At 38.5% G+C, this 72,089-nt stretch overlaps 1 long non-coding RNA gene across 1 annotated transcript; it reads right to left on the bottom strand.

The window, feature by feature from the left end:
* Positions 1–18,394: 18,394 nt before the first annotated feature.
* LOC116792261 lies at positions 18,395–62,932 on the bottom strand. The gene is made up of 5 exons (XR_004359039.1): positions 62,809–62,932; positions 44,873–44,995; positions 44,391–44,468; positions 19,979–20,142; positions 18,395–18,583 (listed from the first exon to the last, which is right to left on the bottom strand). It is a non-coding gene; the product is annotated as an uncharacterized LOC116792261 (long non-coding RNA).
* Between the last annotated feature and the right edge of the window lie 9,157 nt (positions 62,933–72,089).

Below are 72,089 nucleotides of genomic sequence, written 5' to 3'. Positions count from 1 at the left end.
GAAAAGTGGGAACACTACTGAGGAAGTTCATCAACTAGCTCAAAAAATTAGAAAGCCATCATTTTACTGATCTGACACAGTGACACAAGTTGAAAATCTGATTCACAATGTCTAGGTCTTTTCCTGTGGACTCTGGGTTAAAACAGGAAACATTTGTGCCAAAATAAGTTAAATTACATTTGGTGTAAATCTGGAAAAAAAAAAGTGTTTAACTAAGGACCTCTTGATGCAACTAAAAATATCCAGTAATGGATTCCACAGTCCCTCTGAGAGTGACACTTCCATGGTCCTCTCTCAAGGATGTTTTTCTGTGTGAAACCTGGGTTTAAGGACACTTACAAATTCTCTCACAGTTGTACTTAGCATAACTTGGATGGTTATCATGTACTAAATAACCATGTGTTTTTGGAAACAAGCACAGAATGTGACACATGTTCTACAGGTAAGTAAGCTCCTCATAATTAATTTCATAATTAATTTTACCATTATTTTTCTGGTGAAAAAAGACACAGATTATTTCATAAAGGTACCCAGGACCTTTTCAAAAGCATTTTTCAATTCAAGATGGAATAGAATTTTCATAGTAGCTACTGCAAAATTCCCTAAATTCTAATTATTCCATTTCTGTTATCCCACTAGCTGACCATTTCTGAGGAGAGGTTATTAGGAACCAATACAATGGTTTTCTGACCTTGTTAACCAATCTTGAGTGTACTTGCTGTGGGAGACTGCACAGAATGCTTTAAGACTTAATTGTTGATTTGTTCGCTTTAAGTGGCTTAAAATGTGCGAGTGCACCCTGTTCAAAACTGTTACTTAAAGATAATTACATTTACAGTTGACTTACCTTGACTGCTTTTACTTTCAACTCTCCTTTACCTCTTTCTTAGTGTGTGACTGCGCTTCCTCATCATGAGGCAGCTGTTTTGACATCGCACTGACCATGACAGGTCAAGATCCCACAATGCCATAATGTAATGGATGGTAAAAAGGGTAAGCTGCTGTTTTGGTTTCATGAATCAGGATGATATTCTGTGTTACAGGGTCAAATGTAGAACATTGCCTTAGTCACTGCCAGCGCTCTCCTGCATGTGGAACAAGGAAACTAGGGGAAGGATAATGATAATGTGGTGGACAAAGCAAAGATAGTGCAAGCCACTGAATTGGAAAGAATGCTTCCAGCAAATTGTTATGGTTGTTCTGGAAAGTGTTAATTCTTTCTTATCTATGTACATGTAGACTAAATGCATACATCTATTCAAACAAAGCAAAGAAGCAGTCACCAGAAATTAAACTCACTGTTGTATCTATTCAAGGTCATGATGCTCTACTCATTTGTACATTCATTGTCCCTAATTTCCAAGTAAAATCAGCAACACAACACTTTACTTAAAATTAGATCGGAAGAGCCTTGTAAGAAGTGACTCACACATTAGAGAAATTTTAAGGTATGTTTATTTTTTTTAAGTCTCTGAAACTCCTGAACACATGCTTTTCAACAGACAATGTTAATATAATCTAATCCAAATTCTGAGCCGGAAAATGATTAATTTCCTGATTCAATGTAGTACCAATGATGAGACAGCAAATTATTTGCCCTTGCCCCAACACGAGATTTAGGAGTCTCAGGGATGTGAGGTTTCAGTCCACAGCCCCTGCCCCCCCATCCCCACACACTCATTAAGTCTAACAACTTCATGGACAGCTTTAACTGCATCTGCAGTTAAATCAAAGAAGATGCTTTAATTTATACAGACATCAGTGTTTCTTGTCTTAATGTTGGCATAAAAATGTTCCCAAACGATTGTTGTAGTTTAACCCCAACCAGTAACTAAGCTCCACCTTGTGCTTGCTCACTCCCTTGGCATTGGGATGGGGGAAAGAACTGGAAGAGGAAAAGTGAGGAAACATTTTAATACGTAAAACAAAAGCTGTATGTGCAAGCAAAGCAAAACAAGGAGTTCATTCACCACTTCCTATGAGCAGGTAGGTGTTCAACCATCCCCAGGAAAGCAGGGCTCCATCACGTGTAACAGTGACTTGGGAAGACAGACCTCCTTGTCCCAGCTTTATATGCTGAGTATGATGTCATATGATATCAGATATCCCTGTGGTCAGCTGGGGTCAGCTGTCCTGGCTGCGTCCCCTCCCAACTCCTTGTGCACCTCCAGCCTGCTTGCTGGTGGGGTGGTGTGAGAAGCTGAAAAGGCTTTGACTCTGTGCAAGAACTGCTCAACAGTATCAAAAACATCTCTTTCTTATCAACACTGTGTCCAGGACAAATCCAAAGCATAGCCCCACACTAGCTGCTGTGAAGAAGATTACCTCTATCCAAGCCAAAACCAGCACAGCAATTGTACCTGCAAATTGTGAATAGAAGGAAGGAAAGAGATGCTGAACAGCCATTTGCTCTCTTGTTTCTTAAAATTATGATATGCTATCCAGTCTACCACTTCAAGAAGCTGGCCTCTGGCAAGTCTGCTTTTATTATGTTTTGGTTTAAGGTCCCTAAAGCATAATTATGAAGATAGTTGGACCCATAATAAATTCATTAATCTTCATAGTGTTGGCAGAATAAGGAAAGGTGAATCAATGAGCTGATACTCTTTCCCACAAAATCACAATAAACTAGACTAGGACAGCGTATAAAACATGGAAATTATCTAACCTTGGACCAGGGAAAGTAATATTTCTTGATATAGCCATTTTTTGAATGTCTTTATTTTGCCTGGAAGTAACATGTTTGTTGTTCTCAGAGAAATGGTTGCTTAATGAGCAAAAGTCAAAGGATGTTACACAAGATTACATACAAAAGCAAAACTAAAATGCTTCTGACTTTTTGAGAATGCACCTATGTTAATGTGCAAGTCATATCTACCAGCCTATAAAAAGGCTCTGGAAACAGAGAGAACTGCCTAAAATTGTGTCTTTGTGCTTTGTTTGGAGCTGTCCTGATCTTATTGCTATGCATTCTGCTTTTGTGAGCACTTGACATACAGAGTCAATATAAAACGAGGGCTGTGCTATTTGGCTGTTATTAGAAAAAATGAAAGAGTAAGACAAAAGATGAGTGATTCCAAATCTGTGGGGAACTGGTGGGGCATGAATACAGCAGATACTTGATTGCTGTACTTGGGGGAATGATCACCAGATTCAATGAGTTCATCAGATTTCCAGACTTGTAGTAAAATGTGGATTAAAAAACCCAAGCAGATGCATATAATCAGTCCTTCAAACACTGTGCACTTCTGTGAGTAAAAAAGGTGTTTTAAAAAGACAGGGACGTCTCTATCTGGTAAAAAAGAATCAGGCTCTTGCATTCCAGATGAGCAGAAAGGAACAAACAGACCAACCAATAGACCTTGGAAGATACAACCATTATATTCAAGGTTGTTATTCATCTTACCATGGAAATACAAACTAAGTGCTCAACTTGCTTATCAAAAAGAGCATGCCAGGAGGCAGTAGGAAGGATACAGGTATGGTTTCTCATATAACTTCATAAATAAAAGCTTCACAGTTGTTTCCTGTGAAACACTCATCCTAAATAGAAACTGGACTTACAAAGCAAATGCTGCAGAGATTTATGTAGTCTCAAAAGATTGTTTTTAGCATTTGGAAATCTCATAATATTATTAAATTGATATAACAAAAAAAAAGTGAAGAACCTGGATGAATTATTTATTAGTTTGGAATAAATGTATCTATTGTACAATAACATGGATCAATGCCTGCATCCTCATCATAAGTAGAAACATTGGAAGGCAGGTCCAAACACACCTTGTGATACCTTTAGTGAAATAACAGATTGTTTTTATCAAAAACACCCGAGAGATTTAGGAAACTAAGATTCATCTGGTGCCAAACTAAGATGCAGGTGGAAACAGACGATGGCAACCTATCCTTAAGCATCCCTGCAATTAGAAGTAGTCACTTGTGTAATGATGGATGACTTCCAGTGAAGAAACACAGGACTGTACAAAGGATGTTTCACTTCAAGAATATGTAAATAACTTACTCTTTAATTTTATGCTACATTAAAAGAAAAATTATAGTTTCCATCTGTCTGGAGCAAATCCAACAAAAGTGAGCAGAATAAGGTCATGTCCAAGATACACAAGGTTAATCCTTTACATGATTTTATGTAAATCACTGTGATTTTAGGGTGGTAGAAGGATTGAAGGGGGCATGTTCTGCCATTCTTTACCCCAAAATTATCACTTATTCAAGATACATAGCTGGTGTCTTTGTACTTAGTTATATGTAGCATTTGAGATGTAAATAAATTACTATAAACCTTGTTTAGGATGCAGTTAACATCAACTGATTTCGGCCAGTTTAGTAATACAAATCAGATAGTTAGGAATGAGTGGCAAGAGTTACATTTTATAGGCCAAAATGTCACCTGTTACATTTGTTACATGAAATGTCAAAATGTGGGAGGCATTCATAAGACAACATACAGAAATACTGCACAGACATCCATTTCTTTCTCTGTGTTCTTTAGATGAATAAGGTATCGGCACTTGGGCAGTTTCAGGCAGAGACAGAGACCATGCCTGAAGAGGAAGGCAATATGATTAGAAAGATCTTTTTTTTTAGGAGAACTTTGCCTTTCAGCAGAGGCAAAGATTGGCAAGCACTTAGGTTTTGTAACAGAAACCCTTGGGATATGTCTGTTGTGTCTCTCTAATCTATCATGATCAGCAAAACTGACGTAGAGCATGCTATGTAAAAAAACCAACAAACTTTTATGTTTCTTTCAGATCCTCTCCTCATCCTTGCTATGCTAAATAATTTTATCTGAACGTTTTATCTGACTGCTTTTTCCAAGCATTCATGGTTAAGTGGTGGATTCTCCGTCCCTGCAAGTTTTTAAGATGAGGCTGGACGTGGCACTTAGTGCCATGGTCTAGCAACCGTGGTGGTAGTGGATCAAGTATGTAGGTAGTTGGACTTGATGACCTCAGAGGTCCTTTCTAACCTGGCTGATTCTATGATTCTATGGTGCTCGTCTTCATCCATAATACCTTTTTAAAGATAAATTCAGGAAGGTTAAAGTATTTCAAAACAGGATAAGATATTACACACCCCCCCCTTGCTTTTTAAGCACACGAAAATTAATTTAAGATTCTTTTTAATTAATAAGACAATTAATTAGGACAACAATTATATTGAGTCCTAAGCTCCATTCAATCAAGTCCTGTCTAAGTTGCTAAAAAGCAAATGACTGGCAGAGTGTATGCAAAGTGCAAGAACAAAAACTCTCTCCACAGCTAATAATTTGAGTTTTGGTAATTTTCTAAGCCAAACATTTAGTTTTTAAACATAATGGACCCTGATAGATTTTTCTTCCATAAGCTGACTTTGGAGTCCACATACACTTTTGCCATCCCAGTTTTCTGCAGCAAAACCTAATTAAATACATTGGATGACAAATCACTTCCATTAACTTAACCACAGAGTAAAGGTGGATTAAGAAGCTCATAGAAAACTCAGACCACCACAGAATACAGTAAATCCTATGTGCAGACCGTATTGTCTGCTTTGAGCGTACATAGTAAATCCTCTGTGCCATACATCTTATGAATGCTGGGTTGAAACTGGTGCAGTGGACTTGTCACATCCAGCCCTGGACTGAAGGCAAACTGACAGCTGATTATTGAATCCTGATCCAAGCTGTGATCTGAGACAGAAGTCATAGGATCATTTAGGTTGGAAAACACCTTAAGGGTCACTGAGTTCAACTGTCAACCCAGCACTGCCAAGTTACCACTCGGTAACATCTACACTTCTTTTAAATACCTTCAGGATTGGTGACTCAACTACTTCCTGGGCAGCCTGTTCCAATTCTTGATAACCATTTAGGTGAAGAAATTTTTCTTAATATTCAATTTAAACCTCCCTTGGTGCAACTTGCATTAATTTCCTCTTGTCCTATCGCTTATTACTTGGGAAAAGAGACCAATCCCCACCTTGTTACAACCTCCTTTTAGGTAGATAAGGTGTCCTCTGAGCCTCCTTTTCTCCATGCTAAACAATCTTAATTACCTCAGTTGCACCTCATAGGACTTGTGCTCTAGACCCTTTACCAGCTTCTAGACACACTCCAGTGCCTCCATGTCTTTTTTGAAGCAAGGGACCCAAAAGTGCACACAGAATTTGAGGTGTGGCCCCACCAGTGCTGAGTACAGTGGGACAATCACTGCTTTAATCCTGCTGGCCACACTGTTCCTGATAAAAGCCAGGATGCCATTGGCCTTCTGGGCCACCTGGGCACACTGCTGCCTAATGTTCTACCTATTGATCCAGCCTGCCCAGATCCCTCTGCAGAGCCTTCTTATCCTCCAGCAGCTCAGCACTCCAACCCAACTTGGATGCAAGCATCTGCAAACTCATCCACAAACTGACTGAAGGTGCCCTTGATCCCCTTGTCTGGGTTATTGATAAAGACATTAAACAGGATTGGCCCCAACAGTGAGCCCTGGGGAACACCCCTTGTGACAGACCACCAGCTGGATGTAACTCCATTGCCCTCCACTCTCTGGGCCTGGGCATCCAACCAGTTTTTCACCCAGTGAGCAAGTGCACTCATCCAAGCTGTGGGCTGCCAGCTTCTCCAGAAGAACACTACAGGAAATGGTGTCAGAGGCTTTACTGTCTGGGTAGATGACATCCACAGCCTTCCCCTCGTTCACTAAGAGGGTCAGCTTGTCACAGAAGGACATCAAGCCAGTCAAGCAGGACCTGCTTTTCATACACCCATGGTGACTGAGCCTAATCACCTGGCTGTCTTTTGGGTTTTAATCACTTAGCATTAACATTAAACTGTGCAGCATACATTTTGTGCCAACTGAAAAGCAGGAGATGGCAGCATTGTGTGCCTAGATTGACATTATAATTACCTCCACCTTTGGAATTCTCCACCTTTTCAAGAAGGACACAATGCACTACAAGCAAATTCCAGAAAGTCACACTACAATCCAAGAGAATGACCTGAAAAAGACTTTCAGGATCACCAATAATTTGGATAATTTCCAGTAGTGTCTTTGTCATAGGAAATAACTCCATAAACTGTTTAAAAAAATTATTTTCCCTAAACACAGCTCATGTCTTGATCCTGAAAACATATGGAAAGATCATATGCTTTCATTTGCATAATCTCCTTCACCATTTTAACTGGTATCAGCCAAGAATTTTCTACATACATTGACGATTCCGCCCTCCATCACTCAAGTGTTTATTCATTTCCTTTTTACTGTTAAAAAGAGGACCACAGTCTTCAGTGAATGTATTTATTTTAATTTAACAAAAAATCCTTTATTTTACTAGTTTTGTTGCCATTGACTAACCACGTGTTTCTAGATAAGAGATTTCAAGCATTTTGCGTATCTGTTTTCTCCCCCTGAAGACACCTATAATTGAAGTTTCTTCACAGATGCTTTAGTGTTATCAGTTAAACACTGAAATATTTTGTTCTTGAAAAGTGAGTATTTAAATCAAGGAAAAAACCCACATTTACTTTTTTTGTCTAGGTAGCTTACAGGTTTATAAAGAAGGTCAGGAAGAAAAGTCCATTTTTGAAACAAGTACTTTTCTATCAATGGAGACATCTGAGCTTCCTGGTACTGACTTTTTATGATATAGAATCATAGAATCATGGACTATCCTGAATTGGAACGGACCCACAAGGGACCCATAAGGGACCCACAAGTCCAGCTCTTGGCCTTGCACAAGACAACCCAAAGTCTTGACTCCAAAGCATATAAGTATTCTAACTTTGCAGAAAAACAGTTGCAAGGCTATTAGTTCCTTACATAAAAACACTTATTCATTCACGCTGTTAATATAATTTTCTTGTATAAAACTGTCAACCACGAATATTCTATAAAAAGTATCTCTCCTTTGCACACACTGTTAAGAGATGTCAGAACCAAAAAAATCTTCCAACTACCAGTTTTCAAGCCTGTGTTTCTAATACAGAAGTAAGCTGACAATAAGCACACTTCTCTAGACTCATCTTGAAACAAGACAAGTACTTACTATTCTTCATTCCATAAGTTTGCTCTGAACACCTTCAGCCTCTCTGTGAGTTTGGCAATCCACAGCACTAACTGAGAGGCCCAGGCGCTTGATTGCCTCTTCATTCAGTGTTACCATCAACATGTCTGTCCCTGCAGGTTTCCTGTCACTGTCTGAGCTTTGCAACTCAGGGGAATCACACATTGAGATCCACATGCTTCAGTGTGCATGAATAATCATTTACATGACTTGTTTTCTGTATTGCAGCTATTCCTCCTCTGACTATGATGTCAAAATACTGTATTTTTAGGAAGAAGCAAAGTAAGCTGTTTTCTAACATTCAGTAGCTAAGGCTTGTTTTGCAATACCCAGCAAAGTCCCTGACCACCACTTTTCAAGAAGAAGCTCATTGATTTTTCATTGCTTCCTTTTATGGGATGTTCTGGAGGTGGAAGCAGAGATAATTCTGTGACCTAGTGTAAAACTGCTGGTACCAGAATCTGGAAAATGACCACATGGAACAAAGCAAAAAAACCCCAACAAGCAAACAAACAAACCAACAAACCAGAAAGTAGATGCTCTTCTTGCAGCTTGCTTTACTGCAGTCAGATCTTCACTTAAGATGTTTACAGCAGAATTTTTGTTGATCCAAGGAAAAATTTTAAAGTTTCAAAAACATCAATTAATTCTTGAGAAAAAGCCTTGGATGTGGCAGTGGTAAATTTGCAGACCTCTGCAGACCTCTAAAGACCTCCCAAAACTTTTCTTAAAAGAAGAGATTTACATGGCAACTCAAGAGAGGAGTGTCTTCACTGAACACATCTTATGTCTGAATTTGCTTTTTATATTCATTTTTCATGGAGTCCTAAAAAAAAGTATAATCTCATTCAGACTGAGAAATCAGATTTTAGAAACCACTGCTACAAAATGCTTCTCAGTGAGTGGTGCAAAGTGCTTTTAATTTCACTTCTTTTTATCTATTCAGGATTTTTTATACGAATAATTTACAAGAAGCAATTATCAGTGTAAATTAAACCAGAAGCAAAGAATCTTTGGTACTGAGGTCCTACTAGAAATTAAAAAATATATTGCTGGAGGCAGGAAGAGAGATACTTAGGGACAGGACACTGTCTGACACTGCCTTCTTCTGCAGTTAATTTCTGTTGAACTACTGTGTGCACTTTTCATAAACTTACCCTCACAAAGCTGCTTGGGCATCCTAGAGCCCACAAAATTCCCAACCAATCAAATCAATCAATCGAATAACTGAATGGTAACATAAGAAAAATATAGGCACATATTTATAGGTGTGTAGTTCATAATTTTGGGTGCAGGGGATGGGAAAGCAAACAAAGATTTATTGCTATCATTCAGTGGTAAATGTATCAATATTAAGCCATGCAGTCTTCTTGAAAGAGGAACCACACCTGTGGGACGATTTGTATAAGCACATTTCTGTTATTTCCTGGGATAAAAATTAAAGGAAAACTCTCCTAAGCATTTCAGCTACAGAAAGCATGAGAACAGTGTTGTCCTCTCTCTCCACTCACTTTACCTCTTTTCTCTTCATGGTCAACACTATTACTAAAGGCAAAAAAATTGGCATGATTTACAGGCTACTAACACTAATCTTTCCATTAAAATGTTCTGGATGAAAGTAATAAATTCAACTAGATACATTTTTATGAAATCGATTATGTTAAATCTGAAATATGAAATGGAGAAAGCTGTAGAATACATTTATATTTGTGTGGTCTAAACAAATGAGGGACTCGAGAGTAAATATTTCTCCTCACTTATGTCAGTTTCATAAGATGAATTTTCCTTCTGTTATTTCAAAATTAATAAATTCCAACGTTGGATTGGAAAAATTTACATTTGGCTTGGCTTGTATGACTAGCTGTGGTTAAAACAAGTGTCTTGCCAAAAATCAATTTCCTATGTCAGGTCCAGCCGGTACAGACACCAAAAACAGCTCTTGAGGAAACCCAAGCAGTAGCTGCTGCATTTATGCAGGACTCCAATGGATCCTCAGGGTGAGTAATGTCTCTGAACTTGATACAGCTTTCCTTCTGGAGATGGATTTCCTTTTTTTGCAATATACCTTTGCACTGAGCTTGGCTGAGAAGAAAGCTTTCTAACCCACTGTTCCTAATACGAATCTTTGACATATGCACCTCTTTGTCAGTGTGGTTTTATAATCTGGTTTGGATCTCAACAGTAGTCTTATTCTTCAGAATGTTTTGTCATCAACAAAGATTTGTAATGACGTATGAAACCCTTTTCAACACACAGTGTCATCTTTTAGTCAAAATAAAATAGTACAGAATGCTGAATGAAAATGTCAAGCCAAAGTTTAAAAAGCCTGTTCTGTTTTTATTTTCTCAGTTAAATAAATTTTTCCTTCTTTTCTGGCTTCCTCAAATTATCCTGGATTTCATTGTCCCAATTGCTGAAAGAACAAGAAACTCAAACATTCCAGTTTGTTTCCTCAAGTGGTGTCTCACATACAAATTCAAACAGGACAAGTTTTGTGGTCATCAAATATCATCCACAAAGTCTTTGTTGTGGGTTGTCAGCAAGGATACATCTTGTTGGACATGCACTACATTTCCAAAGCAGTTCTGGTAACAAATTGTGATTTTTTTACAATCTATTCATGTAAATTTTATCATATCTCTTTAAACTATACTCAGCCAACTCAGCTTAATTCTGTTCAATGAAACTGCTGCATATTGGAGAGCATCCTGAAACTTCTGTAAGGGTCACGTTATCTGTTCAGACAGCAAATCCAGAACCATAGTCTCAAATGTAGCTGAAAGCATCATAAGTATCTTGTATGTTCTGGTCTGACTGCTCGCATAACCTTCCTCATTGCCTGCATTCAGACAATGTGCAGACTGTCCATCTGGCAGTCATATAAACATAAGGCAGATCTGGGAGCACATCCACCTTCCATTTTCTCTTGTGTGTCCTGCCTCAGAGTGGTGCAGACGTAGTTTTAATGGCCTGGTATCATTGCTCTTTAATGCTTATATTTTCTTCTCTGCTACCAGAAGTTGATGGAAGCATTGAAACGCTTCCATCAACGCTGCCTCCGTACAATCCTCAACATCCGCTGGTCAGATTATGTGACCAATACATCTGTACTAGAGCAAGCAGCTGTCACTAGTATTGAGGCCATGTTACTGAGAACGCAACTGCGATGGGCAGGGCACGTCTCAAGGATGAAGGACCACCGCCTTCCTAAGATCCTGCTCTATGGTGAACTTGCCACTGGCTGCCGCATGAGACGAGCCCCGAAGAAAAGATACAAGGACTCCCTGAAACAACATCTCAGCCTTGGCCATATTGATCACCATAACTCGTCTACTCTGGCCTCAAATCGGAAGGCCTGGAGACACAGCATCTATAACGCAGCTGTCTCCTTCGAGAACACACGCAGGATCACTCTCGAGGAAAAAAGGCAAGGCAGAAAGAACCGTGTCTTGCAGATTACACCATCTAAGGAGTCTTTCTGCTGCGCCTTTTGCAATCAGATATGTCTGTCACGTATTGGCCTCATAAGCCACCAGCGTGCCTGTAGTAAAAGTGGATAGTGCCTTCCCAAATCTTCGTTCGCGAAGCCTAACCATGTGACCAGAAGTTAAATTTTTTTTCCAGTTTGGACAAATGCTTTACCACCTTTTCTGCAGCCTTGGCCAGTCCCTTAATGTTGCTTTTATGTTTCAAGAGTCCCTGGCATCGTGTGTCTCCACATTCATATATGTCCATACTTTTACAATGGTTGCATTTCTGCATTTTATCTTTTACTTTCCCTCTTTCCAATCTAGAGGTAATTTAGATCTCTCCAAGCTAGCCAGATGGACTCTATGCCAACAGGTGCATATTTGACACCACCATTTATTTTCATTCCTGCACTGAAAAAAGTGGCCAGTGAATTTCAAATTCTCAGTTATGCAGACATCACCGGCTTTTTTAGAGAGTACCTTAACAAAACGTTACAAGAAATCTATGGAATTTTTGTCAGCCTTGTGTTTTCATGCATGCTTTCTGCTTCCATTGTACTTGCTCTCATCCTGTCTGACCATACACAGGCTGTTCTCACTCATTGATTTACATCACCCATAATGGTGGCCTTAATGTTACTAGCAGTTACTCAATATAATGTTAAACTCCTTTGCAGGTACCGTTATTTCCACAAAAGACAAGCATATTGAGCTGTTGAATAGTGGGGTGTAAATGCATCATCTGAAGTGTTATTGTGTTGGTCTTCCACAGATAACTCTGAGCTTTTCAGCATTTCATCCTCAGAACCTACCTAAGACTTTGTGTTTTTCACAAGTAACCTAAAGGAAAGCTCTTGATGGAGAATTATTAAGCACTTGTGGAACTCTGATAGGAATGGTGGTTGGTAGACAAATGGCCCCATATTTAATATTACAATAAACTATTTATCATGGAAATGAAGGAGATTCACTTAGGATCTGTGGCTGAGCTGATTGACGGCTGATGCAGTAGTCAGGTGTGGTAAAGGTTCACTGAATGTTATGGGAAAAAGCATCCTCTTTGATAGGACACTTTACTGTCTCTGTCATTGCCTCTGTTTCTTGAGGATTTCTACATAAATTCCCTTAGTCTCTCATAGCCATTGTTGTGTACACTGTATGCTGAACTTCTATTTCAGTATATCTTTGGCAAGAAGCCTTTGTTTTTGGTGTCTTATGTTGCTACACATCTACTGCAAGATTACCATTCTCGAATTCACATACATTGTGTTAGTGATATTCAGCATGTAAACATTGTGTAACTTTTTCTCTGGGACAAAACACAGTAACAGAGGTTGATAGGCAGTTTAAAATGCACTGATCATATGATTCATAACATTAATATAATAAAAATATAGTCCTGAAGTTCCTTGGCTTGGAAGTGTCCTTTATTGGTTTCAGAAGGTATCTTAGCTTGGAGATAAATGATGTACAGTTGAATCTCTATTAATCAATTACAGGAGATGGAGCTTTGTTGTTGGTATGAAGTATTTTATTTAATGAGTTCAGGTGTGATCAGAAGGTTTCTCCCTTCTTGAGGGGATGTTTTTTCCAAGGTAGTTGCATACCAGGATAACAACTCTCTATTTCATTCTTAGTTTATGATTTTACTTGCTTGTTTGGTGCGTGACAGCTTTTGGGGTATGTGATCAACCTCACATGGCAACAAACCACTGTTCTCCCAGCTTGGTCTTTAATAAAATTCAAAATTATTTGCAATAAATTCCTCTAACGTCTGTGAGAACTACTAGATTTTTCGGTCTGTGCAGTAACTATTTCTTAATCAGATACACTTGTTTACTCAGCAAAGGGATCACCTTCATAAATCTACTTATGCTTCAAATACCGATTTTGATTTGTTCAATAGCATTAGTATCATTTGTCTAACAGTGTCCTAGAAAGTACTGCTGAGAGACAGTGCAGACTGTTATGAAGCACTGTTCATTGCAGTCTGCTAATGCTTTAATCCTGCCTTTGGTTATGCGATGTCGATACTTTAAACACATTTTCCCTGCTTCCTTTTCTTAAAATCGAGCCATTAAGATGAGAGCAGAGCAGCTTCTAGTGCAGTGGCTGCTGCTGACTGCCTTACACTGGGAGTGTTGGACTGAGGTTGGTATTGATCAGCAGTGCTGCTGTAGGCAAACCTCAGAGTTTTCTCCCTTTTTTCATTTCTTTCAGTGGTAAAATCTGGCAGCTGCAACAGATGTTTCAGTTCTTGTAGTGTAATTTATTACATGGGACCGGTAGGTTCTTTGCTTCCTTGCTTACATTCATGAAAAATAATCAAGAATTTTTAATAAATTTATCAAATTCAGCACTAGGTTAAAAAAAGAGCACTCAGTTGCTAGCAAATTATTCTGTAAAGATGCATAAAAACACTCATGGGACTTATTAATACACTAGTTTGGACTATATTTCCAATTTGTAATACCTAGTCTTATGCAGGAAGGACAGAAACTCAAATGACAGGAAAGGCCACCTCAAAGGACCTGATCTCTTCTCTGTGTAATGAATTCTGATGAAATTAGAAAACAAGGCTGCCTTTATGGAGAAGTGGGAAAGGACATAAAAGCAGATATTACCTTAGCACAATAGGGAAAGACTTGGAAGATGGCCAAGACCTTTCCTGTTTCTGTTACCATTAAGGAAAATTCATTAATTGTATCTCATGAGACCTAAATTAAGGAAGAGATTAAAAAGAGAGTCCAAAAATGCCAGAGAGCATGTGACATAATAGGTGTACATACAGTGGGAATAGCCTGAAATCTCAATAATTTATGGGACAATGAGAGGCATTGAGTATTGAGATAAATCCAGGATATGTCATTTGGAAGAATCTGCTGAGTTACACTCCTGGACCAACTGATTAAAAACTACTACTAGCAGCTTGAGGAATGATAAATTAGCAAAATAAAAGAGTGGTTTATGCTGTTGTAGTGAAGTAAAATACATCTTTGTTAAATGGAGAGAAGTTTATAGGCAACTTTATCTCAGACTTGTTCTGAATGTAGCTCCTATGTTTGTATCTTGACCGAAATAACGATAAGAGACTGACCAACCATATACAGATCTTTCAAGGTTAATACAATTTGTTAACTCTTCTATGGGAAATTCCTGTATATTAATGACCATAGGTATAATATCAATGGGTTTGATGTAAATTTTATCACTGGTTCTGTGTGGTACAATGACCTGTGCATTTAGTACCATTAGCTTCCAGATTTCACTAGTAAAAGATATTTTCACTCCAATAACACTGTATTGTTTAGTTGATGTTTATCTCTTTGGTACCTCTGAGCTGTGTACTGTAAACAGCAGGAAGCACTGAACATTACTAGAGTATTAATAAGCTCAATTAAACTTCAAACCACCCATGATTCTCACTGAGCACTGATATGTGCTGGATTTCCACACAAAGCCGCTGAATTAAAATGTTTTGTACACTGATACCTCCTCCTGCAAGCAACTTAATATAGATACACTTTTTGATGTTGTCACATGCAATGAGGGAATCCAATGATTACACGGATAAAAACACTCCTATATTTTGAGCAGCCTCTTTAGAAAAAGCTAGAATAATATAACAAAATGAGTAGTAAGTCCTACATCTTATTTTATTCTGCAGTGCAGCTGCTTTCTGTATTTATAATGGTGGACCTACTTTTTCACCCTATTACATTTATGGAAATTCTAGTAATTTCTTCTACCAGAAGTAAATCTGGTAGAATCTTTTTCTGTAGAATGAGATATTTGTCCTAGAGCCGCTTGTGTCTGCCAGCATTGTATACAGCCTAGAAGTGATGTCCTGATTATGAAAACCAGCAATAAATATTCACTCTATATCATATCTAACACTGATGAGTACACGAAAGTAGCAGTGAGAGTTTGTGGGAGAAACAAGAAGAATCAAGTGGTCATTTTGCAGTCAAAATGCATTATCATCATAATAATTTAATTTGCCAAATAAATAAATAAGGTAGGGAGAAAAAACTGATATGCTTGGGCATCTGTAACACTTCCTAATCTGCACTTGACTTTTCCACCATCTAGTGTTTACTCTGAGGATATGTTATTGATGCAGCAGAAAGCACAGGCATTACCTAAGTTCAGTATATTGAATGTTCTTCAAAGCTGATGTGAAAAATAAACACCAGATAATAAGCTTAACATTTTTTGTTGAGGATGATATGGAGCCTGACTATACTGACAGTGATTAAACATCCTGCGAGATTGACCTGAGGCATGTTGGGAAAACCCAGATATTGAGAACACACACCTGTCTGCCAGATGTGTGTTATGGCAACAAGGGTAAGGAAGGAAGACTACCATGACAATTAAGCTTCAGATTTTATTTTCAGACTTGAGAATGTGAATTAGAGTGAGTGCATAGATTTGATTCTTCATAAAACCATCTTCTCTTCAACAAGTTTCTCTTACTTTTGCTCCTTGGCTACTGCACATGCAAATACATACACACGCAAACAAAGTTATTTTAGTCTGTGAGGTACAGCATCCCTAGAAAATTAGACACATATATTGGCAAATTAAAAGAGCTGCAATCAGTCTGAACATTTGGTGTTGTACAGAAACATTTATTATTGGATAATAATAAATTTTTACTTCTGTGCAGTAAAAGTTAGAGCAGAAATTACATAAATTGATTCATGGAGCAAGATCTCAGGAGTAAGAACAGCTTAATAACAAAATTCACCCACAATACAGTACATGATGACTACATTAAAAAGTGTCCTGCAAAGACTCCATGGACTCCAGCTGACTGGGGCACCTCACTCTGAGCTGTTGCACTGGAAACTGATTTTCTAAATAGAAACTTCCAGATAATTCGTGCTGCAAATTTTGAAGCCTTACCTGTATCACACATTTTGTGTGAGGATTCACCTGCCCATGGCTGAGAGAAAGTATGTGAGTTCATACGAATCACAAACATGGTTTCTCACAAAGATCTTGTGTTGTTTGCTAACAAACTAAGTTCCTTTTCACAAGTAGATCTAGTGATCACCCTGAACAGCATCAAGTCATCAAGTGCTGCAAAAAAACATGTTATCTGGTTGTCCGGGAGTTCACAAATCAGCAGTTTTTCAATCTTTTTCCTCTGATGCTACTTGAAGTCTTGCATATGGACAGACCATATGAGTACTCTCCTGGGTTCAACCCAGTAACTGGAGGAAGTGGCTCTAGCTCAGTATTTTTTCTGTTACAGTGTATGAAAGTGTATTTCTAGAGAAGAGTGTAATATCAGGATTATCATGTACAAAATTTTGCATTTCATTAATGCACAGCAAAGTAAAGACTGCCCAAAAGCTTTGACTCAGGAGAACAAGGGCTAATAATTTCTTCTGATGGGGGAAAAAAAACCCCAAACCCACCAAAAGAAGCCCAAAAAACCCACAAAAGGGCACTAATATATTTCATTCCCTGTCAGGATTTAGGGAGGGTAAGCCTCTGCTGCCTAGAGACTGGGGCAGGACCTGTTGCCTCTCATGGAGTGAGCAACACACTAAGTATAAAATGAAGCCTAAGTTGCCTAATTAGTTTAAAGACATAGCTAGCAAGTGAACACAAATATATTTATTACTAACGGTTAATAAATGGTTCTTGAATATTTTGATCATTTTTTCTTTCTGTTTGTCGAAGAACAGGTATTCAGCAAGAGCGAGACAAAACTGGGAAAGCCAGATTTGTTTTACATTGGATTAGCAGAGGTGTTTTAGCTAATGTGCAAACAGTCCATGATCATGTCTAGAACATTCATTTTAGCTTGAAAAAGAACAATGAAGTGTGCCTCAGACCTGAATCAAGCAACCCAGACTTCAATGAAATTCCAGAAACTAATCAAAGTCGCTGGGGTACTTCATGTCATTATAAAGAATCCAATCTAACATTTGGAGATGAGGAGATTTTGGGGTTTTTTAACTGTTGACACTGCAGGAGCACCAGGCCCATCTGAAAGTGCATTCAAATGCAGCTTTAAGACTTGGTGAAGAAACAGATGTCTGGGACATGGGGAAAGAAGGAGACAGAAATAGTGAATAGGTGAGCAGTTGGGAGAAATTGCCGTAAAGTCGGAGAGCTCAAGAAGATTTTTTTAGGAGGGCTGGTGGTATCAGATGCAGGCAGAAGCTCAGGAAGTAGAAAAGGAAGAGTAAAAACCATTGGAAGAAGGAACAAATTCAAGACTTCTGAAGAACAGAAGTCATTTAAGGGAGAAACATTGAGTTAGAAGATAGGTTATATTGTTTTCAACTTTTTCTAGGGCATAATAAACGTTGCCTTGCATTTAGATTACTTCTTTCCTCCTAAAACAAACAATTGAAATAGGCAAGCTGACTGACACTTCAAGGGCTGTACTTCTCTTCATTGACTCTACAAAGAACTGGTAATGAATACATAGATATAGTGGGTGACTGTAGAGATGACTACACTAGAGACACCTAACTTTCAGGAGAGATAGATAGCATCCCATGTTTCATGCACTAAACTCTGATTGAATGTGATCTAACCTAGAAAGAGCCACAAAACTTGCCTGACAAAGGATCACCCTTCCCTTCAACAGGGTAACAGCCATTTTAGAAAAAGACTCACCAGCTCTGGCAAGAGGAAAATATCAAGACAGAGAAGCCAAGTCAGGCAGCTTCCTGAGACACTGGTTATCTTCTTCAGGAAAAAAGGGAGAGAAGGAGGAGGGAAGGAGATATTCTTTAGCTGCCTCTCCCAACTTTACAGGGGAATGCTGGCAATTCAGCTTCTGAGTCACAGTCCTACACTGCCATCCTCCAGAAGGGGAGGCATTTGGAGCAGAATGGTTTAAGTCACTCCTTGAAATTGGCCCAAGTGCCAACTCTCCAGGTCTGATGAAAGTGAATACATTCAACCTGGGTGCAGGACATAACTCCATGTGTCTTTATCCATGAGAAGTTGTTACGCACTTGCAGTTTTAATGTTCTGTGTTAGATCCAGCCATGATACAGACTGAATCCTTTAGCATCCCTCTGGAAAAAAGTACAAAAAAGAGGTTAAATTAATCCATCATCCTGTTGTGCGGCCTCAGAATTTAGGTTACAGAACTATGTTGTGTTCCAGCTCTTCCAAGGCTACCTTAGGCCCAGGGGTGCTGACTACTTTCCTCTCTTTGCACTCTAGATGCAGCATACAGGTTGTAAATGCAACAATGTGTTTTGGAAATTTGATTTTTGCCTCAATTGGCACAATAGAACCACCATAATGAACAGCAATTTTATATTTCTGTGTAATAGAAATATATTTGTACCAGACTAGCATATGGGAGAATCAATCCAGAAGCAGAGTTAACATTCTCAAAATTAAATCAAATAATAATAATAAAAAAGCCCGTAATGTGGTTCTGTAGTCATGACTGTGGTAAAGACATCAAAGGAAAGCACACTGTGTTAGATTGTACAATGTAATTGTATGTAATTACACCATTCCAGCCCCGCTGATAATGCAATTAAGGTCTGAAAATATTGCAGCTTTCTCCATTTCCTCTGACATAGGTGAAGGGCTATGATAGAATAAATACATTTATTCGAAAAATCCATAAAAAGTACAGTCAGTTTGTTTCTCACATAGTGCTTATAATGCCACTGGTGTATATAAAAGCTGTCCTGAGTTCATAGGGAAACTAGTCATATTGAAATGATTAAAGCCAACCAGAGGGAGAATTATCTGGGAAATCCATAGTATTTTACGGATGAGCTGGCATATATAGTATTTACCATACCATAACTCATACAAGTCTTACTTACTATCTTAATGAGTGACAGTAGCATATCTGGAAAACATCTGCCCTGGAAAAGGACACATCAACTACTCTGTCTGCTTGAAAAATGTAGATATAGTATTACTCTATGTCAGCCATGCATATCATATGCGGTATGAAATGTCTTCAGTGGTAAAAGAATAAGGAATGCATGTTTCATCTCTAAATGTCTCAGAATAGACTCTGGTATCCTTTCTCAGGATGAGTACTGCTTACTCCCTGAGCAGTTTAATGGAAAAAGGAGTACTTTATTTTCTGCTCTGCAGGAGTTCAGGTTATTTTATGAATTAAATCCCAGTAGGGCTAAAATAATTTTTCCAGCAAGTTACTAAAAAAGCATTTTGCATTATAATATAATTGTTCTTCATGTTCTTATGAACACACTGGCATCAGGAAACAGAGGCAGAGGCTTAAAGAAGGTGTTTCGTTTACAAATTTAAAAGAAATCACTTGGGTTACCATGGCCGTTTATATAGCTGCTCTCTTTTCAACTGTCATGCATGTTTTGGCTGGCATGATTACAGTATATTCCTAATCCCCAGAAGAGCATTTTTCCCATCAGAACCAGCAGCAGCTGCAGCTTGAACATGTTTATCAACACATCCACCTGTGTTTTTGTCGTGGACCGCCAGTGATGCCTCCTGTTCTTTCCACTATGTAGGTGTTTTTAGAGTCTCCAAAGAAATGAATTTTGAGATCAGGGATGTTTCCCATTTGATAGAATATTTTAGTGAACTTTGTTTTAGTGCGAAAACTCCAGAAGGCACAGACCTATGGCAATTACAAAAGGCAGTAAATACATCCTGCCAGTTTTAAAGAAATGTAATATCCAGACCACAACTCTATAAAGAACAACCATTTTCTAGAATCAGAGGAAGTTTTTTTGCTGCTACTTTGGACACTGCCCTCTTTTTTACATAAATTGCTAAAATACTGAACCGAACAGCATGTTATGGTTTGTTTTCTGGCTCAGGATACAGATAGAGTAATGGGAAAAAGTTAGCTTCATGGGCATCTTGAATGTTTGCAATAACTCACTTTCTTCAGTAGTTATGCTTTGTCATTAGAGAGTGTGAACATTTTCATTCTTATTAACAGAGTGATCTTTAGCCAAGGAATTATCTAATAGAACAGCTGCAACACTTTGAAGCAAACTGTGAACTTAATTTAAGTTCACAATTCAGAAAACTTTGCCTTAGCTTTTTCTTTTTCTTTTTCTTTTTCTTTTTCTTTTTCTTTTTCTTTTTCTTTTTCTTTTTCTTTTTCTTTTTCTTTTTCTTTTTCTTTTTCTTTTTCTTTTTCTTTTTCTTTTTCTTTTTCTTTTTCTTTTTCTTTTTCTTTTTCTTTTTCCTTTATAAATAGAGCAGTGCTTTAAAATATTTTTCACCAATCCCAGTGCTTATCAGGTATTCTTATATTAACTAAACTAAGGAAAGTAAGGTGAAGATAAAGATCTATGTGACACCTGTGATCCTAGTGTTCATTTAACCTGAAGTTCTACTTTATTTTGTTCACCAAATATGGGGTTTCATGACTATCCCACATGCCTTTAAATGATATTTTTCATCTCCTTACAAAAGTCTGTTCTTAGATAGAAAATGCTGTGGTCTAAACTAGAAATGTGAGAAGGGTTATATTTATTATCTTGTTAGTTCCAGAAGAGGAATCTACCAGCACTTACAGAAGACTAAGCAGAGTTTAATGGCAGTTTATGGGCTCTGTCTCTTAGCAGAATCATGTACTGTTTACAACTGTTTCCAGGACACGCAGGTGCATTGTGAGAAAATGAGCCACTACTGAAGTCATACTATAGACACTTAGTTACAAGTGTTTCAGTCACATAGCAAGAAATTAACAATGCTGCATTTGTTTTCTTTTTAATATTTCTCATATTTCTTATTCTCATTCTAAAGGAATGCATTCTAATCCAAGGACACATTCTCATACATTCATTAATCCTGCTGCTCTAAAATGTTTCACATGAAAACTCAAAATCAGATGGCTTTATGTGTTCCAACTGGGCTTTTGTAAAACAGGGTCATCCTTGAACTTGTCATCTGCTGAGGTATTAAATTCCAGATTTCACTCAATTACATGATCTTAAGAATGTGGCAAGTTGCCATTTCTTTCTCAACTTTGAACAAATGTTATTGCATCTAACTGTTTAATTTCAGGAATCCCTCAATTATAAATGACCCTTAGCAGGAAGTTGTACATCTTCTAAAAATTTACCTATGAAGGGAATGTAAATGTTCCTTACTACCAACATTCTTAAGACTAAAACACTCTTTTTTTTTTTTATCCAGAGTTTAGCAAACATGATTTAACAAATCAATATTTACTTCAGATCTGCATGCAAAGTTTGTTTTTTCTCACATTGGAAGACAGTATTATGAAACCTGATACAGTGCCTTTGTAGAAAGATTAGTTGATCATTAAGATGATGCATTTATTAAAGTTACAATTCACTACAGCAAAAAATGATCTAAAATGGGGCAAAGTTTGAAATAAACAAATACTTAAAATGAAAGAAATAAATTAAAGTAAAATCAAATTAAGCATGCTATGTTAAAAAGAGTTGTTTGATTTGTTTCAGATAAAACCATAACTCTGTCCTGAAATAACTGTATGTAATAAATTTCTTAGATAACATATTTTTGTTTTTCTAAAACAACTTCATGGGATATTCTCTATGTATTTACTTCTGTAGCTGCACTCAAAAACTAAGTTCACTGCATTTTTTTGACTGAGTTGACAGGAAGTATTCCAACACAACAGTTTCACAGAATCTGTGTTAATTATGCTGTAATTATTAAAAGTTATAAAAATAAGCATAATCACAGACTTCAGTTGTCTGACGGTATGCAGAATACTGCTAACCTAAAAGGATGCATTGCTTAGCAGAGAAGAGTTTACATTATACCAGAGAGGTTGTAGACCAGCAAATCTGCATTTTAAGCTGAAATTTTTGTGCAAAAGAGATGAACTGTTTTTCAACATTTCTCACATAGCTGTCCTTCTCTCAGTTGGACTTTCTGTTGAAAAAAATGCTCTGGACAAGTATGTAATGTTGGACAAGACCACACAGGACTATAACTGGGATCCTTCTCTGCGCAGGAAGGGAGATGGTGGTGTTCCAAGGGTGGTGAGTGAGCTGCAAAGGCAGAGCCAGCACCCTCCTGGCTGGCTGTGGAGGGAAGGCAGCAGGGCTTGAAAAGTGGTTGCAGAAGGAATCAGGAAGAGATAAGAGTGGCTCAGGGGGCGGGAGAGGGCAGCTGGTGAGAAGGACAAACCTCTCCCAGAAAAGGGAGACCAAGAGAAGTGAACAGCTGCTGCAGCCACAGGGAGCCCAGGAAACAGTAGCTGGGAAAGAACTGACTTGAAACAGAACCTACAGGAGCTAAGCCAGGAACAGCTGAGCAACTGTGGGAAGGAAGAACTTCTGGGGATCTTTCTGCTGCAGGTAGAGGGCAGCTCAAGCACCCAGACACCTTGAAAACTTCACTAAGCGGTAGCAGAAAACACCTTTTGAGTAAACAAGACATATTAAAAAACATATCAGGTTTTTCACTTATGGGCTCGTGAAGGTGAAAATGGGCTCCTGAACTGCCAGAAGTTGGAATCCACTCCTGGGTATAAAATGAGGAGGCCAGGAACAGCTTGGATTTTTTGTGGAGAAATGCACAGGTCTGTGCTTGGCACTCTTGCTGTCACAGGTGGAGAGAGCATAAGAGGAGAGATCTGACCTGTCACTTGGCATGGACCTTTTGGAGACAGCAGACACCCGTCAGATCTTCACCATGTGAATAACTCAGATGTTTGCAAGACCAACAAATTCTAAGACATCATAGGGAATGAAACCTGCCCACAATGGTCTGCCCATGAAGCCAACTAACACAGAGTAGCTTGTGTCCATGCTATTAACCTCTCTCATCATCCAAAATAGGCCAGTCTTATGCATGTACCTACCACAAAGCGCCTGTGACCTACAAATTTCCCCAAGTGATGCCAGGAAGTTGTCTGAGGAAATGGTCTTTGGTCCAGACCAGAATCGCTCCTGTAATCCTTTTTATTGACATCTCCTGTTGTGTTTGAGTTCTTGAGAAGATCTTCTAAAGCTATTAATTCACTAGAATGTTTAATTTACTAAAATAGACATAGCCTAGAGGCTCTTTCCAACCAAACCAAACAAAACTGAATGGTTCGACCACATTGTGTCCTAAGATATAGCTTTGGATTGATTGAGGATACTTGTTCAATAATTGTGACTTTACACCCATTTCAGTCATAACAGATCTGTATCTGTGAGCATATTTTCAAAAGTATGTACTTTCTTCTTTTCCAGTGTCAGTAATGACAGAAGGAAATGTTGGGAGTTTGTTTTGATATGTTGAACTAAATAAAAAAAAATTTCAGATATTTCAAGCAAGTATACCCATGGCTCTTTATTTTTCTATTTTTTTTTGTATGGCCAGTGTTGGTAAGCTTCTGCTCCAGAGCGACTGCTGTTCTCCCCCATACAATTCTCCACAGTTTTCATTGCAGGTTTTGGTTGTAGGCACTCTACATTCAGCATTTTATACAGAATAATTTGGAATATTGTAGCCTGTTTGGTAAATTGAGGTGTTGTGACTCTGTTAGTCTCTGCCTGCTATTGATAGCTTTGGCTTCTCTCAAGCCAAGGGTGGACACTGGATTTTAAGAATCCAAAAGTCACTTCACTTGAAAGTGAAGCAGCTCACTCCTGATGATGCAGGCTCATGAAGCTGAAGGTCTTTAAGAGGGGGCTGCTCATGGAGTGTTTGTTGTGAGGCATCGTTCATTTTGGTAGTTCTTGTCTCCTAGCCTTTGGGTGCATTGTGAATCAGATTGTTCCCATCACTGATGAAAGCTGATGAGGTGAGCATGGACTAAGGCAATTTTTTAGAAAAACTTCATGCTGAGCTACTATCAAATTTCAAAATTAGAGTTTTTAGCTGTCATCCAATTGGAATGATTAAGTTCAAGAGGTTCCTCTAATAAATAACTAACTAAATGAGAAATGAAAGCCCTCATACTTGTAGGAATCAATAGGTTTGTCTAGAACAAGCAAAAATTAGGGGAGTTCACGAGTAATATAATAGCTGAAAATTTTACAGTAGATAGTACATACATATTTTACCAACTGTATTGTACCTCAGTGTATCCGTGATTGTGCTTTCCTGATTGCCCAGACTGGCAGAGCACAGGGAAAGCTGTGGGTTGTGGAGGTGAATGCTGGGCTTGCTTTGAATGGAAATGAGAGTAGCGAAGAAAATAGGAAATTTTGTGCGTCTGGGTTTCACATGAAAACAGCACCAGGGCTTGAGGCAAGAAGCTAAGCAGAACTCTAATACAGTGCTCTGTTTCTGTACTAGTGGAGAGTTATTCAGCAATTTCTTAATGAAATAGATGCAGAACAAAATTCAGATATAAGCACAAAAATTTCGTTAAACAAGCCTTCTTAAAAACAGCATTAATCCAGGAACAAAGATTGTGTAAGCGAATGTTTTTGAAAATACCCTACCCTTGTATCAGCCATGTGTTTTCTACAGGCTGAAAGTCAGTGAAGTTGCAGAACCTGCTAAAACGGGAGGTTTTAAATACTTGACTCAAACACTGGAACAGGTATAGACTGCTTTCCTCTAACAAATCCATAATTTATAGTAAACTATTCCCTAATTACTCACATATTCAGCACAGTTGTTTTACTTAGTCTCCCATTCATACGAAAGCAGTATCACAGTATGGTAGCAGGAAATAAAGGGGATTTACAAAGAACTGGTCACAGAAGAGGTTAAGTACAAAATCTAATTAAAACGACTTTGAAATGTTATTTAGTCTCTCTAACAGTGTAGTGGATTTCTTTTGAGGAATACTGAATACTTCAATAATTGCTGACAGAAATCTATATTCCCAATTTGTCTTTACTATGACATATAAGCTTAATGCTTTCATTTGCTATTTTTTTAATATTTATCTAAATTCCACAAGAATTTTCTTAGATTTTTCCTCCTAGGTTGACTGTTTGTAAGATATTAGGAAGATCATGGCTTTAAACCATAAAGGCCACTGACTTCCTAGGTGAAAATGTGTAAACAACCTGAAAAGGACCATTTTGATAATCTTGATGTAGGGCTTTCTTTTTTTTCCTCTTCTATTTCAAGAGCCACATTTATCAGCTGTGTTCAAAGCTGATAAATATAGGAATAGTAGAAACTGTTTGATAGATATTTTGGTCTCAGATTTTTAAGCTTTGTTTAAAAAAAACCTAGGCCATGTTCATAGTAGTCATTTAGAACATTGCTATGAGAAAAGCTCATGCAGATTAGATGTGTGATTATATGTATGATCCTGATTCACTCTGTGTACAAGCGACTTTTGAAGAAGCGCAACTCTGTGACTCTGTCATTTGTAAAGGACTTTGCTAAGGACACAAAATTCTTAAATACTCCACAGCAAATCAAAAACTTTCCAAAACAATGATGGGACATGAACTTTCCAGGGCTGACTTGTAAACCAAAGGGAAGTTACACCTGGGCATGAGAAATGGACAAGGCCAAACAGAGATTAATTAATTTCCACAATTATCCAAAGTTTTTTTGTAGCTGCAGTCAGTAGCCCTCTCTCTGTTGGCTTCCATGGGCCCATGCTAATTATCTAAAAGGAGTTATTTTCTTTAGTAAGCTTCCCTGTGGCTTTTGGCAGGATTTTGCAAGCAGTGCAGCCCTAATAAAACTCTCTTTGGCAGTGATGCCAAAACTAACGATATCCTATTTTTCTATTTTTTCGTGACGTATACATATGAAATGAGAACGAAGAAGAAATCCCAGCAGTGAATGTTCAAACAGCACGCAAATCCGTATAAGGCTGGAGTTTTCAGGCTTTTATCAAATGAAATGGCTCTGGGTTTTCAGTTCCTCGAGAACCTCAGCACTGGGCCCCAAGAACTTTCTGCAGACCACCAGAAATGTACTAAAGGAAGAAAGAAAGTTTAATGTCTATTTTAGATACACACTATTACGCTGTTGCTTTCTTCTCGTCTTATGACAAAAGTTGTAAATGCTTGGAGTATGGAGGGATGGAGAGAGATAGTAAGAAATCACGGGTTATTTAATGTTTCTCTTAGTTCTGCTTTTGAATAATCCTTGTGTGTTGCATTCTTGTCTTCTTTTTCCTTTACCTTATTTCATGATTGTCTTTTGCTCTGTGCTTTTTGTTTACTTTAGTGGTGCAGGCATCAAACCTTAACATTAGTTTTATTTGTGCTTTACTGATTAAGATTAGTGTAACTCAGCTCATTGTGTAATTTGGCCTCATATGATACAGAGGTAGAATGTAGTGACTGGGAAATAAGAGCTTTTAATCCCCAAAAATACACTTATGTATTAAGAAAATATACATTTATTACAGTGTATTAAAATTAACAGTCAAGATTTTTTTCAGCAATAAATGGTTCTTATTTCCATCCTAAAGCAGAAAATAAGAAGAAGTGATGTTAAAAGAAAGGCAAGTCTTTTTACCAAATACAGTTTCGGTGCTTCTTGTATCCTGTTCTGGATTTTTATATACTCATTCTACTGTTTGAGTAGGTCTTGCTAATACTCTGCAACCCAACCTTGGCAGCTGCAGACACATTCAATTTATACAGATTTAAGCAAAAATAATAGATTCTGAACCTAATTTTCATGTCTCAAGTCCCTCATTTTTGCATACCATTAAATAGATGAAGGGGAAGTCTTCTAGGACTGTCCAGGATCAGCGCACACAGGGATAAATATTACTGTTTATAGTTTGTTTTCTTGTTGATCTGCTAAATTTCAGCACAACTAAACTCAAATGTCTGCCACAGAAATGCTCACCCATTTCTGTGTGGATTATGCTCAAACTCTTCCCTGCCCAGACCCCATCTTCTTTGAGGTTGATAGGAGCTTAAAGGTAGCAACTGCATTTATACAAACTCCTGTCATCTCTAATGACTAATGAGAGAAAAATCAGCAGGAAGCGTATTTTTTTCCATATTTTTGTTTGCTTTTACTGTCATCTTTCAAGATTTAATGACCTAATTGTTATCCCTTTGTGTGACAAAGAATTTGCTGAAAGCTGTACACTCATGTCATCATTAACTCAATTTGTATATTAGGAACTGTATAATAATATCAGGCAGAATTCATCAGCCATCTATAAATGCCCCATCAATGCCACAATATCTGCCTGTTCATTGTAAGAAGGCAAAAAAAATTGTAGAAAAGATAACAGAAAATGTTCTTCATGAACTGTTGGAATTGAAATGTAATAACTCTACACTAATAGGCACAGTAGAATTGCATCAACTGACACCTGAAGTGACAATTAAAAGTCACTCAAAAAGTGAGTCATATGTTGTGTACAAGTTTTGTATAATAGTATTTTGCTTACGATGGAAACGAAAAACGAACTTTCCAGCTTCCCAGAGAATTAAAACTTCTTGGACTAAGCTGTTCTTAAATCAGTGAAAATGGTATTTCAGTCCCTGGTAGTTCTTTCCACACCATGCCATTGTTGAAACTGTCCATTTTATTTCTACTGCTGCAAGGGGAACAGGCAAAACCTGGGGCAGAGGAAAACTGGATGCAGGACCCTATCTGTCACACTTTGGTGACATGGGGCTCAGAAAACCCCCATGAAGCTGCAGAGATCACCAGTGCTCCTGCAGCAGGTCTGGAGCAGAGAACTTGCGCATGTGTCAGAGACTGGATTCATATCCCACCAAATTATTTGACTGATGGGTCGAATAAACCCCATTGTGTGTGGGGAGGGGGTGGGGGGTGGAAGGACTAGACTTAGGCCTGGAACCAACACGGTGCAACCACGCAGGGCACATGGCAGGGAAAGCCAGGCAACTAAGCTGTCAATAAGGTCCACCTGGTGGCCTGCCCACACTGCACCCCCTGGAGCCTCTAATTTGGCACCCCTCACTTTGGCTGGGGGGACAGTGAGTGGCAGTGAGCCAAAGGTCCCCCCTAGAGGGAGTGGCTTACAATAGCCAGAGTCTATGAATAGACACTCATGAGGTCTCCATCCCCTTTGGCCTCTGCCCTCCTGACCTGTCAAGATGTGACCTTCATAGGGGCAACTATGTTCCTCTCTTTATTCTTTCTTCTCTTAATCTCTCTTCCTTTACTCCCATGGGTAACTTGTCTGTATTTCACTGAAGTTATGGGTATTTCACTTAAGTTTGTGTTTGCTGGGTGTAACAAAGGTTCCCTTACTATAGCAATGCTTTCTTGTTTCAGTAACCTATTGTAATGTTTTTCTGAAGTTGTGTGTTATTTCTGTTAAAACCTTTTTGCCAAAAAATCTATTTTCTCACCAAATTTAAAGAAACCTCTTAGAGAAAAATGTGTAGTTTTTCTCCAGATGTGAACTCAAGATACCAAAGAATCAAAAGGCTTTGAAAGAGTTTGCATAGGCAACATCTCTTGAAACCAGAAATAAAAGTGTAACACCGGTAAAGCGTAGAGCTTCTAAACTGGGTTATAACAGCATGGTTGGTAATGTGTGCCCAACCTAGATCTGCAGGAACTGAAATCCCACTATCACTAGTCCTGCAACAGCGTTCTTGGATCACCCAGGGCTGCTCATCTGCCTGGGTGAGAACTGACAGGCTCCTAACAGCCTGCCCCAGAGCTGCAAATCCTCGCTTTAGAATATTGCTGTCTTTGGGGAAATTTGCCAAGAGCTCCCTTTGACTTGGCTTAATACAAACTGAACCCTTCCGGTTCACATCTGTGGCTCTAGGTGGGTCTGACCACTTGTTATGTAAGAGAAACAATCTTCTGTCCTTTGGAGCCTGGACTGATGGCAAGAAAGAGAAAAAGAAACAGAATGAAACAACATTTTAGCCGAAACCAGAAGAAATGAGGCAAAACAACAAGCTTACCAAATGCCCTGAAATGTAGAAGAAAGCTCACAGCATTTGAATACAAGGGAGAGTCTCCAAACTGCTGTAAGATTTAACAGCAAAGTGAGAAACTACAGAGAATGCAGAATGCATCAGTAGATTTAAAACAGGCCAGGGAAGGTTGAAGGTAAATCAAGCTGAACTTCTGCATCCTGGCTCAAGATAATAGTGGTTCCATGAATCTTCCAATGTTCAAAAGGAAGATTTCAGCAAATTACTAAGAGGTTAAAGGAAGAGTGTGCAAAGAGGGCATGGAAGAGAGTCACTACACAAAACAGGCTCTGATAGTCAGTAGAGTCCTGGGGATGATTGATGAGAGAAACTGAGTCTTGGTACCAGCAAGGGAGTGGGCACATAATTAGCTGGGCTTTCCTCATGGGGTTTGATTTGCATTGCTGTATATTTAATAGCTGTCGGTGGATTTGCAGTCACAGAGTCAGATTCAATCTGGGATGAGGATGAAAGAGAAAGTAGAATATAATAGGGGAGCAAGCTGGCCAAGACCCAAGAAAGAAGGAGTTACAGAGCAGAGAATGACAGACAAAGAGGAGAAGAATCAGTGAGAGAAGAACTCAAGAGGAGAGATTCCTTCAGCAAGAGCTAGAGGTATCGAGTAACAGAAAGAATTGTCAGAGAGCAGGGTGGATGATGTTGCTGATTTACATATTCTTCAGGCCACTAGATATTAGAAAGAATTATTTCAAGGAAAAAATCTCCCGGAAATAATTTTCCTGTTCCAAAGTGAATTTGCAGAGGTACAAAAGTACCTGCAAAGATCTGGTTTTGCATGCAAAAATATTAAATTCAATGTACTAATTAAATGCTCCCAACCCTGAGAATATGGTGGGATTAGGACAGACTAGGACCCAGGTTCAGCAAAGGAATAAGCAAATGCTTGAGAGCTTTGTAGAGAAGTAACTAGAGACATGCAAGAGGAACCCTGTCCTGGGAAGGGGTGAACATGATGAACCATCTCTGAAGTCAGGAGGAGCTGATATCTGAGCATCTAATTTGACTGGCTCCTTGTTAAATTTTTTTTATCATGCAACAGCCTTTAAAATAACAGTATTTTCTCAATTAAATATTGAACCAGTCTTTAAAGTGTAAGAGGGAAAAGATCCAACAGTGCATAAACTCGTATTGTGTGCATTTCAAACCTCCATAAGCAGTAAAATAGTTATCATACAGTCACTGCGTTGGTCAGGTGCTAAAGGATCATAATTAAAACCATATATACACTAAAATTCTGGGGTTTATGTCAGTTCTAATGGGAACAAATTTGCATGTAACTTACTGATTTTTTTTTTAAACTACTGTCCCTAGCATAAACCTCTCAGCATTTGCACAAGGATTTCCCCTTCATTCATGCACTCTGATGCTGAAAAAAGATGTGAGTTGTTTTTTGGTTTTTGTTTGGGTTTGTTTTTTTTTTTTGGTAGAGAGAAACAGAAAGTATGAAAACAAAAATACCTGGTTTGCTTTTGCACAGACCTATATCTCATACAAAGCAAAGCATGTCTCTTCCCTGGGCAGCATGTTGTATATCAGATTTCAGTCCATGTAATCTATTAAGGGTGAATTATACACTTTGAAACTGGGAACTTACTTTCATTACAATTGAACAGTGAAAGAGGTAAATGGTATTAGAAGGAAATTGTGTTTCCCTGTTCGAAATGCAGTGTTGTATAATCTGTGCCATGACTACAGAATACAGGAGTGATGCAGAGACATAACCACCCCTTCTGATAGAAGTATACTGCACTTGGATGATAGCAAGAGCAAAACCATTTTCCACAAGTTCTCTCAGGCTTTCATATTTCCCCTTTGACAATCCTCATTTTCCAAAATGGTCTTTAGAGTAATTAAGTCTAAAACTCTGTTAAGGTAGACAAGAAGACCAGTTAAACCTGGGAAAGGTCACCTTTTTAAGTCCCTCCAAATGATGAAAGAGTTTCTGTGAAAGACTTACAATTGAAAACACTGAATAAAAAAATTGATACAACACAAAATCATTAAAGATGCCTAAACATTAAACATAATTTATTAGATAGTTGTTGGGTTGTGAATTAAAATTTGAGCTATCAAAATTGTGTTTGAAATTGTATTCCATCACGGAATCACAAAATATGAAAGGTTGGAAGGGACCATTGAAGTCATCTAGGTCAACTTCCCTGATCAAGCAGAGTCCCCTAGAGTATGTTGCTCAGATGGCTTTTGAATGTCTCCAGAGGAGAAGACTCCACAACCTGTCTGGGAGACCTGCTCCAGGGCTCTGTTACCATCATAGTTATTTGGCATGAAATATAAAATACTTTTTGAAAAAGGCTGAGGATGATTTGAAGGATATGAGAAGCATTTCTTTTTCTAAAATGTAAACTTGTTCACACAACAGATAATGCTTCAGCCTATGAAATTAGAGAAATGAAACAAAAAACAAAACTGAATTTATGTCTTTTAATCTAAGAATATCTGAAATCCAATCTTTCAGATAGCAGTCCAGACATGAATAGGAGTATAGGTGAACAAGAAGTTAGAATTTAATTTTAGATATAATTCTGAATATATTTTAGACAATACTAGTTATATTCTCTCATCCAAAATACACTTTTCTAAATTCTTGAATCTTGATTTCCGTCCTTTAAACGAGATAGGCTTTATTCTTGATAACTCAGACACAAGGTCAGAAATTAACTATAATTTACGTCATCATCCAGATTAACGTGTGAGTCCCTACTCTGAACCAATTTTGAGTTGTTCACAAAGCCTCTCCTTGGAATTCTGCTGAAGTATGTTTTACAAAAATGGAAAATCCTGTCAATCAGCAGAGCTAACTGTTGTCTAATCTTTGTCAAGATGAGTAGTAAGTAAAAGAGGACTTCCAAAAGAAAAAAGAAAAAGTCTGAGAACTGAAGGAAGAAATCAAATCTCCTGCACTAGCCATAAGTATCTATGAATTTCTAATTATAATTGAAGACTCTGCAAGGCAGATGTGTACAATACCTCCCTTTTGCTATATGGTGCAGAGAAAGAGGCAATTCTTTGACACAAGCATGACCTGTTTTAACCATCTACTTTAGGCTAAGTTGACTATACATTGAAAGTGACAGCCATAGAATTATAAAATCATGGAATATCCTGACTTGGAAGGGACTCACAAAAATGGTTCAGTCCAATTCCTGGTTCCACGGAGGACAACCTAAAAGTTAAAGCTTAGATATAAGAGTGCTGTCCAAACACTAACAAACTCCCCGGGCAGCCTCTTCCAGTGCTTGAACACCCTTTCAGTGAAGAACATCCAATCTGAACTTCTCCTGGAGCAGCTTCAAGACATTCCCTTGAGTCCCATCACCAGTCACCAGAGAGTTGAGATAAGCACCTCCCTCTCCATTTGTCCTCATGAGGAAGTTGTAGATGAGGTCACCCTTTAGTCTTCTCTAAGCTGAACAAACCCAATGTCCTCAGACATTCCGCATAAGTCATGCTCTCTAGTTCTTTCACCCTTTTTGTCTCCTTTGGAAACATAATCCTTATGTTGTGAAGTGGAAAGCTGCACTCAGTAGCTGAAAGTACTCAGACTGAGGCCACACTAATGCTGACTACAGTAGAACAATCACTTCTTTTGACTGATTTCTTGATATTGAATACAACGGGAGTCTAGCACACTAGCTTAGATGAAGGCATCTGACTTGTAGACACCTCTGTTGGGAAAGAATAATCCTGCCCTTACAGTCCACCTGAATAAACAGCTGTAGTAAGGTTGGACTTCTAAAGAGGGCATCCACAGCCCAGCATTCAAAGTGAAACCTCCTGGGCTGGACCACACTTCCATTTGAAAGTGAGAATGGTCCCTGCTCATACCTCTTATCTGATGGCTGCTTTGAAAATTTCATTCACGTAAATTTGTGGGACTCCCTTGCATTCATACAAGATTCAGACGGGCAAGAAAAAATCACTTGCAAAGGGTGAGATTGCAGACAATTAGGCCTGAAGTAGCTGAATCATTAGGGATCAGAATTAATTTTCTCCTTTAATGTAGTGGCCACAGAGGAAGACAAACAAACCATGGAGACTGGACTGGCTCAGTGGTGACTTCCATAACCTGTGGATAGTGATAGCTAAGAGCAGTGGATATGCATTCGTACAATAAACTTACAATTTTCAACAACTATTTAAGTGGCACTTGAGTGGTAGAGTAAAAAAGTGGTGAATCAAGTAAAGACTTCATTTGCTGGCATAATTCCCAGAATGTACTATGGTAAAATTTTTTATTTGAGATATTAGTAGGTGATAATTTTTTGAAAGATTTGTGTGTATTTTTTCAAGGCCTCTGAATAAATAGAATGCCATGCTATTAGAAAAAGGGAGTATTATATTAAAATTCTTCCCCAAAGTAAAGGTGTTTGGCTTATGCTGTCACCTAAGATTTTACTTCTGACAAACCAATGTATCTGGATTTGTTCAGAGAGCAAACAAGAAGTCCTGTGCATTTCTGAGAGATAAGTAATTACTAAAACACTAATAATCTTAAAAGAGCTGATAGGTTTTAGGAGAGCTAGCTGAGATTCTTCAGTCTTGGGGGTGGAAGGGATTGTTTTGATATTTGTGGCCCTATGCACCACACAAGGAGATGGTCTGAAAAAGATCTGCATATAAAATATTACTTTAAATAATTCGACTGTGCTGAACTTTGTTGAAATAAAGTCACCAATTCAAAGAATTTCTTTCTACCTAATAAATGCAAATACAAAGCAATATATGAATAAGAATTTCTCCCACATATATATATGGGAAATCATCATCTCACGCACATGTTTTCCCTCAAGGCTTGTCTCTAAGAAAAGTGCTGTTACAGTAGGTGTTGAAGAGAAGTTAAACCGAAGATCTGTACTGAGAAGAAGAGTCTGGAGAATGGTGGTATCCTTTACAGATGTGTGATCCTCAGGACCCTGGGAATGAACCATAGCCATTCTCTTGATTAGATGGGAAAAAATTGCTTGCTCCAGCTTCTGCTGAAGCTTTATGTCTGTACAAAATGCCAAAAATGCACACTAATAAAATCATCCATCCCAATAACTCTGCACATACCCTCTTATTGCCATGCAATAACTAAGTGCTTTTTGGCAGATGATGAACGAGCTTTTGTCATGCCTTAAAATTAAGCCTATTTTACAACTGAGAAAAATAAGAACCCAGATACAATTTACTGAGATTTAGGGGCTGTGCCTGAAGTGTATTCTGGGATGAGAGTCCTCCTCCACATATTCCTGGGCTACTGCCCAAACATAATAGAAGTTTTTCTCTTCTATTTTCTTTCCTTTTTCTTGACATGATAGCACCGGTCAAGAAGGAACTTCCTTGAAGTTGTTTTCCTTCAGAAAGTTGTTTCTAGCCCCCAAACACCAGACTAGTGTTCTGGGAAAATAATAATAAAAAAAAATGAAGTCAAAGGAGTTTAAAACCTGCTAGGATTATTTTTACTCTGATAGATATGCCTTTATGCTTCCCTTGGTCCATTTGGTTACATGGTAAGGTCTTCAGGACAAAGATCAAGTCTTCTCAGCCTTACACGGGACTGACTGTATCATTTGAACTGAATGAATAAAAGGACATGATTCAGTTAATACTTAATCTAACTTCGATTTCTAAGGCTATTGCCCAGCCATTGTACTTCCTTGTTCTATTTTTATAATACCACATACATTGCTTTCTGTTTCTGGCAGAAGGGACCTTACCCATATCTTGCTTCTCAATCTGCAGCATCAAATGCGCATAGACTTAAATATTAAAACATATTAACACAAACAGTCTATGATTTTTAGAACTTGACACTGCATCAGTGCTTAAGAACTCCATTCAGACAATCTACATATGCAGATATACCTAAAGTATGCCTTTACTGCGCATGCAGATCTAATTCACTTACTTAGACTTTAAATAGAATCAGGGTTTGAATCTCCTTCTGGACTGCTTACCATTTCCTTAATTAAATTAGTGTATAGTTTTCTTGAACTGAAAAGATAAAAAAATTTTTAGGCCTTTACAAAAGTTTAAAAAAAATCAGACTAAATAACACAATTCATATATTACATTTATTTATCTCCATTTCTTTTGCTTGCTTGCTAGTTTGCACACGTGAGTCTGTTGTCTCTAAAAGAACACATTTCCAATCATCTTGCCTGTCACAGATCTGATACTGCATGGGTGACGAATGGCTCCTGAACAGGAGACTGGTAAACACTGCTTTTGGTTTCTGTTTAGAAATTTCTGAGGAGGAGCTGTTCTTCCTTCCCCACAGTATAAGTACTAATGAGCACAGATATTTGCAGGTGTAATTTGATTTACTGTAGATAACAATACATTCTCCTCTTGTAGCTCCAAGCTTATGGAGCTCCATGCTTGAAGCTGTCATTCACTTCTATTCAGCTAATTGGAAGTCAAATTCCTTTGCCCACAGATAACTGGGAGACTGCTGGGCATGCAGACATTCAAATATGTACCCCTAGTGTGGAGAATCAGAGGGCCCTTCCAGTCTCAGAGGAATCTGGTTTCATAAAAGCCAGGGGCTGGCTCATGCACTGGAAAGAGCCTCAAGGTGAGGTGGTCTGCAAACTGCATAGGAGCTATGGAGCACTCCAGCAAATCCCCAGCCTGAGAGATCAGGGAACCAATATCCCAGAATGTAGAATATCACACACCTGTAGGTCAGTCTTTCAGTCTAAACACTTTAAAAAATTAAAACAATGCCTTTTTTTTTTAACTTCCCCTTGCCTTTTCTTTTGCAGACGCTTTACTTTTCTTCTCCTTTTCCTGGAGGAGAGTTGCATGCACACCTGTGGTTCTTAGGTTTGGTGAGTGACAGGTTTGGAAGGGCACTGGTCATTTTTGAATGACAAAACTTGTATTAAGGTAAATTGAGAAGTTTTGTTCTTAGCTATTTTTTCCCTATTGAATTGCATTGTAAACTCATGCCATGGAAAGGGTGGTACCAGCTGAACAAGACTATATGAATGTTAAATTTAATAAAACTCCAGCATCAGATACAGAAATTCTGTGCTAACATCTGAACACCACTAGTGAAGCCTCACTGCTGTAACTTGTTGCCCCCAAGCAGACCCTGGACACAGTCAGACAAAAGCTCAGTGAACATAGCAGGTCTTCTCTAAAAAGAAGCTACATTCCTTACAACTCCTTGTCTATTACGTGGCTTAGATTTGTTTTGTGGTCATTCTAGGTAGTATACAGGATATTTTTTTCACCGATCTTTTGAATTATGTGCATAAGTAAACCAGTACTGTCTGTTAGATGCAAAGAATGAAGTGATATTTTTTCAGAGTGGGGGAAGGAAAAGAAATGCTGAAAAAAGTTTCAGATGTCTTTATTAATTTTGCAAAAATGCACTGATTTGCTGCCAAGATAGGCTGGTCTTTAGCACTGCCTCAGTGTCTTCCAGAAGATTCTGAAGTCTGTGGCTGACCATCAAGGTAAACTGTTACTTTGAATGCTTCATATTCCCATTGTGTTTATCCATAAACCTTACAGTGAAAAACTGGGGAAAAATAGCTAAGATTTCTGAACTATCTATCTGTTCCATGCAAGTATTCTGCATATCTCCTAGAGAGCTAGGACAACTGCTGAATAGGTAGTTGGCATGGGATTGACAAACCAAGGCCAAGAAATTGTGAGCTTTGTCTTGGTACTTCACTTTAGAAATGGCCTTTATGTGGTTGAGAAGTTTTCGTTTTATCAGGCATTTGACTTTTAGCAGTGTGCATTTATTTAAAAAACATTCTAGCAAGACCCAGATCATGGATGTTGTAAGTTTGGTAGAGGCCCACTGCGTTTGTTGGAATCAAAAGGGTTCACCACTTCCCATGCTCTTAACAAAAAAGCCAGTAAGAACAAAACCATTTGAATCTGTTTGTTGAATCACCCTATACATGGACTACTATCAGCTATCAGAAAAGGTTTTCACTGCATTGCCCATACTACAACTGACTAACCATAAAATGTAATATTAAACATCCAGTCCATATAAATACTCTTAAGACTAAGCTGCTACATTCCAAACTGATCTCTTTATTCTGATTCCTTTCAGCTTTATCTGGGAATTCTTTGCAGTGCCAAATGTAGCGATAAAAATATATTTACTTTACAACATTTAACAGCTGAAATTAGAACCAGATAAAATTTCAGGGTAATTTTTTGAGCCAAACCAAGCTCATCTTTTTCCTAAAAGTAATGATAAAATTAACCAATAAACCCAGAATTAAATTACTACTTTGAATGATGACCCACAGTGCAAAGAAGTTCAGATAAGTTAATAGTCTTCCTATTAGTTCATACCTGTTGAAAATGAAGTCTAAATGGCTTCTAAATATATTTTCGAAGTTATGTGTTTTTTGTAGTAAGATTACCTTCTCTGTTACAGTGATAATTTCTTATATCAATCTGGTTAAAATAAATAGGCAGATGTCAGGATTTCCACATTGATTTAATTTTTATGTCTATATTTGTATATAAGTTCAGCCCTTCAGGATACGCTTTACTATGTTTATTGTGATGAGAATTTTCTGAGTAGAATAAGTTTTTAGAGTAGAGTGTCTGTACAAAAACCCTTTTGAATAGAGAGTTTTACATTTTGAGCTGACTAGTAGAATAGTCTCTCCTAATATATCTCTAAGTTTTTCCTTATCACAGAATAACTGTGTAGAAGCAAAAGTTGGTAATTGGCTCAAATTCCTGACTTACACAATGGGCAAATGTTTCTCAGACTGGCCTCCAAGGATATTTACTGTGAAATCATTGGAGTGCAACACAGCATGACTAACATCGTGTCCTTTAAAAAGAGTGTTTACAGGAGCCAAACATTCATTTTAGAGTTTAGAACTATTAATTCTCTTACTAGTGCTAAAGGAATGAGAGTAAAAGTAGTGTAGGAGAAGTTTATTGACTCCGTTCATGAAGGGCAGACTTGAAGGTGCAGAGTTCATCCTGCACTGTTAAATCAAAGTTAAAGCTTGAAAATACAAGACCTCCTCCCTCATTTGCCAGTTCCTCTCACTTTCTCACAGTAAAGGCAAATGTCTGCTATTTCAGTCAAAAGTCCCTCAAGCGCTGTTGCAGATCGATAACAAGAGCCAGCAAAATTCAATTCATGGCAAAAAAATAAACTCATCCTTAGGTATAACAATTGGACTTGTCACCTTTAGAAGAAAGCATTCTCCTTTCTCACACTCTGTTTGGGCTGGGACTCTACCTAAAGTCATTCCCTGGAATATATGCCCTTAAATTAACTCCCAGAGCTCACATGCTGTTTTCTCGCAGACTGGTCCACCTTTCCTGTCCGCTTCATCAGACTCTAACTGTGAAGAACTCTTTTAAGCAAAAGGTTAAAAATTCAATTTCAAATGGAGAAATTGGTAGTGTCATATTTGTAGCAGTTATCTTCAAGTGACTGGAAAATGTCTTCCCTGGGATGGACTTACCAGAAATTTGAGTACCCTGTCAGAGGCTGCAGCTGTCGTACTCTCAATTATTTTCCATCTTATCTCCCTGGTTTTAACTGTGCGGCTGCAGCAAAATCAAGTCTGAGTAATAATAAGATGTGCAGTGGGAGCATCCGACTCCTTGTGTCGAGTGTGAAGAGAACCAGAACTCCTGTAAACCTCCCAGCAGCCTGGGGCAAGGTTAAGGAGGGAGGGAGGCGCTTAAGGAAAATTATGCCCTTCTCCCTGACCCCTCTATTTACAGCAACTTGAAAAAAAGATTGTTCAGCTTGCTCCTGATTAGGTGAACTATTGTTGAGGAGAAAAATAATGACACTTCTGTGCATGGCAGATATCAAAGTTTTTCTGCATACATGTCTCTGAGACAAGGACTGTTAAGTACTCATCTGTGAAGTCCCTATGATTGTTTGTTTTTTCTTTGTGAAGAAGGCTGTATTACAGTGTTTTTAACTGCTCAGTTAACTGCTCATTTTAACTGCTAAGTTAAAATAACTATGTGTAAGGCCAGGTTTTTTGTTTGAGAAATTATATCTTAAAACCATATTTTTTTCTGCTTCCTTTCTGATTCTGTGATCTTAATTCATTTATGTGCAAGTTTGTCCAACTGCTTTCTTAAGTATCAGTTACATCTGAGATTTTAAATAAAAGATTTTAATTGAAAATATTTATATTTGAAACGTTCATGTAGGCATAAAACAAAAGTTTGAGGCCTAATTAATTTCATTCTGAGGAAAACATGGTTTCGGACATAAATGGACTTAGTCTGTGTGCACAGCCACAGCTCTTTTCCCTCATCTAGAAATTCCACAGTTATAAAAAGATCAGATGTTTTGTCTAGGTCTACTTTTCCTTCAGGATTATTGAGGAAAATAGTATCCTTTAGTTGTGTGAGATATGTCTCCACAGTGCACCACTGAAGAGCTTGATGCGGAAGAGAGTGGTGTTTGTGATACACATCCCCAGTGCTCATTAGCACAATGAAAAATACAGGGTAATACCTGGAGAAATATTAATTGATAAAAACACATGTGGCTAAAAATTAAAAAACTCCAAATCCACCTCTCATGTAAATCAGTGCCTGAACTCGCTTACCCTGCTTGCCAGCCACTTTGTCATTCTTTGGTGGAACATTTTCAATATTCTTCTTGCAATAGGTAATCTAATTAAGATGTATAACATAGCAGCCAGGACCATATCATTGCTCTATGTAAATATATATCCTCATTTCCAGGGGTGCTGAGATCCCATCGTGCTTCTAATAGGATCATTTTTATTTTAAATTATATTAGTCTTATACTATCTCCTATCTCATTGCTTAAGCACTGCAGTCCCTGACACAGCCGTGTGCATGTACTTTGCTGCTGGTTCCCTGGAGTATCAAAGTGAACTGAATGAGAGCATTACACTTTTAACTGGGTACACTTATCAGTATGAATTTTTAATTTGTAATATAAGAAAAACTGATTTAACTTAAATAAGACTTTGGTTACCTGTGTGAAGATTCTTTGATGTAAAATAAAATACCTGTTTCCAGAAATCCTTATGTTTGTACTTTGCCTCTAATTAATATATGAATCAGATTTCGTCAACCAGCTCTGTACAGCAGCCAGTAAATTAGCAAGGGCAAATCTGGTTCAGATGACTCATTTTTGGGAGTTTCATCCAAAGTCGTTATGAGAAAGTCAAGATCATCAGCTGCAATGTAGTTAAAGCTGAAGATTTAAACAATAAAAGTTGGGAACAAGCCTGGATATAAGTAAAGAAAAGTATTCTTGGGAAAAGCAAATTGTTTCTGAAACGGCCAGATGAATGTAGAGAGCAAACAAAATGCAGGCTTATAGCTGAGTGCTTGCAGTGGAAGACAAGCTGCTGTTTTGTATGGATAGGGAGGGGAAGGACATGATGTGAATACAAGCAATTCTGTTCTGGATGGAAGATAATTAGAAACTCACCAGGATGAAGTACCTCATAAAACAGAAACTTTTAAAAAGCTAATTTTTATGTGATATTTCCAGTCCAGGGCCCAAGATGAGAATTTATTGTGAACTCATCCATCTGGCGTAGAAATGGAGCAAGTGTGTGACAGTTCTGCTGCCGAGCAGATTATATTTTGGCTGACTGACATCATGGTAATGAGAAATTTCTGAAGATCCAATGTGTACTTATATCAACTGGCAAAAAAAGAAACAACCAAAACCCTTGGCAATGGAATGGATCTGTTAGGCCTTTGGACTCACCCTTCAAATTCAATGTCAAGAAAAAAAATGAGCTTGATCTTTCACAGCTGTCTAGCAGCTGACTTTTTGGTTGAGGCAGAGCATAGTCAAGATAAGCTAGTAAAGCTTGATATGGTTAGTATTATCCTGTGGGGAAGACCAGAAAGTTGTTGTGGGTTATAGAGATGGTTCATAATTCTGATTTTGCCCATTTAAGCTCCCTAGCATATTAAAATTGAAATGGCTTATCAGCAGGTGCATTTCCTAATATTTCTATCTAAAAATGGTATAGTCTGTTTTCATACCATTTATAATGAATACAGTCTATTATAAAAATCATGATGGATTATCCTCGCTGAATACAAAGTGAATTTCCCTGAGCTTATTCACATTGATTAGATCTGGTGTTAGCAAAAGACCTGAATCTCACATTGGAGAGTTTTCACTGTGGCCATTCTCTAATATTTAATTTCTATCTGCCCAGTCCCACGCAGGTTTAATTTCTGATTTAAGGTTTTTAGTTTCCATTTCCTCATTTGCACCAGCAATGATGGGCTAAACTGGTTTATTTTATCACTGGGACACCTCGTGTTAGCAGACACTGAGTTGTCACTGCCCAAGTGTGAACTCTGCCATGATTATTTCACTGCTACTCACAGCTGCTTTGAAAAGACATTGGCCAAGAACTGAGTTGTAGAATAGTTGACATCTACCAGCTTTTAGGTAGCCCTTATAAATCTTCCTACCCCTATGGCACTAAGCAAGTGTGCAATGACAGCAGGAGTCCCATACTGAATAACTTCTTCGTAGCCATGCTGTTAATCATGCCCCATCAAAATAAGCTCCCTTTCTGTGCTGAAAGACAGGCAGTGAAATTATTGCATGAATTAGAAGAAATAAGTACAATTCGGTCCAGAAGTTAATGAGAAGTCTTTTTTTCATGTCTAATCCTTTCACTGTGTATGAAAGAGGTTTTCCTTAACATAGGTTAACCCAGTGCAAATGGTTAGCTGTAAGTCAGCAAGACTGGACTGCGAAAAATATTTCTAATTTGAATATCAGGAAAATATTTCAAAGATTCAGAGCTAGGCTCTTGCAAAAGCAGAAAGCAAGTGGCCATTTCTAGCCCTGGCTTTATTGTTCACACTGGGGAAATTGGAAAACAAACTCATAACCAGATTCTGACCTCACTTCCAAGGATTTACCTGGATGGCGCCAGTACTGTGGAGTTGACTTATTATAGCTCTGCAGAGGTGTTAATACAGATTTACACACTTCTTCACCACAACTATCAAAATTGAAATCTGCCCTATATTTAAGCAAATATGGATCCTCTCAGCAGCCAAAAGCTACCTGACACTGAAAAATAAGGATACACAAATATGACCTTGTTCTTATTTGATGATGCAAAAATCCATTCTTATAGTCTCTTCCACTGTAATATTTATTTTCTACCTTTCTTTATTGCTAACAATTCTAAAATAATTGTACACAAAATTAACCACCAATAAAACAATGAAATGGTGTCAAAGGGTAGTACCCATTGGTTTTAGCTAGCAACTCACTCATACATAAACATTGGTATGAGACTGACAATTTGACACAGTAAACCTGTCCACATCAACACATCAATAATTTAATACATATATTTGTGACTGTGAAAAGCAGTTTTTAATGACATAGCAAAAAGCCATTTGGTTGAAAGGAAGAGAGGAATCCAAACTCTCAGAAGAAGCAATTATATGAAAATTTGTATTGTAAATGCTTAATAAGCCATTTTTAGCTCACAGGGAATCCCATTGCACTACTCTGACTCATAAACACTCAGCAAACACAGGATATGATATAGAGCTTTATCTCACCAAGTGGCTTCCAGTATATGTCTGGAATTTTTTTTCCCTTCAATCATTATATGTGTTTTTAATAGTGAGTAGCCCACATTTTAAAGGAAAAGAACACAAAAACTATGTTTTACTGCAATGAATTAGGAGTTCCAAGCAATTTGATCCATCAATCAAGACATTTGCATTTTCAAAAAAAAAAAAAAGAAAGAAAAAAAGAAAGAAAGACCCATATCTAGCTAAACAGTCTTTTCACCTGGGGCTCATTAGTGCTGCAATTATTTCTCTCTCCTGTTTCTAACTAATGCACTGCTGGGAGTCCAGGCCAGGTGCTCCTTTCAGGGTTGTCTGCTCCCAGCAACTCTATCTGCGAATACCATGTCTACCGACACCGGGCTAATGTAACCTTTGGCTCTGCCCCATTAAATTAGAGCCCCCTCCAACTCCACATTAGCAAATGGAATAATTAACAAGTAGCAAGTCATCAATCCTTGGGTGCCTTAGTTACATTTTGAGGTGGTTTATGCTTTTTGTTTTCTTTTGTTTTGTTTTGTGGGAACTGGTCAACACAACAGGTTATGGATTTCTAAATGGCATGTTAGAAAAATTAATAATTATTCCTTCCCCTCCCGTCCACCCCATTGGTAGACTGGTTCTATCAAAAAAAACCCAAGAAACCAACACTGACATGATTTGGAAAGGAAAGGTCAACCAACTGCCATCCTTTAGCCCATGAGCAAGAGTCTGGAGTAGTACTATTTGACCAAAACTACAAATAAACCTATGGTGTTTAAAGTAACTAACTAACTAACCAGGTAACAGAACTGTTATTGTAACCACTGTTGTACGTCAGGGAATCTGATGCTACCCTGAATCTGAGAACTTTGCTTTATTAATTCGTTTATGCGTATAATTTAAAATATACTCTACAGAATTAATAAAAATAATTCTACCATTTTTTAGTTCATTACCCTTTGACTTAGAGATAAACTTTCTATCAATTTCTGAATGTCAGTCAAATAAGAAACAAAAGGTATTGATTCTTCCTGCTTCTGCTTTCACTCACAGTAGAAATACTCTGAGGAACCACTGAAATTAGGAGATGCTTATTTCAGAAGGGTCTCACAGATCAATTACAGGTTGGGAGCTCCAGTAGACATTATTTCTTGAAGTTTCCACCAATGTATTGTGTCATAAAGTGATGCTGTTGTTAAAGCTGTGGTCTACATCCACATTATAGCTACAAGTTTAATTCCAGATGCTCCTTTGTGTTTCACTTGTCACCAGTGCTCCAGACTGCTTAGAGCTTTGAGAAAAAGAGCTTGTGGTTAACTGAAATTTGTCACTGGAAGCTGTACAAATAGATACACACATAGTTGGATAGTCTACTAATGTATGAGCCATATCATCTACTTTAAGACCTAAAATGGGCAGGAAACTAGGTGAGGAGAGAGAACCCTGGCAAACACTAACATAGGCTGATCTAATATCTCACCTTCTCATTGGCTCTGCTGCTTTCCATGTTCAACACGTTTAAAATCTCTACATACAGATTCCATGGAACAGTAGGATTCTTCGAACAAAATTCAGTGGGAAAAATGTTATTAGGAAAAGATTCACTTTTATCTATTATTTTCTGAACTAAAGTATACTGTAGTCAATAATTTACATTTATAGTCTTGTAGTCACTTGGGTTTAGATGAAAAGTTCACAACAGAGCTTCCTTATTTAACAATTAAGAATCAGTATCATGGTTAAAACACAATCATCTTTCAGTTTGCACCCTTTTAGAAATGAGCTAACTTTGCTTCACTGTCTTTTTATTCCCTTATATTATTTTTAAATACATCATTTGAAAGTCCAATGAATGCTGATGAAATGTTTTGTAAGAGCAGTGGTAAAAGTTTTAACTAGAAGAAAATAAAATAGTGTTAAATTTGAGATTATGAATCAGTTTTCAGAAAGAAATAGACACACTTTCACTTTTGTAGGCAAACATCAAACTTAGATCTGCTATTGTCAGTAGAAAGTTCAGAGTTTTGTCTTGGTAACCATGCTTGGCAGCCTTCTACACTGCCATGTCTTCTGTATTGGATCTACCTGATAAGAGAGATTGCAGAGATACACTAGTTATCATAATTGTTGGAATATGGAATCCAAAAGATTGTCATGGATCCCTAGAAAAGGAACAAAAATTGCTTAAAGCATCTCTAGTTTTATGTTGGATTTTGGATGCCAGTAGAAGATTTATATAAATATAAATAATATATATAGATATATTGACATGATCCAACCCCAACAAACAATCTGGTAGAGGCAATACAAGGAATACTGATAATAACTTATAAATGAAAAGTGATCACAGAATATTAGGTTTAATAGTAAAAATGACCATGAGATGTCTGTCTGAGGATAGATTTAAATTCAGCCGTGTACATAATTTGGGGCAGAAAATTTCAGGATATATATCAAAATCACCTGAGTGCCAAAATGCTTTCAGCTTGGGGCAGTTGAGATTCTAACCAGATTCCAGCTTTGCAGCCAGAGCTCCCCATTTGACTTCAGTTTTGATTTCCTTAGCTTTTGTAGATCTAAATTACATACTTCCCGTTCTTTCATGAAAGCAAATGTATTAATGTGCTTCTTTACCTGCTAATCTGACTAAGGATAAGTAAATGCACAAGAAACACTTCTGAAAGGGTTGTTCTAGATTTGATTGTTAATTTCATCATGGTCTTGCTCATTTTGACTTCACTTTGCTGTCAGGCCTCAGTCATAACATACACCACTTGTTATGCAAAGATCCTGCAAGTGATTTATGGAACTCAGCATGTATTTTATTTAAGGGCCAAATAGCAGCAGGGACAGATTTCATGCCTGTATGTGACCCTCTTTTCACTCTCCTACTTGCTGCCTCACAATAAATGACACATGTGCAACTCCAAAGATTTCTGTGCTTTTACAAAGTATTTGCAGCATTTATGTGCAGGCAAATGAGACCCCTGGGTACATTTTAGAATCAACATTTTTAAATTGTCAAAATTTCATCTCAGGTGACTATCATAAAAACTGCAACAAAATTTATATTGAAAATTGTCTTAACAAAATGTGCATGAATGAGCAAACTAAAAAGCTGCTAAGAAAAATTGATGGTGTTTGATGCATTAAAAATCACAACTACAAACTGTCAGCATTTTTAACCAGACATTTTCCTGTGCAGCAGAGCTGAAAACGGACATTAACATTCAGAAACATACCAAAAGCTAGTAGACTTGAACTCCTGCCACACTGAGGTAATTAAAATTTAATATGTAAGAAAAGTACTGAGAAGGACTGAAATTACATGGCTGTGCGTGGCCAGAGACTTTATCCTGTGCTGAGCAGAACTAGCACCAGTCTCTTTCAATCAGTGGAACTAATTGACTAAGTAAAGTGATCCCCAAGATGGATAGCGGTACCTGCAGACAACAAAAAATCAGGGAGATTAGAGGTCCCTGGAATCTGTGGAAAGATGCTGACGAGCTGTTACATCTTTTTCAGTCGGTTAGAACATGGTGCTAATAACGCCAAGGTCGTGGGTTTGATTCCCGTACAGGCCATTCACTCAAGAGCTGGACTCAATGATCCTTGTGGATCCCTTCTGACTCAGAATATTCTGTGATCCTGTGTGATTCTGTGATCTTTCCAGAGTAGCTCTGAAGGACAGGTGAACTTGGTTGCCTCTTGATATGGAGAGGCAACATGCAGCAGCCTCCCTGCTGGCGGTATTGTTGAAACTGGTCATAACTGCTCCTGAATAAGGAATACACCTAGTAAGGCAGGAAAGGCCCCTTTGCTGCCTATATGGTGCTGCACTGGAATAGGAGGCTGGGCTATATCTATTGAGTCTGCCCAACTTGGAGTCTGTCCCAGCTGCTCCTGCTCTGGCATCATGAAGACAGCACTGAGTAGAGAACAGAGTGTGCAGTACTCCCTGTAAAGGCCAGACACTGTCCACTGTACAGACAGATAAGATTTGTAGTGGTAGCTGGTTGCAAGCATGCTCATGCAACCCTTAGTGATGGCTGTGGATGACCCAGTATGGTCCCAAAAGATTCCTCAACATCAGCAGGAGCAAGACAAAATTAGGCTAGTGAATTAGTCACACCAGGCATGAGAAACACCAATCTTTATCCAGTTACACTACTAGAAAATGGAAATAAGTCTATACAGCAGTCTGAGTAAACGAAGAAGCTGTCCCAAGATAACAGAAGGAGAAGATAATGTGAAAAATGGAGTAACCCTGAAATGTGTCAACCACCCCCATGCTTACACTGTAGTAACTGAAACAATAGCTGACATTTACCATAAAGCATCACTCAGGGGCAGAGGAAATGACATTGTATTCTTGTCAGCAGTTCATCGCTGAGTTGCATGTGTTCTTGTGTAGCTCTGCAAAACCTGTACCTGTTTTAGTCACTCACCAAGCACAGGCGTGGCTTGTAGCAGGGAAAGAATGCTGTAAGAAGGGGAATACTAACCAGAACAGAAATTAAGCTGGGCTTGACAGCTGCAAGGAAAGTGCAGCACCGGCAAGATTAATAAGGTGCTTTCTGGAAGAAGACTTTTTGAGTATTTTCCAGGAATTCATGACACCCAAAGGAGTGAACAAATAATATGAGAGAAAGTAAAAGAGCAACATTCTTAATTCTTTAGTGCTCTCAATGTGTTGTGTATTCTCTCTGGTCTTTGACGGTAGAAACTGGAGGGCAGTTGAAGAGTGCTATTGGGAATTCATATAAAAGAGAAATCCCTCACATGCTATAGATAAAAACTTAAATATGTGTTATAGGATATGAATTGTTGTGCAAATCATTCTGTTCATCTTTGCTAAATTCATCCTGCAGCTATAAACTGAATTACATCCTGTAAGGGGGGAAAGCAGCAAAGTAGGGTAATGGCTTTCTGCTGGAATAAATCTGTGCAGCAATTTCTGTGAAGTGGGACAAAGACTGTAGGACAACGAAGATTTCTCTCTTTAAAAGCACATGTGCAGGCAGGGAAAATCTTATTTAAACGAAGTTTTGGATGTAAATTCAGTGTGGGTAAACTAGCTTTCAGAAATCTTATTTGCTTGTGTAGGATTGTAGAACTATTTAGACTGGAAAAAAACCTTTAAGTTCATTGAATCCATTCACATATAAGAAATATTTTGAGTTATTAATAAAATTGCTGTTTTCCCATAAACTGCTTATCTTGGACATCTCTGTTTTCCTCTTCATTCCCAGAAGTATGTCTAGAAATAAGCTGTAGGACTTGAAGTGCTGATTCATTGATGCTATTGGGTCATAATTTTCACAGGATGGATACAAGGTTCCTAAAACCATTGCTCATGGTGGTAAATAGGACCCCACTTGAAGTAAATTGCTGTTCAGCATGGGTAAGCAAGTACAGTGTGGTTGGGGCCAGCAAGAGCATGGCATGGTGGTAGAAAGTAAAGTTGGAAAGACTGCTATCCCTCTCCAAGTGGCAGGGAGAGTCTGAGACTCACACAGTTGCAGTAGCTGACAGGTAGCATCACAGATGTATATCCCACAAGGTCAGTTTTGTACTGCTGCAAGGGCAGATGTTTCTGGGGGCTCATTCCTTCCAGTCATTATCTCCCTGGCTGGCATGCAAATGCAGAAGCACCCTTTCTGGATGGCAATATTTCCAGGAATGCTGGTAGAGGACACTAGCTCATTAGACCTAAGGATTCACAGATCACAGTTTTCAAGCTGTCTCCACATTGTAATGCTGAGAAGCAGTCTGCAGATTTTGTATAAATTCCAATTTATCTCTGTCAACAATCACGTATATTCATATTTAACACAGAGTTCCTGCTATTGATGTATTAGGCAAAGGAAGACTTGGGAAAGCAATCTTACCTCAGATGGCAGAAGTCAACATTTTTCAATGCAATCATTATTTGTCTTTACATACCAAATCCATCAAGTTTGCAAAACTGCTGTTATATTTTATAGAGTCTCAGAATATAAATCTCTTAAAAATACAGGTTTTCAAAAGATCTGGAGAGAGCTTGGACCAAAGGTCTCAGCTCAGTTAGTTTCTATGATTTTTTTTTCTTCTAAATGGTTTAGTTATTTTTGAGCTTCACAAACAAATTTTAAGATCTGTTTAAATTGGACTGAGCATGAAGAACTGATCTTGAGAAGTTATAGCTGCATCACTTAAAAAATTTACATTGGTGTGGGAAATAGACCTGGACAATCAAACCAAAATTCCTCCATGACACAGGAAGTTTAGAAGTTTACTTGCTTTCTATCAGGATCTGGTAAAAATTTAATTTGCATTATAATTAGGGTTACTGTAATATTTCATAGAATCTAAAATACTAAAATAACATAAACATGAGACAAAAACAAATTGCTGAAGAGATATTTTTAAATTATTTGTGAGTCCTTTGATCTTTTAGATTTGTAAGCTAACATAAATAAGCACTGCTCCTCTCTTCGCTTTTTTTTAATGCGTATAGATTTATCTTTCAGCGAAGCAAGGTAAATGTTTCTCATTTTAGCTCAGTAGTGATTTTTCCTTTAAAAAGATTCAATTTGTTCTTACCAATTATTAGCAACATCTTGAAAAGGGGTTCTGCTAATTAATCAAAGACTTCTTGTGAGCTCAGACAAGCCAGCCCCAACTGACCTTGAGAGTATATGAAGGCACAGAAGTAAAGACAAGAATTTCTTGGCCAAAGAAAACATCTTTATTCTTTTAATAGGCATGGAGGAAAAGACTGCTTAGTGCAAAGAACTCCGTGCAGCTGAGCTCTTTTACAATTTTAGATGGAGCAAATGAGGCCATGAAAAACAATAATTTTCAAAAGTATACAGGCTTTCACTGAAGTCAGTGGTAAAATTTCCTTTTCTTTCTAAAAACAGATCTACCAGAGCTAGGCAGCTCTGGAAGTCCCATCTTAATTGGGCTGTTGCCACTACAAGTGTTTTTCATGCCAGGAAGAGACTCTCTGCAGCTTAATATTGGCATCCCACATGTCATTATAATGGGAAGAACATCATACTACTCCACTCACCTCACATTATTTCTTGCAAAAGAAGTAGACCATCTTTGCAGATATAAATTCACCCCTGTTTTCTGGATGAGCATACCAGCAAAGCCCTGCTTAAACTTTGGGGAAAAGCTGAGCTAGGCAGAGCACTGGGGTGGAGCTTGAGCACTTTCTGTTCTCAAATTCTCTATTAGAGTCCATGAATATCAGCCTCTAAAGAAGCATATTCACAAGATAGTCAGAAATGCTGACTAAAGACAACATCCAAGATTAAAAAAAGTATTCTGTGTTGTTAACTGTTGGTTTTACTTGAGGTAAACTATAGAAAGAAGTCAAGTGTCTCCAGACATTCAGATTTAGACAAAATCATCTCAAAACATAATAAAGTCACTTAGGTAATTATTATCATATTGTCATCAAAATTTCAAAGTAAGAAGGAGTAGCATACAGTAGAGTTTAAATTTATTTCCTTTGTGCTCTGTTACTGGCCTTGTCCAAGGACATTTATACAGCTGTCCTGGTGCAGTAATCCATTCTTGATAAATTCTCAGGTTAGTTCAGAGAATACCCAGCAGTTCATCTCATTTAGTCCTTTTAAGAGATGTTTTATAGCCACTCAGGAGGGTCCTCTTGCACCCAAATGCCTTTAATGAGCCAGATTAACTCTTTATGCCAAGCTTACAGCTTCCATGACATTTGGCAGGTCAGTGGGAAGCAGTCTGTTACTATTTGAGACAAACAGCAAAACTGCCTCATACCATGCATTTTATTTGAACTGGGGTTCAGACCTCCCACTAGCCAGAACTGAGCAAAGCAATGATTCAGAAAATTTGGACACTGTGTGAGAAGGAGAAAGGTCTGATGAGATTCACTCTGTCCTGCTGATCGAGGTGGCTCAGCATTCTGAAGAACTGTTATCATAGAATCATAGAATGGTTTGGGTTGGAAGGGACCATCTTCCAGTAGACCAGGTTGCTCAAAGTCCCATCCAACTTGGCCTTGAACACTCCCAGAGAGGGTTATGCTTTTGGGCTTGGTTTTATCTCTGACCATGTGAATATAAGGTTGTAAATGACAGCACGAGCTTCACATTGCACAAGTCCTCATCCTCATAGTGTGATAAAAGAGTGAGGGCATCCCATTTAGGCTCTTGGCAAGACTCAACATTCCCTTTCCGACACGCTGGATCAGACAGTGCCTGCCTGTGGAACAAATGGGCAAGATCAGGAAAGAAACTATATCTACCTGGCCCACATTTCACACACTCAGGGTGAGTCCTAGTATGGGAATGTCTATCCCCTTCTAATCTTCTGTCAGTATTTTCTCAGAGACGGCACATACATTTCTTACTCCAAACTACCTATGGCTAAGACTGAACTTTTAATTTCAAAACCACTGCATGTCATTCCAGTGCAAAAACAATTTTTGAAAAATGGCATTCACTTTAAAATAACATTTTATTGTTCTTAAAAAAAAAAAGAGCCACTTGCTTTGAAACTCGAAAAGGTTACATTTTCCAACCGAGACGATACAATAAATATTTAATTTTTGTAGGTTTTTTTTCTTTGTCTTTTTGAAGGAAGTCACTGGAGACTCCAGACATATTGAATGAAGTGTTCTGTAGGTCCATGTAGGTCCATGCTCCTTGTATTTTTTCCACTTTCACCATATAAACATCTAAAAACAACAAATGACTTTGCAATGGATGAGTAGACTAGATGTCTGAACATTATGTTTGCCTTTTTTTTTTAAGCCTCCTTTTTATATAGAAATTGTCTGACTAGGCTTGAAAGTACTGCCTGTTTAAAAGTTATTTACTGTTATGCAAACAAGCATGTTAGTTTCCTCAGACTTAATTTAGAATATTTATCCCCAGAGAATCTAGGACCCTAAATCTAAGGATAAACTGAGGCTATTTGTTTCCCTGAGGAATCTGCTCCACAGATACGACAGCAACTGTGCACTAAAATGGCAGCAGTGTCACAAGTTCATTTGTATGCCAGACTTTGTCTGGAACTGCAACACAGCAGCAAGCTGTTGCACAAAGCCCAGCATATTGTTATAGTCAGGGTAAGGCAGTACTATGCTCAGGACAAAAATGTAGGAAAAAAAATATTTCTAATTTAGTTATGATGCAAACACTCATTAAATAATTTATTTGGATAACTCAATGTTTTAAACCAAGCTCTTCAGTTTCAATGCTTCTTCTCAAAAAGTCCTTCTGAGATTATACTGGCAGTGGCATTAATTGCCAACTCCACAAAAATTAAAAATTTTTTGCCACAATTTTTAGGTCTCTTTGGTTTTTACTTCTGATGTGGATTAAAGCCTGCAGTCACAACTCTGATAGTTTGAAGACATTTGATCCTACAGTATTTATCCATTATTTGCTTTGTTTACCCAAGGGAAAATTAAGTGCCGTGCCTATGAACAGTGAGACCCACAATACACTGTGATCTTTGACAGATGTATTTGGGGAAAAAAAAAAGAAAAGGAAAGCTGCATCACTAACTTGGGAAGCCAGTTTTGAAAACTGCCTGCCTTTGCAGGTGCACCTCTAATTATTTGTCATGAAAACTATACAAAGACAATAATACATCTCATGAAATGATGATTCAATATTATTTTAGTTAGCAAACTATCTTTTTCAATATGGAAAACTCATCTTTTGAAACACAGGAAATTTCACCTGAACATCAGGAAGAACTTTAAGGGTGACTGAGCACTAGAACAGGTAGACCAGAGAGGTTGTGGGGCTCTCCTTCTCTGGAGATATTCAAAAGGCATCTGGTCACAATGCTGAGCAATGTGCTCTAGGGAACCTTGCTTAAGCAGGAGGGTTGGACTAGATGACTTGCAGTGTTCTCATCCAACCTTTCTCATTCTGTCTTTCATTGTCCTCATTCTAATCCTTCTTGAGTAACTTCACAAGGCACATCACGAGGCAGTAGGGAAGGGTTTTACATCATTACTGTTTAATCTAAATATAAAACTGAAGAGACACTAGACGGAAACCTGAAGCCTCCCGGTACCACACCACACCTAATACCACACCCCTCTGTTAGAGGAATAAACTAAAAGCCTCATTTTGCTAACTCCTGGTAGCCAGTGGGTTCCTATTGAATATCTGAGCTCCTCAACACTCTGCAGATTAAAGCCCAGAAGAATCTAAATCCATGTCATCCTAGGGGAGTTTGGCAGTGTCTGTGGCAACCTCTTTTAAGTTGATTCATGGAATAATACAAAACATCAACCCCACAAAGCTGTTCTTATATACTTGGTTAGGTGGCAACATGATATATTAATGCCCTGAATCATTATGGCAGAGGAGCAGAATAAGCATAAAGGATGCATTAAAATATAAAGCCTTGACCTACTCATATTTAACATAGGAGAGCTGTTCTCTGGTATTAAGTTATGTGAGCAAAATCCTATTAAAGAGATTGAGGTGATTTACACAGCATTGAGCAAAAGATCCCTAGAAGTGTTATTATGGAATATTTGTTTCCAAAAAAGCAGGGAAGGGTAGAGGACTAAAACTCTCACTCTTACTTACACTGAATATAATAAGTGCTATGTGAACAGGCCTTGTGAATTTGAGACAGAAATTGAGCAAATTTTAATGTTAATGGAAGGAGAGATCTTTTTGAGGGGTTTTTGCTGACATTTAAAAATTATATAGCTACTTATAGGAAAGCCTATGAGTAAATTTACAGACTAAGAAACTCTGTGAGAAAATGAGATCAGAGCCGGACAAGTAGCTTTCATCAAAAACATACCAGGAATGGGAAGCCCATCTTTTAAGAATGATATATAAGACTTGAGTCAAGGACAGAAAAAAAACCTTTCCTTTTTTAAGGGGAAAATATAATCTGAGTATTAGAGTGCAGATCTGTAGCTGGAATAAATTGATATATCTTCCCTGGAATCATTAGAACTATGCTAGCAGAAAGCATGCATAGTTGGTATGGACAAAACCTCACGTAACAAGAAAACTAGGAGGGTAAAAAGCCTGATTGTTTGTATGCATACTTAAAATTCTCAGGATTGGCCCACTAGTAGGAATCAGCAGCTACTTTAAAGAAAAGACAGCTTTGCTCCCAAATACACAACTCAGGGTAGGCTTAGTCAGCAGACACTTGAAGGCATTTCTTCTCTATGAAGTATCGTAATTGCTTTCACATATGGCAAATACAATTATGTATCTCACCAGTAGGGTGGATTATAAATGAACAATGACTTGTATTTCAATAGATAGCAGCTGTTTCTGTAAGGAATGTTACAGGAACTTGTGGCTAAAGCCAAAAAAAAAAAAAAACAAACCACAAACAGTCAGGTAAAGGGGAAAATGTAAGTTCCTGATCCTGAGAAAAGAAAGAGCTGGTCTTAAATTAGCTGCTCAGCTTGCTATACCCAACCCTATTCAAATATGCAAGAAGGATTGATTTAAGAGAGTATGCAAAACTTCCCTCCCTCAGTAAGGGTACGGTTACTACTGAAACATGTGTGCCTTGTTTTAAACAATCTCCATGAAAGAAGGGCACAAAATGCTCATTTGGGCTAAAATTATTTCACAGATTATGGAATTTACTGTGTCTTATTTATAAAAGTGGCTACCATCACAGATGTGAACTGTACAAACGGACAGAACTGATTGATTACTCCATAGATAAACTCATTTCACACATAATCAAGAAAAATTAACATTTGAAATATGGGAATAAGTACAGAATCAATTCCGTTTCCAGTATAATAATAAAGTTGTTTTAGATGCATAAGAAATGCAATTAAAAAGGTGCCCCAAGTAAAAAGAGAGAGTTTGTTATGAACACATTCTTTTCTCCATAGTTTTTTGTTTTCCTTCTTCTATTAGACAGATCATCCAACATTAGTAATATACTATTGCTGCTCCACTAAATATCAGTAAATTAAGTTCAGGACAGTAACACAGTAAAAGAATAGTATACTAGTCTCTGTCTTCACAACAGCATGCAAAGAATAATACAGTTGTCTATGACATTAAATGGCAGCAACAAGAGCCACTTGGACTTGCATACACTAATGTCTGGTTTGGAGCACAATCTAAGATTTAATCTATGTTAAAAAGAAGGTATGTTTCTTTTTAAATATTTTACCCAATTTAAAATCACATTTTACATTTAAAATCCTGACTCCGCTGAAGTCAAGCAAGTTTAGCCTTCAACTTCTGTGAATTAAGATTTTCCACAGCAGCTTCCATATAAGCCTTTACTGACTTATAATAGGCATTTATGTGGCAGTACTGCTGAGATGTGCCAGCAGTACTGTGTGCTCTACCTGCTATGAGAGACCATCCCAGTCTTGGAGATCTGTCATTTCCATCTATTATCATCCACCTGGGCAAAGGAGACTGAGGTCAGACTAGTAACAGAGGCAGCAGAAGGCTTTGTACCCTCTATTCCATTTTGATGTCATGGCTATTGTGTTATTTTGCAGCTACTTTGAGTGAGTTTGTCCACAAAACATACTCTTTAAGCTATTCCCAGAAGTAGCTATTGTCTGACAAAAAGGTAATCAATATTGGTGAGCTTCAGAATTTTTCTTGCGCATTTTATTTTCTCTGTGATGTGCTAGGGGAATAGTTTCATCTGCAGTTGTGGGGTGGAAAGAGAAAACAAAACAAAATTAAACTCCCCAAATTTAATATCTCCCCAAGGCTCTGACTGGCTGTGCTGCTAGTTAAATTCACTTGACTTACTTTGCCTCCTAGACAACCTTCATATTTTTTGTTGTTTGAAAATTTTATGAGCAGTGAGAGTAACTTCCTCTCCTTATAATTGATATTTATAAAATGACTGTTTGCCTGGTATCCCAGGTACTAGAACCCTCTTAAACCCTCACATGCAAACTCCACAGTGAGCGGGTCTGATCACACATCTGAAGGGTTGGACTTTCACCACCAAACTGAGGAGAACAGGGAAGGTCTATTGCTATGCTTCGTCCCAAGTTCCATCTAGTCTCTTTAATGACTGCATCAGGCCCTCCACCAGAAAATAAATTCAACTGTGCTTCTATGTGAGACTTATTGAATTAAAAAACTACAGAACAAAACACTTTCCCTAAACCAACATCAGAAGTGCTTTTTGCCCTGGCTCAGTTCTGTTTGTCTTTTCCCCTCACCCTTCTCTGAGGGGTAAAGTATCTTCAAATATATTATGGGATAAGCATCACTCAACAACCAGCCTTAGTCACCTAGTAATCCCCTCTTCTGAAGTGAGATCAATCATGTCACCACTTCAGCTGTTTAGCCAGATTGAGATGTGGGTCTCAGGGAGGTGAGCTGCTGCACCTTACACCTTGCTCTGGCTGCAGCCCATGAGCTGCATTGCCTTGGGCCCCAGCAGGCTCCATAAAATCTTTTTTTCCCAAGATTGCATTCTCCCTGCCACCAGGCATTACCTGCATGATCCTATTTGGATGAACCTCAGAACAGCTTTGAAAACGTAGCCTCACCTTGTCCTGCAGAGGCAAAAATGGGCCAAGATAAGAAAAAACTCACAAGTAGGATATATTTCTGCTAGTTTGTCAAACACAAGTAGAGGAACCCAGCAACTCCTGGACAGTGATAAGATCAGTGTGGAATCATACTGGTGGTTTACAGTACTGGGATTTCTTTGAAGCATAGCCTAGCCCTGTGAATGCTAAGTTAGGGCAGATGAGTAGTCTCCTAAACTCTACTTAGCTATCATGTTGAAGAGACCATTAATGTTCCTAGCAAGATCACTGTTTTTGACACACCAGTTAAAAACTCAACTAAAAAAGACATCCATTATTAAAAATATAATGTGGAAAAAGTGACCTAGTACAAGTGTTCCTGAAGGATAAATAGCTTGTGAGAATAAGTAAAAATACCATAAAACCTTGGCTCATGCACAAGGAGGAGACTCACAGGGAAGGAGGAGGCTGCTCAGTATTCTTATGTGTAGGACAACCCCAGGGACAAAATATTTACAAGATCACAACTAACACTCAGTCATGCAACCCCATGGGCCACTGCCATACTTTTTTTTCTGTGTGGTAGAGATATTTGTCTCAAAGTGGTTTGGAGGTTCACCTGAGAGTTATACAGTTTATCTGATGCTAAATCCAGAGCAAAATTAGGTCTCACTCATTGCCTCTCTGGTTGTGAAAGTTAAAACCTTCTTTTTCAGGACAATGGAAGGAAGAATACCTTAATTATCCGTACATAATTAGTGCTGTAAGCATGGGTCCAACCACTTCCCTATTATGACCAAGGTGGTGTTCTTTGAAGTGCTGGCAGAAATGTTCATGTGGGAGATTGTGCTGCACTATCCTCCCAAGTTTTTTTGCTGCAGTGTTTGCATATTGTTTACTGGACTGTTGTGAATCCTCGACCACATTTTATGTTAGTCATGGGCAAAAAAAAAAGCCTCGACTAAAGTGATTCCTGTGTGTGGTCTGAAGCTGATTATCACAAAGTCAATCAGTCACACCTTCATACATCTCCTCTGCAAGTCTCTGGGGTATGGAGAGAGTTATTTTTATACAAAACAACTGTATTTCCCTGTATGTCTAATAAACACAAACCGTCTCATATTTTCATCACAGGCATAGGCAAACCACCATTCCCTGCAGCCCTGTGCAAATAATAGATTGTCTGATGGAAACTTTCTAATTTACTGGCTTTGTGAAACCAAGATGTATATACCTACAAGTTTTTACATACCTTATTTTCTCCATTTTTCAACTAAGACCTTTGCTCAAACATTAAAATCTTTGTCAACTGTATGGTGAGTAATGCCTGTGAAGTTTGGCTCTTCTGCAGGGGAAAGTGTTTTTGGGGTGAGGGGCTGTGAGGACTATCTGAGTGAAATACTGCACATAAAAGATTCAAAAAATCCCAGAAAATATTTTCAAGGAAACTTGCAGATATTCTCAAGGGTCTCTTACAAATGACTAAGGAGGTGCTGCCTTCACTGAGTTTGTAAAGCACTTTCAACTTCAATCTCTGTCTCCAACAAGGTGAAAAGTCCTGTGATGTTTGCTACTACCCACATCTAATTTGAACCATTTAGCAAGGCCTCCAGTTCATTGTTTTAAAATCATACATCTTAAAACTGCACAGCTGTTCACCTCTGATTGCCAGCTAGATAACAGCTATTAAATGCAAGCCATAAGACAAATATTTCTGCAGATTTGCTAAGTTATAGCCATCCAAAAATATTCCCTCTGCTGCCCAATATGCAAACACCCTTTCTACTGTTAGGTTTTATGACTGCCAAGGATGGAAGTTGTAAAGAATGTGATACTATTGCGCTGTACCATAAACTGCTATTTCACTAGATTCCCCAATTTCTTTGGGGAAACCTAGCACAAAAAAAGCAATTTACATGGAAAAACCACTAGTTTATTAGAAATATCTTTCTTCTCAGATACAGTCAAGTACATTACCATAAATATGTTTTACAAATATGGTGTTCTGAGTACAGACCACCCCTACAAATGGCTGTGGATAGAAACCTGGGGGTTGCCTGCACAATACAGCTTCTCCAGTTCTAATAGTTTTGCATTAATATGGTGTGAAAAACCTATATATAGAATGCTTTTGTTAAAATCAGATTATACTAATTCTATATGAAGTCCTTTAATGAAAAATGTTTAATGGCTGAAATACTATAAGACTGCAGTTAGAGTGCAGGTGCAAAAATGATATTCTACACTCCCTGGAGAGCAAACTTGTACATACTGTGAAATATCAATTAAAGTTTATAGTTGCCTGTACCAGTTAAATGTCTTTTTCATGGGAAATTTTCGTCTTCTCTTATGAAGCACTCACTTGGGTTAAAATGTGTACTGAATTATGTGGGCATTTTGAGTTATTAAGGAATAGATGTGTTTTACAAGCAAGCTGTAAGCATTCTTTGCAGTTTTTATGAGGTCATCTACACGACTTTTAAATGGTGCTCTTGGCCAGTCTCGATTCTCAGATCAGTTCATTAATTCACACAGCTGTCTTTAAAAACTACAAGAATAATACATACTGCAGTCTGGAAGAAAGAGGTGGATTTCAAGGCTGTATTTCAATCAAGGGGCCTGTTGACATCCTAAACTATGAGAGGACAGCCTAAGCTGTTTCATGAACAGCAGCAAGTTCACATTTGAAATATAGCTTGCTTAATTGATTTCTTTTAGAATATATGGAGAAAGGATGCAAAATTCACTTTCAAATGAGCACACCTCCCAGAAAGTGTCAGCTGGGACACACGCAACATTCGGTGCTGGCAGAGGTTGTCCCAGTAAAATCTTACATTCTATGGTATATATGCTATGGTAGTCAGCCTGCTCACATGTTGCTGAATCTGAATGGAGAACACCTGGATTTAATTTCTGATTCTGACACACTTCCTGGGTGGTTTTGGACAGGTGTCTGACCTCCCTGTTCTTCTGTTCCACATCTTTTTATATTTTTGAATAGTACATCTTCCTTTTTAATTTCTTACCTATCTTTTTCTATCTTGTTATCTTAAAAAGTTTTTGTGCCAGGGTTTGCAAACTCTTGAGACCTCAAGATACTCTTCAAAAGAAAATAAATTCTGAAGAATACTGATACAGGAAAAACCTGTTAAGCGGATGTTTAAAAGGATGCAACCTGACCTGAATAATTTGTATCAAAACTTTCTAAGACCATGTGCTCCCTATTTTTAATATGCTTCTCCACAGTCTGGTAGAGACCAAAAGTCAAAATCTAAGGTATAGTTGCAACTAAGCAGGCATGTGATGGAAAAGGGACAACCCTCATGGAGTTTCATTCAGAATGTGACGATTCTGAACATGAGGATCCACCACAAGAATTTCAGTCTCCACCTTGATTGCAAGTAAAAAGTGGTACAAACAGTTAGTACAGAACTGGAACCTGTGATATGTTTATACATGGTTTTGGGGGGTTTTTTAAGATATTTGAATTAAGTCAAATAAAGTTGTTTAGAGGCATATTTGAGCTGAATTTCCTGCAGCTAATTAATGGATAATGTTTTAGGATTCACTAAATCCTGTTTTCTGAATGTGCTTAAAATGAAAACAGTCATCCTGCAGTGTTGTTGCTAGGCCTAAGCTCTTTCTTTTACTTTAGGATCAAACCATATTGCGAGATGTTAGCAACTGGAGCCATTTTGTAGCCTGCATGGGCAGGGTGGATGATTTGAGACACTCTTCAATTTAGAAAACCTGCTGTAACCTCTAGTTCTACTTACCAGTCTCTGCAGGCAGCTCAAGGCCAGCAAGTGCCCACTGTCAGTATGCTGAAATATCTCAGTTCACCTATAGTATTGAACTGTACAAAGAAAGCAAATCCCACCCAGACTCCCAGATGACTTGAGTCAGGAACAGTCAAGAACATATCTTATTGAGTTTCAATTATTTGATGGGGCACAAAAAAGTCTATCTTCTGTCCACAGAGCAAAAAACTCAGGGGAAAAATAGGGAAGCTAAGGCAGGGCAAAAAGAAGAAAGTATTCTGTAAAAGTATATCCATAATTCCTAAACCAACCAAATTATCTGATTTCTTTGGTAGGAACTGGAAAAACACTGGCAGTGACACATCTATCACCGCTTTACCTGTAGAGGCATGGCACACGTTACTTACCTCCCATTTGCTCTCTGCCTGGCAGCAGAGATCAAAGCAGGAAATGTCAAGCAGTATGTGCTCACTATGATCTTCCTCCATAACATACCCAGGAGCAGTTTTTCCTGAAGAAGCGTGCCACAGCTATGCGTTGTGATTACTGACAATTGCTGTGATCATATTCAGCCTGACTCAGCACAAAATGCGGGGGCAGGAGACCAAGGCAGCCCAGCTTGCAGTGGGAATGGAACTTTCCCTGCCATGTGGTAAGAATCATCATGTGGGATGCAGTCAGCAGCCTACTGGTGCACTGTGAAGGTGCAATAAGAGTCCTTGTCAGAGGCACTGTGAACCAAACAGCATGTATGCAAAATAAATTGTGATAAGGGGCTACGGATCAAACTTACAGACTTGGAGGAAAGAAACAGAACAGGGACCTTCATTTAAAATATAATGCAGTTAAATGCCATTGAAGAAGGAACGTGAGGGATTCTGGACAAAGAGAGGCAGAGTTACTATCCTAAGCCTCCAAGGCATGACTTTATTAACTAGCCTGAAGAGAAATAGTGTAAGAAGACAACTGAGTCTCTATTAACACATCCTGTAAGGCAGTTGCTGTGCACATTAAATCTATAAATGTACATAAATGACAGTGGAAATCACTGAAGATCAGATATAGCCCGCTTTTTAACTCAGAGCAAGGAAGAATAGCATAAACCATCAATACTGACTGAATAAAGGTTTTAAAGAAATGCAGGATACGTGCTCTGAAAAGTACAGAAACTGTTCTACCCTCATTTTTGTCAGAGCTCAAGGGTTGGAAAAAGCAGAGCTTTGGGCTCCTGCTAGCTACACCACCACAGGACTTCAGGAAAGATGATGTTTTCCTGCAGTGGACATCCTTCCCTCCTGCTGCCTGTGCGATACGTACTGAAATCCAGAACCACATAATTTGAATACCTGCTACCTATTGAGAAGATATTATTTGTTAGAATGCCTTCTTCCCTGAAGAATCATGCTAAGTGCTGTCACTTGGGTTTTAGCCTGTTTTTGCCCTTTTGTCCTTTTTGTGAGTTAATTTTTTGTTTTCTGAGTCTCTCTTGTAAGATAATACTTCTCAGTACTGTTAGTAATGTGCAATACAGGACAGCCAGAGTCCTACACTTTGATTCAAGCATTACCTCAAACATCTCATTCACCAGTGAAAACACTGGGCATTCTCATAGTTCTCATAGCCAGATAGGAGACAAGAGGCAAGTCTTCAATGCATATCACATCAAGTAGGAAACAGAGAAATTGGGGGTGTTCCATTCCTGCAAGTGGCCAAGGCCAGGCTGGATGAGGCTTTGAGCAACCTGAATCACAGAATCACAGAATATGTTCAGTTGGAAGGGACCCAAAGGATGATTGAGTCCAACTCTTAGCCCTACACAGGACCATTCCCAAGAGTACAGAATCTGATCTAGTGGAAGGTGCCCCTGCCCATGTCAGCAGAGTTGGAACTAGGTGATTGTTAAGGTCTCTTCCGACCCAAACCATTCTGTGATTCTATGAACACAAAGAAAAATTTGCAGAGGCCTCTCAAATACTTATTTACAGTCTATATATCTACTTTCCAATACTGACCTTTTAAATTGTATCTTTCATCTTCAAGTCTGCACAGGAGTTCATGACAAGTATATATGTGTCTAGATTGCCCTTAAAATATCTTCAGAAGTGTCTGGAAAGAGCTATAAGCTCCAGCCATGCCTCTGGAAACCTCATTATGGTCCCTGACTTATTCAGGGCAAGCTGGCAGGACCTTCATCATCACAGAGAAGGTGAAGAAAGTTGGACAGTACATGGATGATGACAGTCCACATATTGTGAAACCTGTGCCATGTGAGGATAAATGGTTTCCCTTCCAGGACAAATCTCTTTTTCATTTTAAACCAGAATGGCTGCCACTGAATACATTGCAAATAAAAATAAAAAGTTAACCCTGGGTACAGGGCTTTCTTAGTCCTTGACAGTGTTGGCATTTTGTGGAAAAGTAATCAAACAGGTCTTAAAATACTTTCTGCTGTAGCAGGCCATTTGTAACTGTGAAACAGGGAAGGCTGTGACAGCACACGGGCATCCCCAGACACCCTTAGAAAAGACTAACCCTTGCTTCTTGTACTTCTCTAGATTTTCTGCCAGGAAAGCACTTGATACATGAAAAGACAACAAAGATGCAATATCATTCACTCTTTGAATCTTTACCTCCACAGCTACTTCATGCTCCAGGCCCCAGGTAACACTGCCTATGGTTGATGGTACTGTTACTTTCTCTTTGTGGTCTTTGCTATGTTTGGCAGGTAAAGGCCATTAAAAGGAAAGAATTGCAGTGCTGCTCAGTATGGCTTAGCTTGACTGTTAGCTTAGCTTAACCATTCACATTTAACAATACCTTTATTATATAACTCTGACATATAATGTTTGGTCATCTGGCCTGATATCTGGCTTCTTGGACAGAAAATATACCTTTCCCAAGTCACTTCCTTCCATGGATTATGATAGTCTTGAATGTTTTGAGTGAATTTGCAGTGAAGTTTGCTTTCTCTTTAGTTATCCCAAAGGAATCTCTTGTGAGTCCCCTGCACCTTTGAGCCTGCCACATATAGCAGTTGAGAAGATGGCACCATTTCCAGTATTACTTTTTTTTTTAGCACAGTTGGCTTCCAGGAACATTTGAAAGTATTCAAGTCATCTGCTCCAGCACTGCTTCAATTATTCCATTTTTCTCACCTATGTACTTTATTTCTAACAGTGTATAAAAAAGACATGACACAGGAGTTTTGGCAAGGACCCTCAGGGCTTTTCCTCCTTGGGTCTTTTCCAGGACATAGGCACATTAGACTAGCAATGATTTTAAAAGAGTCGCCCCTACTTCAGGCATGAGTTGGCCACAGCAAGAGCTGTGTTTCATGAGTGCTTTTGCCCCTCTGTCTTCCTTTACAGGATTTCAGACGATGGAGCAAAGCAGACGGTCCTTAGCTGTTGTAACTGCTCCTACGTGACTTCCTCTTCTTCCACTGCCTAGAAGTGAGCAGGAAAAGCAAACAGCAAACACTTTCTTTTTTTTTTTTTTGCAACAGTTGTTCTAGTCTGCAGCTGTGTTTAATTAATTACTTGGGTAAGTGAGATGGATAGAAGAGCTTTTGAAAGCTGTTGAGAAGAAAGCTGTCTGCAAGCTAATTATACTGTTATAATAATCCCATGGCATTCCTCAGACTTTTCATCCCCTGACTGAATAACAGTTTAGCAAAATATCCAAGGATCACTTATAGTTTTGAATAAACAGCAGGGAAGAGTGGCAAAACAAAATAGGATCTAGTTAGGAACAACTAAATGTTTTTCAGCTTGCTCACAGACGAATCATAAAAGATCAGGTACCAGGAAAATACATGGAGGATTTTCAAAATGTTTCCCCTCCTTTACAAAATATTTGTTTAAGTTTGCTTTTTTGCACTTTAGGTGGTTGACATAATTCATTTTAATGAAAATACTTAATGCTTATCAGAACCACTTGGGAAAGTTCCTTGTAACTGCCAAGAAGGAAAAACAACCAGAATATCATGTAGCATTTTTGCTCATTTTGGGAAGAAAAATATGTATTTGAAAACTGAAACAATAATACCACAGAGCCAAATGAAAGATTTTTCAAGGACTTAATAACATGGACTTTCTTTTTCCAGAACATACATTTATTGTCAAACATCTTAGGTTACACCTGAGAAATTAGATTGGGGGGCAGAATGGAAACATTAAGTACCTGGTGAATTGGGGGACATGTAATAACAACAGGACAAGTTGGGTGTTTCTTCCATAAAATGCTGTAAGACAGGTTTCTTCTGTGTGCATAACTGCACATTGCAAATTGCTCATGAGAGAGACACAATACATGAATCCCACTGGGAAAAGTAAAGAATAAAAATGGACGAGATCTTCCAATCTGTGGCCACAGAATTGGTTTTATTTCAATATGTTTATCTCTGCATAAGCCTCGGTGAGCTTTCAGTGCATACATCATTCTCAATACAGGTACCAATTATAAACACACAATATCCTAACAGGAATATTTCTCCTGCAAACATATCTGAAAATAAAGATGAGTAAAACCAGTGCCAGCCAATGTCTAATGACACCCATCAGAGCCACTTCTACTGAAAGACTCCCTTTTGCTGAGCTTCCATTCAGACAAAAAACTGTGATGGGAAATGATGCTTATTTAACATCAAGCTATATCTTGGTTTAAACACTGTGATTTGTAGTCTTGCTACATACAAAAACATGTTAGCTCATTGTGTTCTCTAGAGCATGAGAAGTCTAAATATTAATGGATATGTTAATTCAGGTGCTAAGACATGACATTAGAATTATTAAAAATAACACCTCAGCATCTGTGTCCTCAAGCATGGAAATTATTCCAGAGTAACAAAACCAAAAATGAAAGTCACACCATGTTGGTTCCAATGGACATGTTCAAAACTCTTTTATTTTCAGCTTCTACTTCCACGTGGATAGTCCTACTAATATTTCAGTTGCAGATTTTTCAATAGAGACACATATTTGCAGAGCTGAGTATGCAGCAGCTACTACTTTGACATTGCACCAGTTGCAGACACTGTAGGTAGACAGTGGAAAAATATCTCACTTTTGTGGAATAAGCCTCTGTATGGGCAGGCAGAAAGGAGACAGTAGTGTCATGCACAGACAGCCACTGCAGACATAATCTGGAGATTTCATTTGGCTGTCAACTGCAGACACTTTTCTGCAACAGTTCAGAGTTCTACACACCTAGCAAAGACAACATTTTTCCAAGCTGAAGTTATGCCTGACTCTTTCATTTAGGGCATGTCATTAATAACCTGGTCAAAAGGAAGTATCCCAACACCCAGCATCTGCAAAAAGGTCCTTCAAACAGCAGTTGCAATGCAACAACTTCAAAATCCAGTTTGTGATTTTATCATGTCTTGATAAAGACCATTGAGAGGGAGGTTGAGCTTGACAGTATTGTTTTCCCACTCTGCCCCTCAGCTTTCTGTCAAAGGAACAGAGCAGTGTTTTTCAGGATTTCTCAGTGAGGACCATCAACACCCGAAGCCCTAGGGATGTAGCTCCATTTCACCAGAATCATGTGTGCTCACAGTCTGGCCCTATGGAGTCCTCTGAAGGTAACTTACAACTGTTTTCTGAAGGGCCTAATGGAGGTAGCCTCTGCCTGGACAGACAGGGATTTTCAGACCTGCTTTCTGTCTCTTGATCCCTTATGGATAGTGGAAAAGAGGATGGAGTATGGGGGGAAATGCTAAATGTGCATCAGGTGATGTCTTGCTTCTTTCTCTGATAGTCCTTTTGGAATTATGTTTTCTTGGTTTATAACATGACAACATAACCCTCTCAAATGAGAAGACACCTGCAAAGGCAGCACCTGGAATTAAGTACATGTCATGAAAACAGAAGCCTGGATCCTAGATGGGACTGGGTCTCAGTCCTCCACGGACATGTGACCAGCTGTTTAGCTTGTGTGTCAGGAAGGAAACTTGTCTCCATTCAAGTCCATAACTTTAGGCTTTGTGTCATCTCCTTTAACCTAGTCCCTATAGAGTTTTCAGTGACCTCTATCTTTGCAGTTCTCAGATAAAATAGGTATGTTTAACAAACACAGGCATGCACATAACAAAAACTTTTCTTATGGTGTCTTGTTAGCATTATTTGCTTTTTTGTGTGTGTTTGTTTTTCAGTTAGGGGTTCAATTAGTTCTACTGACCACTTGAAAGATCAGCTTCCCATTTAAGGGGAAATAAATGTTGCTCTTTTGATTTCTACAGTCTCCCACAGTCTTCTGAATATGAAATAGAAAATGTCACCACATTCAAGTGCAGAGGGTATGATCACAGCATGAATGTGAGAAGCATGGCACCCAGTGCCATTTGAGGTGAAAAAATGTGAATTTTTCTCTTAATATTTCTCCTGCTAGTTACGGTTGAAATCAACCAACCACTGTTTCAGACATTTTCTACATCATGTTGCAGGACGGCCTCTCCAGTGCCAGTGGGTATAAAGTAAATTAATTCAAAGGATTCCAAGATGATATCAGGTAGGCTATCTCACCTGAGATTTGCACACTGAGAATATTTCACAGTGCTCTGGACAGCAACAGACTCTGGTAATAGTGCTGTAATAGATCAGTTACAAAGTTCCGTCCCTGCACCCAAAAATCCTAAAGGTGATGGAACAATAAGAGATGATACAAATCAAACAAAATGGAGAATGGAAAGAGGAATGAGAGGATGGCAGACTGGTATGTTTCTATAGTCACAGAGGTACAGTGTCTGGTGGTCCCATAAAGATGTACAATACACGGAGTGTATTGTATTTTCTGTTGCTTCTCTAGGGAATTTCTCATTTCAGTGAAATATCTGAATGCTGGAGACACTTCTCCCTGGAAAACTCCTTGTGTGCCTCTGGCTTGCAGCGGTGAATGAACAAGATAAGGGGATATCAGGAGGCAATTCATGGTCTCTCTCCCACCTGGCCTTGAGATAACTCCTTTAAAAGATAAAACTGAAGTGACTGCTGAAATGGACAACACAGCAAATATAAAGGCAGAAAATGTATTCCCCTAACAGCTCCACCACTGCTAATCACACATGACATTTATTAATGAACTGTATATAATACAGTAAGGCTTTGTTGATTTGATATGTAACAGGGGAATTTCGGGTTTTCTATCTCACCGACATAGTTTATGGACCACTTGGCTTTCCATTACTGATTGCACAGAACTCCTGGTGCAGCAAAGAGTGCTTACATGGTAAGTTGATATTCAGGCAATGTTTGTAGTATATTTTAGCTTTCTTTTAGCAAAATTAACCAGATGGAAACCAAGACTGGATTCAGCAGCATGTGACCAGTTAGCCTGCCACAGCTCAGGGGCTGCCAGCTGATGCTCCCTGTCCTGTGTTATATATCCACCACATGGAGGATCTGCTGAGTTGTGGTGGCAATTATTTCTACAACAAGACTATGTTATTTTGGTGTTATTTAAATCACTCTGTGCTTGTTTCAGAAAAGATCAATTCTAGAAAAAGTGAAACTTGTGACAGCTACAGTGTTGCATTTATAATAATCTCAGGTAACTGAAATTACTTTAAAAGGCAGTCACCCTGTACTTCATATCTTATGAACAGCAACTATTTAATGTCAAGAAAGTGCAATTTATTCTAATAAAATTTTCTTTGGAAATGAAACTTAGATTCTAATGGGACTTCATAGATTATACACATTACATCTTGAATCATAGATTTTTGAGCTGAAACTGAGCAATGAAAAATCCTACAGTGCTATTAGGTAACTTTCTCTTTAATTTGGGCCAAAAGAACACTGCCTTTTGAAATGCATTCCCAAAATCTTTGTGTAATATATTTTTAAATGACTTATGGCATTCTTCTTTAGAGAATATTCCCAAATCTAATCAACCAATTAATATACTTTTCCTGCAATTCAAATGAAATTTGCTGCCCTTAAATATTTTCTTTGAAATTCCACTTCAGTTCAAGATTTATATAAATTATAGTAACAAAGTAAAATAACTATTCATAATAATGATTGTTATATACACAGTTTATTGCAGTAATGTCCTCTGTAAAAAAAAATCCGATCCAAATGTCAGACACACTTTGATGGACAGTGGCACCCTTATGGCATGGAGACTGTCAAGGCGCTTGAGGGTGAAATGAGGAACGAGTGAGAGGTCCACTAACCCAGTGAAATGCATTTGATCGACTGTGCAAGATCTCTTTATCTTCTAACTCCTTCTAGATTCCCCTCCCCTGCAAGGTCAGGCACTCAGAGGAGCAATTTATAAACTCACAGCTCATATTCTGGTTGCAGTTCCAGAACTGACACAAAATTAAATCAGTCTTGAGTGCAGTAGGATACAAAAATTACCTTCCCAGTCTACTGAGCCCTTCAAGACTTCCAATAAATCTCCCAGCAGCAGCATTCCAATGCCTATCTTCCTTGCCTTACAAAAAGACCTTGAAAGGGAAACAGAAGGGTTTTCTTTGAAGTCATATTTCATAGCACAAAAAGACATGCATAGAAGCAGCTGACTTAGTGGTTTCCCCCTCTCACTCAAAGCATTTTCTGAAAAGTTTTAAATTGGACTTTTTAGTTAATCCCCAGAACTCCTAATTGCAGGGGCCACAGCACGTGTGAAAGCAGGAGCTGATATCGACAAAGGCTCCTTTTGAAAAAAGATGAAGGCAAAACTTTTTAAAAATACACTGGCTAGCAGAAACATCATTGGGCTTCATCTAATTGTATTCCTCCCCTGAAAATTACAGCAGTCCTCCCTAAAAAATATTAAACTTAAGCAAGGACATTCACTTCATCTTGGAATTGGCACTGAGTGTAGATGAAATATCTCCCTGTGTAATTATTAAGTTAAGCAAGCTGTAATTATCTCTATTAGATTCCCCAGGCTTTAGTAGATATATGCTGAGTTTTAGAGCAATCCTTTCACTTACACTCCAGGAGCTGTGGGAATGGATCTGGAGGCTGGCTCTGGTCCTTCCAGAGCCTGTTTTCCTGGTGTGTGACCTGGCACAGGCTCTCTGTGCATGCCTGGGGAAGAAAAGGCTCATCATGTTGGCCTATTCCTCCCTCCCAAGAGCTCACAGAGCTGGGGGACTGGAAGGGCCACAGCCCTCATGGTCCCTCAGTAGAGGGGCCCAGGAGATGCCCCCACACTGACCATCCCCTCAGGGGAGGAACAGGTCCCAGCAGAGATTGGGTGACTGCTCTTGACTGGGTGACTGTGGGGATGCAGAATGTTTTCATAGCCTGCATGAAGGTCAGTCCATCGTTTCATGAAGGGCTGCCATGGTTTCTTGGATGTCAGGTGTTCTGTTGCTTGAACCAAATCAATACTGCACAGCGGACATGGACACCAATCCTGACAGCTCCCAAACTTTGGTCCTGATGTTGAGGCTTTGGCCTAGGACTCACTTCTGTTTTAGGTGTAGAGCCCTCCAAACCTGTCTGTATGCAAGCAGGCTCCGGGAGGAACTCCCATGTGAGTGACCCGTGAAGACTTCATTTTGTTTTAGGCTGCTTAAAGTGTTATTGGAAAATTCTGTAAGGCAGCTCAAGTGAGTGAAAATGATTTGCTTAGGATGAATGTAACCACCAGTGCATTACTTCACATAATCTAAACAGAGTTTCAGGCACACTTCATCTATCATTCCCTGAAAGAGAGAGGCTGAGTTAATGCTCTCTGACAAATATTATGTTTCTCAGGCAGCCCTGGTGCTGTCTTACACGTTTCCTGACCTGCTTTGATTAGGTATATAAAAAGCACGAGTAAAACACAGGTTGGGTTTTGCTGTTGGAAATGCGAGATAAGGGCATAAAGACTCATCAGCACCCCAGCGCTCTCTGTGTGAGACACCCCAGCGCTCATGAGATTGGAGATTCCTTCTTAGTGCTGTAAGATGAGTCACTTGGCTAATAACTATGATTTATAACAGCATTTTAATAGCTCCCTGGGCTCTCTGATGAAGGCAGGAGAGGGCAGGGTGTTACACCTCAGGATGGTTGCCTGCAGGGTGGGGGGGAGAGGGGAGAGCAGGGCTGATGTCCAGCAGTGAGTGAGCATCGCTCAGAGGGTAGCTGGAGAAGCCCAGCAGGGAAACAAGGAAGGGATGCAAGGCAGAGCCACGATGGGCTCCTGGCAGATGATTTGCTAATGCTGACACTCTTCTCTGAATCTAACATTAATGTCAGGGACAGGGTTTGGAGCTGGTAATGAAGAGGGAAAATTCCACGTTACCTTTGCTACACAAAGCAGTGTGCTACACCTCTGTAGTGGATGCTTGAGTACATTAAATTTGCCTTAAAAACATCCAAAGCCTCAAATGTACTTATTAATTAGCTCTAAGTGGGCCCACAGCCATGTCTCTGGACATGTATACAAGTAAGTAACTAGAAGAAAATTAGAACATTTCTTTTCAAACATGAAAACCTTGCACATCCATCAAACTGTGATTCCCTTAAGTCAGTCCTCACTGCTCACTTTCCCAGAAAGGAGCATTACAGAGCAACTTGGAAGTCAGCAAACAACGTAGAAGGCACACATCCTCACAACACTGCTAATCCAAAAGGCTCAGAGGTTAAGTGAGAGCTGGCAGGAAGAACAAAAGAGAGTTTTTTCTCTCTGGTTTTCCTGATAGAATCATGCTAAAACATTGGCTGGAACAGTAAAGGCTTAAGACACTGCTCCAGAGAGCTGGGCTCGTGCCCTATCTTTGGATCTTCACTCATTTTTTTGAGGAGGAGAGTACAAACAGAGCAACTCCATCTTCCCAAGACTATCCAGAGAGGCAAGAACAGCTCAGTACCATGGAGCTGAATGGTGATGTTTGGGTTTTCAGCTCCAGGGGGCTGAGATGCTGATCCCATATTGATGGATGGCTTGGGAGCACTCAATCTGCAGCTAGAGCTTGGTGGGCATGATATACCTCCCTGTGACATGCTGCAGGTTTTAAAAATACATGTCACAGGGCAGATAAAAACAAGTAGTGTCTACAAAGCTCTCTCAGCTTCCTGGGTGCTAAAAAATCAGAAAGCTGTATCTTTTTTAAGAAAAACCGTAAGAATGGTGATTGCTATCTAAAGTTATCTTTCAGGCTGCTAAATTGTCACTTGTTGTAACCAAGCACACAATATATGCATCCTGATTAACTGAAACTCAAATTTAATTTTTTTTTCATTAGGAAGTGTCTATCCCTACTGTCTTGTCTATCAGATAACCAATTTACATTTCTACCAAATACTGAGATGGGGGAATGAGTATCCCAAGGTCAGTGATATTGTCTTATGTGGGTTGTAATAGAGTTTTTTAATTGTATTTGGTTAAATCTTTACATAAAGACAGCAAACTTTTTTTTTTTTAATGGGAAAAAGGAGGGAAATAGTAATTACAGATTCTGTCACTGTTAGGAAATAAAAAAAAAATGGCTACGGTTGTGAGCCACAGCAACAGAGAAATAATTAAATTGTTTTTAACTGCTCCTGGAGATTGCCACACTAAACTGATGGTGGGGGAGCTGGGTACACACACCTTAAGTTTGGCCAGGTCAGCCAAATCTGCGACCAGGATAAATTTACAAAAGAGAGGGTCAGTTAAGGGTCAGTTTCTACACTTAGCAAAGACCATCCAGTGTGTGACAGGCTGATGCAGCAGAGGTGGGAAGAGGCCTGACAGCCCAGTAGCCAACTCAGTGTCCATGATCAGCTGGTTGCTTCCCATGTCCCACTGCACCTGCAGGAAGGGTAAATTGGCTTCTGTGGAGGCTTCTTTGGCCTTCTGTGGTTGAACATTAGTGTCTAAAGCTACCTGTGAGCATATCAAGGCTCTGTGATGGGTGTCACTGCTCTGTGCATGGACAGGGGAACCTTCTGACAACCTGGAGCCTTGGTCAGGATCAGAATAG

This window comes from Chiroxiphia lanceolata, chromosome 1 (assembly GCF_009829145.1).
Source record: "Chiroxiphia lanceolata isolate bChiLan1 chromosome 1, bChiLan1.pri, whole genome shotgun sequence".
Taxonomy (NCBI): domain Eukaryota; kingdom Metazoa; phylum Chordata; class Aves; order Passeriformes; family Pipridae; genus Chiroxiphia; species Chiroxiphia lanceolata.
The sequence above is the reverse complement of the archived record's forward strand: the minus strand, read 5'-3'. Positions and strand labels throughout refer to the sequence as shown.